At 47.2% G+C, this 68,318-nt stretch overlaps 1 protein-coding gene across 1 annotated transcript; it reads right to left on the bottom strand.

The window, feature by feature from the left end:
- Window positions 1–23,730: 23,730 nt before the first annotated feature.
- Window positions 23,731–52,459, bottom strand: LOC149334257 (uncharacterized). Its single transcript, XM_089557894.1, has 10 exons — window positions 52,174–52,459; window positions 34,042–34,085; window positions 33,187–33,225; window positions 33,016–33,051; window positions 31,767–31,863; window positions 27,532–27,636; window positions 26,472–26,521; window positions 26,286–26,321; window positions 25,567–25,723; window positions 23,731–23,906 (listed from the first exon to the last, which is right to left on the bottom strand). The coding sequence occupies exons 1-10, from the start codon at window positions 52,457–52,459 to the stop codon at window positions 23,731–23,733; spliced, it is 1,026 nt and encodes a 341-aa protein (XP_089414020.1).
- Window positions 52,460–68,318: the final 15,859 nt, after the last annotated feature.

The raw sequence follows: 68,318 nt of genomic DNA, 5'->3' as shown, positions 1-68,318 counted from the left end.
GTGCCCCCCACACTTGCTCGGCGGCGGTGGCGGAAGCAACATCGGCACAGAGTAACTGCAAATCCTTCACTTTGCAGTTCTTGGCCAGGCTTGCAGCGATACACCTGGTGAACTAAAGTGGCAAGAGCGACGACGCTCGGCCCCGCAAGATAACGACACAAGCAGCGCCAGCCAGGAGCATATAAAAGGACAAGGCTCACCTGTGCCCCCCACACTTGCTCAGCGGCGGTGGCGCGAAGCAACATCGGCACAGAGTAACTGCAAATCCTTCACTTTGCAGTTCTTGGCCAGGCTTGCAGCGATACACCTGGTGAACTAAAGTGGCATGAGCGACGACGCTCGGCCCCGCAAGATAACGACACAAGCAGCGCCAGCCAGGAGCATATAAAAGGACAAGGCTCACCTGTGCCCCCCACACTTGCTCAGCGGCGGTGGCGGAAGCAACATCGGCACAGAGTAACTGCAAATCCTTCACTTTGCAGTTCTTGGCCAGGCTTGCAGCGATACACCTGGTGAACTAAAGTGGCAAGAACGACGACGCTCGGCCCCGCAAGATAACGACACAAGCAGCGCCAGCCAGGAGCATATAAAAGGACCAAGGCTCACCTGTGCCCCCCACACTTGCTCGGCGGCGGTGGCGGAAGCAACATCGGCACAGAGTAACTGCAAATCCTTCACTTTGCAGTTCTTGGCCAGGCTTGCAGCGATACACCTGGTGAACTAAAGTGGCAAGAGCGACGACGCTCGGCCCCGCAAGATAACGACACAAGCAGCGCCAGCCAGGAGCATATAAAAGGACAAGGCTCACCTGTGCCCCCCACACTTGCTCAGCGGCGGTGGCGGAAGCAACATCGGCACAGAGTAACTGCAAATCCTTCACTTTGCAGTTCTTGGCCAGGCTTGCAGCGATACACCTGGTGAACTAAAGTGGCAAGAGCGACGACGCTCGGCCCCGCAAGATAACGACACAAGCAGCGCCAGCCAGGAGCATATAAAAGGACAAGGCTCACCTGTGCCCCCCACACTTGCTCAGCGGCGGTGGCGGAAGCAACATCGGCACAGAGTAACTGCAAATCCTTCACTTTGCAGTTCTTGGCCAGGCTTGCAGCGATACACCTGGTGAACTAAAGTGGCAAGAGCGACGACGCTCGGCCCCGCAAGATAACGACACAAGCAGCGCCAGCCAGGAGCATATAAAAGGAGAAGGCTCACCTGTGCCCCCCACACTTGCTCGGCGGCGGTGGCGGAAGCAACATCGGCACAGAGTAACTGCAAATCCTTCACTTTGCAGTTCTTGGCCAGGCTTGCAGCGATACACCTGGTGAACTAAAGTGGCAAGAGCGACGACGCTCGGCCCCGCAAGATAACGACACAAGCAGCGCCAGCCAGGAGCATATAAAAGGACAAGGCTCACCTGTGCCCCCCACACTTGCTCGGCGGCGGTGGCGGAAGCAACATCGGCACAGAGTAACTGCAAATCCTTCACTTTGCAGTTCTTGGCCAGGCTTGCAGCGATACACCTGGTGAACTAAAGTGGCAAGAGCGACGACGCTCGGCCCCGCAAGATAACGACACAAGCAGCGCCAGCCAGGAGCATTTAAAATGACAAGGCTCACCTGTGCCCCCCACACTTGCTCAGCGGCGGTGGCGGAAGCAACATCGGCACAGAGTAACTGCAAATCCTTCACTTTGCAGTTCTTGGCCAGGCTTGCAGCGATACACCTGGTGAACTAAAGTGGCAAGAGCGACGACGCTCGGCCCCGCAAGATAACGACACAAGCAGCGCCAGCCAGGAGCATATAAAAGGACAAGGCTCACCTGTGCCCCCCACACTTGCTCAGCGGCGGTGGCGGAAGCAACATCGGCACAGAGTAACTGCAAATCCTTCACTTTGCAGTTCTTGGCCAGGCTTGCAGCGATACACCTGGTGAACTAAAGTGGCAAGAGCGACGACGCTCGGCCCCGCAAGATAACGACTCAAGCAGCGCCAGCCAGGAGCATATAAAAGGACAAGGCTCACCTGTGCCCCCCACACTTGCTCAGCGGCGGTGGCGGAAGCAACATCGGCACAGAGTAACTGCAAATCCTTCACTTTGCAGTTCTTGGCCAGGCTTGCAGCGATACACCTGGTGAACTAAAGTGGCAAGAGCGACGACGCTCGGCCCCGCAAGATAACGACACAAGCAGCGCCAGCCAGGAGCATATAAAAGGACAAGGCTCGCCTGTGCCCCCCACACTTGCTCAGCGGCGGTGGCGGAAGCAACATCGGCACAGAGTAACTGCAAATCCTTCACTTTGCAGTTCTTGGCCAGGCTTGCAGCGATACACCTGGTGAACTAAAGTGGCAAGAGCGACGACGCTCGGCCCCGCAAGATAACGACACAAGCAGCGCCAGCCAGGAGCATATAAAAGGACAAGGCTCACCTGTGCCCCCCACACTTGCTCAGCGGCGGTGGCGGAAGCAACATCGGCACAGAGTAACTGCAAATCCTTCACTTTGCAGTTCTTGGCCAGGCTTGCAGCGATACACCTGGTGAACTAAGGTGGCAAGAGCGACGACGCTCGGCCCCGCAAGATAACGACACAAGCAGCGCCAGCCAGGAGCATATAAAAGGACAAGGCTCACCTGTGCCCCCCACACTTGCTCAGCGGCGGTGGCGGAAGCAACATCGGCACAGAGTAACTGCAAATCCTTCACTTTGCAGTTCTTGGCCAGGCTTGCAGCGATACACCTGGTGAACTAAAGTGGCAAGAGCGACGACGCTCGGCCCCGCAAGATAACGACACAAGCAGCGCCAGCCAGGAGCATATAAAAGGACAAGGCTCACCTGTGCCCCCCACACTTGCTCGGCGGCGGTGGCGGAAGCAACATCGGCACAGAGTAACTGCAAATCCTTCACTTTGCAGTTCTTGGCCAGGCTTGCAGCGATACACCTGGTGAACTAAAGTGGCAAGAACGACGACGCTCGGCCCCGCAAGATAACGACACAAGCAGCGCCAGCCAGGAGCATATAAAAGGACAAGGCTCACCTGTGCCCCCCACACTTGCTCGGCGGCGGTGGCGGAAGCAACATCGGCACAGAGTAACTGCAAATCCTTCACTTTGCAGTTCTTGGCCAGGCTTGCAGCGATACACCTGGTGAACTAAAGTGGCAAGAGCGACGACGCTCGGCCCCGCAAGATAACGACACAAGCAGCGCCAGCCAGGAGCATATAAAAGGACAAGGCTCACCTGTGCCCCCCACACTTGCTCAGCGGCGGTGGCGGAAGCAACATCGGCACAGAGTAACTGCAAATCCTTCACTTTGCAGTTCTTGGCCAGGCTTGCAGCGATACACCTGGTGAACTAAAGTGGCATGAGCGACGACGCTCGGCCCCGCAAGATAACGACACAAGCAGCGCCAGCCAGGAGCATATAAAAGGACAAGGCTCACCTGTGCCCCCCACACTTGCTCAGCGGCGGTGGCGGAAGCAACATCGGCACAGAGTAACTGCAAATCCTTCACTTTGCAGTTCTTGGCCAGGCTTGCAGCGATACACCTGGTGAACTAAAGTGGCAAGAGCGACGACGCTCGGCCCCTTAAGATAACGACACAAGCAGCGCCAGCCAGGAGCATATAAAAGGACAAGGATCACCTGTGCCCCCCACACTTGCTCAGCGGCGGTGGCGGAAGCAACATCGGCACAGAGTAACTGCAAATCCTTCACTTTGCAGTTCTTGGCCAGGCTTGCAGCGATACACCTGGTGAACTAAAGTGGCAAGAGCGACGACGCTCGGCCCCGCAAGATAACGACACAAGCAGCGCCAGCCAGGAGCATATAAAAGGACAAGGCTCACCTGTGCCCCCCACACTTGCTCAGCGGCGGTGGCGGAAGCAACATCGGCACAGAGTAACTGCAAATCCTTCACTTTCAAGTTCTTGGCCAGGCTTGCAGCGATACACCTGGTGAACTAAAGTGGCAAGAGCGACGACGCTCGGCCCCGCAAGATAACGACACAAGCAGCGCCAGCCAGGAGCATATAAAAGGACAAGGCTCACCTGTGCCCCCCACACTTGCTCAGCGGCGGTGGCGGAAGCAACATCGGCACAGAGTAACTGCAAATCCTTCACTTTGCAGTTCTTGGCCAGGCTTGCAGCGATACACCTGGTGAACTAAAGTGGCAAGAGCGACGACGCTCGGCCCCGCAAGATAACGACTCAAGCAGCGCCAGCCAGGAGCATATAAAAGGACAAGGCTCACCTGTGCCCCCCACACTTGCTCAGCGGCGGTGGCGGAAGCAACATCGGCACAGAGTAACTGCAAATCCTTCACTTTGCAGTTCTCTGCCAGGCTTGCAGCGATACACCTGGTGAACTAAAGTGGCAAGAGCGACGACGCTCGGCCCCGCAAGATAACGACACAAGCAGCGCCAGCCAGGAGCATATAAAAGGACAAGGCTCGCCTGTGCCCCCCACACTTGCTCAGCGGCGGTGGCGGAAGCAACATCGGCACAGAGTAACTGCAAATCCTTCACTTTGCAGTTCTTGGCCAGGCTTGCAGCGATACACCTGGTGAACTAAAGTGGCAAGAGCGACGACGCTCGGCCCCGCAAGATAACGACACAAGCAGCGCCAGCCAGGAGCATATAAAAGGACAAGGCTCACCTGTGCCCCCCACACTTGCTCAGCGGCGGTGGCGGAAGCAACATCGGCACAGAGTAACTGCAAATCCTTCACTTTGCAGTTCTTGGCCAGGCTTGCAGCGATACACCTGGTGAACTAAAGTGGCAAGAGCGACGACGCTCGGCCCCGCAAGATAACGACACAAGCAGCGCCAGCCAGGAGCATATAAAAGGACAAGGCTCACCTGTGCCCCCCACACTTGCTCAGCGGCGGTGGCGGAAGCAACATCGGCACAGAGTAACTGCAAATCCTTCACTTTGCAGTTCTTGGCCAGGCTTGCAGCGATACACCTGGTGAACTAAAGTGGCAAGAGCGACGACGCTCGGCCCCGCAAGATAACGACACAAGCAGCGCCAGCCAGGAGCATATAAAAGGACAAGGCTCACCTGTGCCCCCCACACTTGCTCAGCGGCGGTGGCGGAAGCAACATCGGCACAGAGTAACTGCAAATCCTTCACTTTGCAGTTCTTGGCCAGGCTTGCAGCGATACACCTGGTGAACTAAAGTGGCAAGAGCGACGACGCTCGGCCCCGCAAGATAACGACACAAGCAGCGCCAGCCAGGAGCATATAAAAGGACAAGGCTCACCTGTGCCCCCCACACTTGCTCAGCGGCGGTGGCGGAAGCAACATCGGCACAGAGTAACTGCAAATCCTTCACTTTGCAGTTCTTGGCCAGGCTTGCAGCGATACACCTGGTGAACTAGAGTGGCAAGAGCGACGACGCTCGGCCCCGCAAGATAACGACACAAGCAGCGCCAGCCAGGAGCATATAAAAGGACAAGGCTCACCTGTGCCCCCCACACTTGCTCAGCGGCGGTGGCGGAAGCAACATCGGCACAGAGTAACTGCAAATCCTTCACTTTGCAGTTCTTGGCCAGGCTTGCAGCGATACACCTGGTGAACTAAAGTGGCAAGAGCGACGACGCTCGGCCCCGCAAGATAACGACACAAGCAGCGCCAGCCAGGAGCATATAAAAGGACAAGGCTCACCTGTGCCCCCCACACTTGCTCGGCGGCGGTGGCGGAAGCAACATCGGCACAGAGTAACTGCAAATCCTTCACTTTGCAGTTCTTGGCCAGGCTTGCAGCGATACACCTGGTGAACTAAAGTGGCAAGAGCGACGACGCTCGGCCCCGCAAGATAACGACACAAGCAGCGCCAGCCAGGAGCATATAAAAGGACAAGGCTCACCTGTGCCCCCCACACTTGCTCGGCGGCGGTGGCGGAAGCAACATCGGCACAGAGTAACTGCAAATCCTTCACTTTGCAGTTCTTGGCCAGGCTTGCAGCGATACACCTGGTGAACTAAAGTGGCAAGAGCGACGACGCTCGGCCCCGCAAGATAACGACACAAGCAGCGCCAGCCAGGAGCATATAAAAGGACAAGGCTCACCTGTGCCCCCCACACTTGCTCGGCGGCGGTGGCGGAAGCAACATCGGCACAGAGTAACTGCAAATCCTTCACTTTGCAGTTCTTGGCCAGGCTTGCAGCGATACACCTGGTGAACTAAAGTGGCAAAGCGACGACGCTCGGCCCCGCAAGATAACGACGCAAGCAGCGCCAGCCAGGAGCATATAAAAGGACAAGGCTCACCTGTGCCCCCCACACTTGCTCAGCGGCGGTGGCGGAAGCAACATCGGCACAGAGTAACTGCAAATCCTTCACTTTGCAGTTCTTGGCCAGGCTTGCAGCGATACACCTGGTGAACTAAAGTGGCAAGAGCGACGACGCTCGGCCCCGCAAGATAACGACACAAGCAGCGCCAGCCAGGAGCATATAAAAGGACAAGGCTCACCTGTGCCCCCCACACTTGCTCGGCGGCGGTGGCGGAAGCAACATCGGCACAGAGTAACTGCAAATCCTTCACTTTGCAGTTCTTGGCCAGGCTTGCAGCGATACACCTGGTGAACTAAAGTGGCAAGAGCGACGACGCTCGGCCCCGCAAGATAACGACACAAGCAGCGCCAGCCAGGAGCATATAAAAGGACAAGGCTCACCTGTGCCCCCCACACTTGCTCAGCGGCGGTGGCGGAAGCAACATCGGCACAGAGTAACTGCAAATCCTTCACTTTGCAGTTCTTGGCCAGGCTTGCAGCGATACACCTGGTGAACTAAAGTGGCAAGAGCGACGACGCTCGGCCCCGCAAGATAACGACACAAGAAGCGCCAGCCAGGAGCATATAAAAGGACAAGGCTCACCTGTGCCCCCCACACTTGCTCGGCGGCGGTGGCGGAAGCAACATCGGCACAGAGTAACTGCAAATCCTTCACTTTGCAGTTCTTGGCCAGGCTTGCAGCGATACACCTGGTGAACTAAAGTGGCAAGAGCGACGACGCTCGGCCCCGCAAGATAACGACACAAGCAGCGCCAGCCAGGAGCATATAAAAGGACAAGGCTCACCTGTGCCCCCCACACTTGCTCAGCGGCGGTGGCGGAAGCAACATCGGCACAGAGTAACTGCAAATCCTTCACTTTGCAGTTCTTGGCCAGGCTTGCAGCGATACACCTGGTGAACTAAAGTGGCAAGAGCGACGACGCTCGGCCCCGCAAGATAACGACACAAGCAGCGCCAGCCAGGAGCATATAAAAGGACAAGGCTCACCTGTGCCCCCCACACTTGCTCGGCGGCGGTGGCGGAAGCAACATCGGCACAGAGTAACTGCAAATCCTTCACTTTGCAGTTCTTGGCCAGGCTTGCAGCGATACACCTGGTGAACTAAAGTGGCAAAGCGACGACGCTCGGCCCCGCAAGATAACGACGCAAGCAGCGCCAGCCAGGAGCATATAAAAGGACAAGGCTCACCTGTGCCCCCCACACTTGCTCAGCGGCGGTGGCGGAAGCAACATCGGCACAGAGTAACTGCAAATCCTTCACTTTGCAGTTCTTGGCCAGGCTTGCAGCGATACACCTGGTGAACTAAAGTGGCAAGAGCGACGACGCTCGGCCCCGCAAGATAACGACACAAGCAGCGCCAGCCAGGAGCATATAAAAGGACAAGGCTCACCTGTGCCCCCCACACTTGCTCGGCGGCGGTGGCGGAAGCAACATCGGCACAGAGTAACTGCAAATCCTTCACTTTGCAGTTCTTGGCCAGGCTTGCAGCGATACACCTGGTGAACTAAAGTGGCAAGAGCGACGACGCTCGGCCCCGCAAGATAACGACACAAGCAGCGCCAGCCAGGAGCATATAAAAGGACAAGGCTCACCTGTGCCCCCCACACTTGCTCAGCGGCGGTGGCGGAAGCAACATCGGCACAGAGTAACTGCAAATCCTTCACTTTGCAGTTCTTGGCCAGGCTTGCAGCGATACACCTGGTGAACTAAAGTGGCAAGAGCGACGACGCTCGGCCCCGCAAGATAACGACACAAGAAGCGCCAGCCAGGAGCATATAAAAGGACAAGGCTCACCTGTGCCCCCCACACTTGCTCGGCGGCGGTGGCGGAAGCAACATCGGCACAGAGTAACTGCAAATCCTTCACTTTGCAGTTCTTGGCCAGGCTTGCAGCGATACACCTGGTGAACTAAAGTGGCAAGAGCGACGACGCTCGGCCCCGCAAGATAACGACACAAGCAGCGCCAGCCAGGAGCATATAAAAGGACAAGGCTCACCTGTGCCCCCCACACTTGCTCAGCGGCGGTGGCGGAAGCAACATCGGCACAGAGTAACTGCAAATCCTTCACTTTGCAGTTCTTGGCCAGGCTTGCAGCGATACACCTGGTGAACTAAAGTGGCAAGAGCGACGACGCTCGGCCCCGCAAGATAACGACACAAGCAGCGCCAGCCAGGAGCATATAAAAGGACAAGGCTCACCTGTGCCCCCCACACTTGCTCGGCGGCGGTGGCGGAAGCAACATCGGCACAGAGTAACTGCAAATCCTTCACTTTGCAGTTCTTGGCCAGGCTTGCAGCGATACACCTGGTGAACTAAAGTGGCAAGAGCGACGACGCTCGGCCCCGCAAGATAACGACACAAGCAGCGCCAGCCAGGAGCATATAAAAGGACAAGGCTCACCTGTGCCCCCCACACTTGCTCAGCGGCGGTGGCGGAAGCAACATCGGCACAGAGTAACTGCAAATCCTTCACTTTGCAGTTCTTGGCCAGGCTTGCAGCGATACACCTGGTGAACTAAAGTGGCAAGAGCGACGACGCTCGGCCCCGCAAGATAACGACACAAGCAGCGCCAGCCAGGAGCATATAAAAGGACAAGGCTCACCTGTGCCCCCCACACTTGCTCGGCGGCGGTGGCGGAAGCAACATCGGCACAGAGTAACTGCAAATCCTTCACTTTGCAGTTCTTGGCCAGGCTTGCAGCGATACACCTGGTGAACTAAAGTGGCAAAGCGACGACGCTCGGCCCCGCAAGATAACGACACAAGCAGCGCCAGCCAGGAGCATATAAAAGGACAAGGCTCACCTGTGCCCCCCACACTTGCTCAGCGGCGGTGGCGGAAGCAACATCGGCACAGAGTAACTGCAAATCCTTCACTTTGCAGTTCTTGGCCAGGCTTGCAGCGATACACCTGGTGAACTAAAGTGGCAAGAGCGACGACGCTCGGCCCCGCAGGATAACGACACAATCAGCGCCAGCCAGGAGCATATAAAAGGACAAGGCTCACCTGTGCCCCCCACACTTGCTCAGCGGCGGTGGCGGAAGCAACATCGGCACAGAGTAACTGCAAATCCTTCACTTTGCAGTTCTTGGCCAGGCTTGCAGCGATACACCTGGTGAACTAAAGTGGCAAGAGCGACGACGCTCGGCCCCGCAAGATAACGACACAAGAAGCGCCAGCCAGGAGCATATAAAAGGACAAGGCTCACCTGTGCCCCCCACACTTGCTCGGCGGCGGTGGCGGAAGCAACATCGGCACAGAGTAACTGCAAATCCTTCACTTTGCAGTTCTTGGCCAGGCTTGCAGCGATACACCTGGTGAACCAAAGTGGCAAGAGCGACGACGCTCGGCCCCGCAAGATAACGACACAAGCAGCGCCAGCCAGGAGCATATAAAAGGACAAGGCTCACCTGTGCCCCCCACACTTGCTCGGCGGCGGTGGCGGAAGCAACATCGGCACAGAGTAACTGCAAATCCTTCACTTTGCAGTTCTTGGCCAGGCTTGCAGCGATACACCTGGTGAACTAAAGTGGCAAAGCGACGACGCTCGGCCCCGCAAGATAACGACACAAGCAGCGCCAGCCAGGAGCATATAAAAGGACAAGGCTCACCTGTGCCCCCCACACTTGCTCAGCGGCGGTGGCGGAAGCAACATCGGCACAGAGTAACTGCAAATCCTTCACTTTGCAGTTCTTGGCCAGGCTTGCAGCGATACACCTGGTGAACTAAAGTGGCAAGAGCGACGACGCTCGGCCCCGCAGGATAACGACACAAGCAGCGCCAGCCAGGAGCATATAAAAGGACAAGGCTCACCTGTGCCCCCCACACTTGCTCGGCGGCGGTGGCGGAAGCAACAGCGGCACAGAGTAACTGCAAATCCTTCACTTTGCAGTTCTTGGCCAGGCTTGCAGCGGTACACCTGGTGAACTAAAGTGGCAAGAGCGACGACGCTCGGCCCCGCAAGATAACGACACAAGCAGCGCCAGCCAGGAGCATATAAAAGGACAAGGCTCACCTGTGCCCCCCACACTTGCTCAGCGGCGGTGGCGGAAGCAACATCGGCACAGAGTAACTGCAAATCCTTCACTTTGCAGTTCTTGGCCAGGCTTGCAGCGATACACCTGGTGAACTAAAGTGGCAAGAGCGACGACGCTCGGCCCCGCAAGATAACGACACAAGCAGCGCCAGCCAGGAGCATATAAAAGGACAAGGCTCACCTGTGCCCCCCACACTTGCTCAGCGGCGGTGGCGGAAGCAACATCGGCACAGAGTAACTGCAAATCCTTCACTTTGCAGTTCTTGGCCAGGCTTGCAGCGATACACCTGGTGAACTAAAGTGGCAAGAGCGACGACGCTCGGCCCCGCAAGATAACGACACAAGCAGCGCCGGCCAGGAGCATATAAAAGGACAAGGCTCACCTGTGCCCACCACACTTGCTCAGCGGCGGTGGCGGAAGCAACATCGGCACAGAGTAACTGCAAATCCTTCACTTTGCAGTTCTTGGCCAGGCTTGCAGCGATACACCTGGTGAACTAAAGTGGCAAGAGCGACGACGCTCGGCCCCGCGAGATAACGACACAAGCAGCGCCAGCCAGGAGCATATAAAAGGACAAGGCTCACCTGTGCCCCCCACACTTGCTCAGCGGCGGTGGCGGAAGCAACATCGGCACAGAGTAACTGCAAATCCTTCACTTTGCAGTTCTTGGCCAGGCTTGCAGCGATACACCTGGTGAACTAAAGTGGCAAGAGCGACGACGCTCGGCCCCGCAAGATAACGACACAAGCAGCGCCAGCCAGGAGCATATAAAAGGAGAAGGCTCACCTGTGCCCCCCACACTTGCTCGGCGGCGGTGGCGGAAGCAACATCGGCACAGAGTAACTGCAAATCCTTCACTTTGCAGTTCTTGGCCAGGCTTGCAGCGATACACCTGGTGAACTAAAGTGGCAAGAGCGACGACGCTCGGCCCCGCAAGATAACGACACAAGCAGCGCCAGCCAGGAGCATATAAAAGGACAAGGCTCACCTGTGCCCCCCACACTTGCTCGGCGGCGGTGGCGGAAGCAACATCGGCACAGAGTAACTGCAAATCCTTCACTTTGCAGTTCTTGGCCAGGCTTGCAGCGATACACCTGGTGAACTAAAGTGGCAAGAGCGACGACGCTCGGCCCCGCAAGATAACGACACAAGCAGCGCCAGCCAGGAGCATTTAAAATGACAAGGCTCGCCTGTGCCCCCCACACTTGCTCAGCGGCGGTGGCGGAAGCAACATCGGCACAGAGTAACTGCAAATCCTTCACTTTGCAGTTCTTGGCCAGGCTTGCAGCGATACACCTGGTGAACTAAAGTGGCAAGGGCGACGACGCTCGGCCCCGCAAGATAACGACACAAGCAGCGCCAGCCAGGAGCATATAAAAGGACAAGGCTCACCTGTGCCCCCCACACTTGCTCAGCGGCGGTGGCGGAAGCAACATCGGCACAGAGTAACTGCAAATCCTTCACTTTGCAGTTCTTGGCCAGGCTTGCAGCGATACACCTGGTGAACTAAAGTGGCAAGAGCGACGACGCTCGGCCCCGCAAGATAACGACACAAGCAGCGCCAGCCAGGAGCATATAAAAGGACAAGGCTCACCTGTGCCCCCCACACTTGCTCAGCGGCGGTGGCGGAAGCAACATCGGCACAGAGTAACTGCAAATCCTTCACTTTGCAGTTCTTGGCCAGGCTTGCAGCGATACACCTGGTGAACTAAAGTGGCAAGAGCGACGACGCTCGGCCCCGCAAGATAACGACTCAAGCAGCGCCAGCCAGGAGCATATAAAAGGACAAGGCTCACCTGTGCCCCCCACACTTGCTCAGCGGCGGTGGCGGAAGCAACATCGGCACAGAGTAACTGCAAATCCTTCACTTTGCAGTTCTTGGCCAGGCTTGCAGCGATACACCTGGTGAACTAAAGTGGCAAGAGCGACGACGCTCGGCCCCGCAAGATAACGACACAAGCAGCGCCAGCCAGGAGCATATAAAAGGACAAGGCTCACCTGTGCCCCCCACACTTGCTCAGCGGCGGTGGCGGAAGCAACATCGGCACAGAGTAACTGCAAATCCTTCACTTTGCAGTTCTTGGCCAGGCTTGCAGCGATACACCTGGTGAACTAAAGTGGCAAGAGCGACGACGCTCGGCCCCGCAAGATAACGACACAAGCAGCGCCAGCCAGGAGCATATAAAAGGACAAGGCTCACCTGTGCCCCCCACACTTGCTCAGCGGCGGTGGCGGAAGCAACATCGGCACAGAGTAACTGCAAATCCTTCACTTTGCAGTTCTTGGCCAGGCTTGCAGCGATACACCTGGTGAACTAAAGTGGCAAGAGCGACGACGCTCGGCCCCGCAAGATAACGACACAAGCAGCGCCAGCCAGGAGCATATAAAAGGACAAGGCTCACCTGTGCCCCCCACACTTGCTCAGCGGCGGTGGCGGAAGCAACATCGGCACAGAGTAACTGCAAATCCTTCACTTTGCAGTTCTTGGCCAGGCTTGCAGCGATACACCTGGTGAACTAAAGTGGCAAGAGCGACGACGCTCGGCCCCGCAAGATAACGACACAAGCAGCGCCAGCCAGGAGCATATAAAAGGACAAGGCTCACCTGTGCCCCCCACACTTGCTCAGCGGCGGTGGCGGAAGCAACATCGGCACAGAGTAACTGCAAATCCTTCACTTTGCAGTTCTTGGCCAGGTTTGCAGCGTTACACCTGGTGAACTAAAGTGGCAAGAGCGACGACGCTCGGCCCCGCAAGATAACGACACAAGCAGCGCCAGCCAGGAGCATATAAAAGGACAAGGCTCACCTGTGCCCCCCACACTTGCTCAGCGGCGGTGACGAAAGCAACAGCGGCACAGAGTAACTGCAAATCCTTCACTTTGCAGGTTGGTGTGCTTTCACTTATTGAAGTCATAAGAAACCTTCTGCCAAACGCCGCCGCCGCTTGAGTCTGTGCTGTTGCTGTAGTTGTTTTCTATTGTGCCACATGCTTTTCCATCGCGAGTGCTATGGGTGATCCTGTTTGTGATATATGCCTGGTTTGTAATCAGTCACTTCCAGCAGAGGGCTTGTCCCTTACCTGCTCAGAATGCCGATACGGTTACCACTTAGGCGCTTGTTCTAATACGACGAAAGCTGCCTACAAAGCAATGACAGATATCGATAAAAAAAATTGGAAGTGTCAAACATGTGTAGTTTCAGCTGTTCGAGGCTCAAAAATTGTAACAAAGGTACAGAAGGAGCAGTCTCTGACAGAAAGGATGCTAATGGAAATAAACAAAAAGCTCTGTGAACTACCGGAAATCAAACAGAAGTTAGATATCCTTTTCCAGGTAAAAGAGACAGTGGAAAGTATGGAAAAGTCTGTTCAGCATCTTTCAGATCAGTATGATGAAGTGCTGGCCAAAATGCAGCTTCAGTCCACTGAGATAGTCACTTTATCAAAAAGGGTTGAAAGGATTGAGGCACAGATTCAGTCAGAGAACACTAACCCCGAAGTCTGCGAACTACGACAGCAAATAAACAGTCTGGAACAGTACAGCAGGCGGAATAACTTGGAAGTACATGGACTTGCGCAAACCAAAAATGAAAACTTGTTCCAAAAAATCAATGCCATAGCCCAGGACCTAGAGCTTCCTCAGTTGCCTGAGCACGACGTTGAAGGCCTTCATAGACTGCCCGCTAAACGTGGCAAAACCCCGGCAGTTCTGGTTCGCTTTTCCTCACGTGTAATGAAGGACCAATGGATGGCAAAGAAGCAAAGTATGCGGGAAGCTGAATCCACAGTGTACATTCTTGACAATTTAACAGCGCAGAACAAAAAGCTCATGTGGATGATGAGGACAAGGGCCACAGAAAAGCAGTACGAATATGCTTGGCACAGTAATGGAAAGCTTTTTGTGCGCAAGTGCCAGGGTGAAACGGCAATACGGATCGCGTGTGTTGCTGACCTGGAAAATATCATCTGAGCAGGCACCGCCTCTACTTCGCCTTACTGATCAGTTTTTTTCATTATTTTTCTTTTATGGCATCACAAACAAAGCCTCTTTACTACAATGCTTTATCTTTTAACTCTGCGGTGCGCAGTTGTCTTGTTCACGAAAATGACAGGATGTCAGTCTTTCATGTGAATATTAGAAGTCTAAAAAATAAGCACTTTGAAATGCAATCAGCTTTGGATTCCCTGAATCACAGATTTGATATACTAGCGTACACCGAAACATGGTTCACAAATCAAAATGATGTTATCTTCTTTCGTGGCTACAAGTTTGAAGGCGTGTTCAGATAAAACCGTAGAGGAGGTGGCGTCGCATTTTATGTTAAAGAAAACCTTGACTATGAAGGTTTATCAGATTTTTCTCTTGTCGATACCCACTACGAATCGGTTGCTATAAAATGTCATGGAACACTGATCGCTTGCATTTATCGGCCCCCATCTAGTGAAGGTGCCGAATTTATCAAGTTTGTGCGTGATCTTCTTGAATATGCTTGTATCGTAAATATCCCTGTTGTTTTGGTTGGAGACTTTAACATTGATCTTTTGACAAACAGCTCCCCGCGACGTCTTTTTTGTGAAGCCATTGATGCATTTCTCTGCACCAATGTTATTCAGTCACCAACAAGAATAACCTTAGAGAGGGACTCATTATTAGATTTATGTGTTACAAATCATGAGTTATCAAGAGTGCTATTAGGTGTGCTTACATTTGATTTGAGCGACCATCTGCCTATATTCTGTTTTTTTCCTCGGGCGATAAAAAAAAGGAAGCAAGCACCAACTCCCCAGATAGTATATCGCAGTTTCAATCAAGAAAACTTAGCTAGGTTTAGATCCATGATGGAAAGCACTGCCTGGAGCGAAGTTTACAATGAGTTAAATCCTAGTATAGCGTACAATATCTTTCTTCAGTTAGTAAAAAGCAAATATGATACCGCATTTCCTTTGACAGTGGGAAAAACTCACAAAAAGTCTCGAAAGCCGTGGGTTACGAGAGAGTTATATCGACGAATTCAAACCCGTGACAGGCTTTTTGACAAATTCATCGAATCAAAAGATCCAGTCATACTTAAGGAATACAAAAAACTTAGAAATAACTTAGGCTCTGATATTAAAAAAGCTAAGAAACAGTATTATCAGAATAAATTTTCAGCAGTCTCCAATTGCCCTAAGAAAATATGGGATTGTTTGAGCGACCTCATGGGAAGGGCGACAACCCATATTCCCAGCACATTAACATTCAATGGTGTTGAATACAGTGGCGCTGCTTTGGCAGACAAGTTTAATGCTCATTTCCTGTCCTCTGGCGAATCATCTCAGAAGCAGGATAGAAATCATGAAATTGCTCAGTATATTGCCTCTCCAATTGGTAGTTCCATATTCTTGAATCCTTGCCGCGAACATGAAGTATTCACATTTCTTAGAAGCCTAGACAAATCCACTGCGGCAGGCGCAGATGAAATTAAGGCCGAGCCTATTATTGCTGTTGCCGATCTAATTAGCTTGCCCTTGCAGCATATATGTAACAACGCGTTAGTTCAAGGTATTTTTCCAGATGGTATGAAAATTGCCAGAGTGGTTGTTTTACACAAAGGTGGCCCTTATGACAATATAAACAACTACAGACCTATATCTGTACTCCCTTTGTTTTCTAAACTGCTGGAATATTTGATGAAAATCAGACTGTAAATTCTTTGACGACAGACAAATTTTTGTTAACGAACAGTTCGGATTTCATGAGAAGTCAACAGAAATGGCATTGCTTAGTATAAAGGAAAAAATATTTTCTACTATGGATGACAAACAATTTACAGTTGGACTTTTTTAGATTTCAGGAAGGCATTTGATTCAGTTAAACATGATATTTTATTTTATAAGCTACCGTTTTATGGCATTCGAGGAGTTGCCTTAAATCTGATCCGTACTTATCTTTCCGCTCGCGTTCAGTATACATGTTTGAATGGTCATCAATCACAACCTGGTCAATTAATATACGGTGTCCCACAAGGGTCTATTCTGGGTCCAGTATTTTTCATTCTTTATATCAACGATATAATAGCCATCCCTCGAACTCCCACAATAATTTTATATGCAGATGATACCAGTGTATTTTTTTCTGGCATGCATCTTAGTAATATTCAGGCTGAGGCAAATGCATGGTTACAAGAATTGTCGTTATGGTTGAATATAAATAAACTAGAGTTAAATGTTAATAAAACAAAGCTTATTGTATTTAAGGCACGTAACAAGCCTGATAACAATGAAATTAATCTTACATTCAAAAATAGCGTAATTGAGCGTGTTTCTTCCTACAAATATTTAGGCATAATCTTTGAAGAGCACTTGAGTTGGACCCTGCATATTAATAAGATTCATGCCAGCATATCAAGGTCATTATGTGTATTATATAAACTTCGAGACCTTGTTCCGAAATGGCTGAAGTGGCAGTTATATTATACCCTAATTCAATCACATCTTCATTATTGTTTACTTGTTTGGGGATCTACAACGAAAACTAACCTCACGAGGCTGATAACATTACAGAAAAAAGCAATACGATATGTCGAAAACCTTGCATACAATGATCCTACAGGTTTGTACTTCTCTAAGCATTCTATTCTAAAAGTCAATGAATTATTTGAGTTTAAAATGCTTTCTTATGTGTTTAACGATTTCAAACATCATCCCACTAAATATGTTCAATTAAACTCTAGTAGTGACGCGCCTTATAAATTAAGGCACGTCAGTTACAGAGTACCATTCGTAAGGACTAACTATGGAACCGAAATGCTTTCATATTTAATTCCCAGTCTTCTAAATAAACATACACAGGCCATAGAAATTATTCAGAAATCTGTTTCCCAAAAGTCATTCAATAGAAATGCTGAAGCTTACCTCCTTTCTTGCCCGAATGATTAAAATTCTTGATGTCCCTGTTTTTTCCGTCAACTCTTTGAATTCTCGTTTTTTTCTTGTTGTGATGTGCCTTGTAAATATTTACTTTAATTATGTCATTGCAAAAGTATGCACCTTCCTCCTACTTTTACCTTGTATAATTATGTGTTGTTTTTTGTAATGAGAGTGTATGAAGCTCTTGCTTCTTTTGCCGCTTGTTCTGAGCATTGTGTCGGGTGCTTGGGCCCCGTCAGGCACAGTGCATCTGCCTTTTGCCCCTGTATCCGAGACCTTGTTGTCTAAATAAAGATCTATCTAAAAAAAAAAAAAACCTATGGTCATCACTTCGCACATTTTACCCTGCGTTCCCAGCCAACTTTAGCGCGTGTGGGGGAGCGGTCTCGGACTCAAAAAGAGGTGCCCTCGACTCAGCGGAGAGCAGCTACCAGTCAGAAGAGGTTTTTGGTCGTTTGGTGCTGTTTTCGCCGGTTGCAAGCCAGAGAATAGGTCGGAGCCAAAGGTTCACAAACAAAACAAAGTTTATACAGCAAAGAGATGATACACAGTATTTCACAATCACTCGTACGAGCACATGCAAACTGATTAACAAAACAATGCAACTAGTGCAAAGTTACACTTGAGAGAGATTACAATATAAAATAATTATTGCAGCTAAATTGAACTAACACAAGAGAGAGGCAAAAAAACAATACACCTTTGTTCACCGGGAACTGCGACAGTCCGACGACCAGAGGTTCACTACGGTCCCGTCCCGCAGGCGGGCGACCTGCCTCGTTGGACCGGAGCTGGGCGAGTGGTGTTGTCTCAGGTGTCAAGCGGCGCGCATCTCTGAAGCTTAAACGGCGGATCGGCCTAGTCAACAGCGGTCAACGCCCTTCTTATATAGGCTTGCTGCACGTCTGTCGCTTCTTCGCGCCAAGGCACACGCGCACATACAAAGAGTATCGACTGTACAGTCTCCTTCTTCTCGCGCCAGGCGCGCATCCCCATTGTTCAAACACTGGGAAAGGCTTCGATTCCACATAACTGCAGCTTAAAAAACGAGGAGCACAAAGGAAGAAACAGCTACGACACGGACAAACGGTGTTTCTTCCTTTGTGCTAGTCATTTTTTACGCTGCAGTTATGTGGAAGCAAAGCAACCAACTTGCCCAAAAGCTCGTTTTACTAGAGTGGCTTCGAGTTGCTTCCAGATTTTTCTGGTCTGGCGCCGCCACCGACGCACCAGAGAAGAGGGAGGGGGCATCTCTTAGCACACGCAAGGCCATGCCATCTCCGCCAACATCGCGTAGAAAATAGTAGTAGATGCTAAAGAGTGGGGGTGGAGGGGCCAGCCACACACACAAGGCTAGTCGCTCTCCGGGGTTTTCTCCTCTCCGGTTTTACGGCGCGCACCGGCAAGAGGATTCCGCGCGGCGCTGTTTTTTTTTTGTCTTTTTTCAAAAATGCCCTCAATTTTGTGACACCTAGGTGCGTGACCTGCATCCTTGGTTGCTTCTCCGGGGCATTTTTCGTAGATATTTTACGGATTTCTCGCTCATGGTTAACGACAACGCCGACGGCGACATTGGATTTTCTCCGAAAGGCGCCCCTTCACGGTATCGAGATAAAATGCTTAGATTTAACCTTACCGGCTTAGAGAATTAATTAGCGTCAGCTAGCGGCTGTGAGGTCTCAACTGGCAAGTCCATTTCAGAGGCAACTACCTGGTTGGAGGTTTCACAGGCCCATTTTGGCGTCTGTACGCTAACGTGCAAAGTCGACCTTCTTCCGCTTGCGGTGTTCGCTTAGATGGTATTCCCAGCACAATTCACAGTCTCCAGGTCTTTCTTGCAGGAATCAAATTGTATTGCTCTCAGTGTTGTCTCATTGGCAGTCTAAACCCTCCTCTGGTTCTGACGAAACGAAAGGCGCGTAACTGGCTCACTGGGCACCTCAATCGCGCTTCGGAGTAGCGGTGGCGTCCACATGCAAACTGAGGGAGTTACGCGAGTTCCTGTTTCTCCAAACCAACGGAGGGTTCACTGTTGGTTTTGAGGAAATGGAAGGCGCATAACTACCCCCCTGGCTCAGCGAGCACCTCAATCGCACTTTTAGGTAGATAATGTTGGTGTCGACTTAAACTTTCAAACATAACATGTTATACAACTGCCGTTATGCCTCCTTTCACTCATCTCAGACGGGGAATACGACCCCGTCTGCCAAAATTGTTACCAGGGAGAAATCGCCACCCAGGCACACATCCTCTGGGGTTGCGCGGGAAATCCGCCCCCTCGAATCTTACTGCCAGCTCCCTCCGAAGAAGGATGGAACCAACTCCTCAAAAGGCCAGACAAGAGCATCCAACTGGCACTCATTTCGTGGGCCCAGGAAGTCGCTCCCACCTGGGGGCCACACCAAGCCCACCTGCCCTAAATCCCACCAATCTATGGCAATAAAGTTGTTTCTTTCTCTCGCTCTCTGCCTCCTACATTGTATCTGTACAACTCGCGCTGTAAAACTGCATCAGCCTTGGGTACCACTGAAGAAGTTGACAGACAATTGCGATGTGATACGCTAACTCCAAAATTATGGCCAGCGGGAGGTGACGAATGATTGAATAGATATCGCCTGTCTGCTTTCTTCACCTCAGTAAATATCGTATCATGATCCTTTTAGGAAAAGCGCTTACGCAGCAGCCTATTGTCCTCCCTGGGCACTATCGAAACAGGTATGGTGTATGGTCGCTGTCGTATTTTGTACTGAAATGCTAATGTAATTTCTATTCATGTTACAGACATGACAACACCTGCTTATTCAATTATCATAGATTAACGCGTACAATCAAGGCGGAAAGCTGGGCTAGTTGGTGTGTCATAGTTAATTAAAAGACTAGCGCATAAAACTAGGACAAAGACAGAGAAGGAGACAGGACGAGCGCTCGTCCTGTCTCCTTCTCTGTCTTTGTCCTAGTTTTATGCGCTAGTCTTTTAATTAACTATAACGCGTACAGCTGCGGAGTGAAAGATGAAAAGCAAACACGCCGAACAAGATCAGTGCAATGAAAGACCACTGTCGCTGCTGCGTTCATGGTTTGGGTGACTCACTAACGGATGGCCATTTGACGGACTGATAAACTTTATTGATGTAAATGGGGTTAGGGGTAGTGGGTTACCAAGAGGTTGATGAGTGAGTAGTGGTCACCATTACTTGGCCCATGAATCCGTTGGACTCAGCTGCAGGAGAAAATATGCCAGGATATATGCATTTCTTATTAGCGATCGTTACTGGTGGGACAGTATTGACCAACGCATCCCAAGATGTGTGCTGCACTGGCTGCCCACCGCAATCGGAGGGCAGTTCGACAAAGGAGACGACGATCTCCAAACCCTGTATACGTATGTTTTTGGTTTTTGTGGGGTTTTACGTCGCAGAGTGACTCAGGCTCTGAGGAATGCCGCAGTGAAAGGCTACGGAAGTTTCGACCACCTGGGATTCTTTAACGTGCACTGACATCGCACATTACACGGGTTTGTAGAATTTCGCCTTCATTGAAATCCTACCGCCACTGGCAAGGTGGAACCTGGACTCGATATCCTGGAAGCTATACATAGCTATTACAGTGACATCCAAACAGCTATGTAAGGGCCATGGCTCCTTACAATGCGCATACCGTGACATCACCTTCTCGACGTTTTGTCTCCTCGACCTGTCTTCTCGATGACCTCATGTACACAAAGGGATCGACTAAAGCACCGAACACCGATCTCAGTCCACTAATATCTAATACACTCCCAACGATATTTATTGAGATCAATCTAAAAACCGTCAAATAAGTGAGAACTGCAAGCTAATTAAATGCAAATGGCAACTAACAATCAGATAAACATTAGCTGCTAGTTAATTAAATGTGATCTACTAGTTCATAACAGCTAAATAAATGTAAGTTACAAGTCAGTTGTCAATGACCAGAACCGAAACGTCAACTTCAACTAAATAAACAGGGAACAAAATATGTGACTTCAAGTTAATAAAAGCCAGATGCATATCTATTGAGTTCATTTGTTACCCGTCAGTTGGAACTCAATGTTTAATTCCTAGTCCAAACCAGACATAGACAGTCAATAAGTGCCGACTTCTTTGATTTATCGGTCCCAGTGCGACTCAGGCTATGAGGGATGCCGTAGTGAAGGGCTCCCGAAATTTCGACCCCTTGCGTTTCTTTAACGTGCACTGATGTCGCACAGTAGTCGGGCCTCTACAATTTCGCATCCATCAGAATTCGACCACAGCTGCCGGGACCGAACCTGCGTCTCGAATCAGTAGCTGAGCGCCATAACCGCAGTGCACCGCGGCGGCAAGTGCCTCATTAAATCTTGAATGTCATAAGGGGAGTCACTAAGGATTGAATAAAAACTCCCTAGAAATTTTTGAACGTTGGTCTGTAATATTACAATGCGCATCTTTATTCTAAACTTTTATTTTCTTTTGGCCTTAAAAACCTCTTTTTTAACTTCAAATCGCTGCTTGCTATCGCTATGTCTTCGCTGCACTGCTCTATCTATATTAGCCTTGAAGGGATAATAAAAACCGTTCTGACCGATTTTTGTTCCTAGCAAACGTCGACGCTTTTGCTTTCTATGACTTTCCTCAGTTTCATACGAAAGCAAAAAGCTTATTTGCTGCTATGAAATTTGCACTTCACATTAAGATATTCGCGTCATCCTCTTGATAGCAACTACTGACATGTTGAGAGTAGAAAGCTATGAAGATTTGCCTTAGGGATCCGAATTTAAAAGTTCTCATCGCAGTGTTCTGGTGAAAGCGGTTCGTGATTACGACGTTTGATTTTTTGTGATAAACAAAGTTTTATTTTCTTTGGTCTTTCTAGTCGCTCGTGGCTGGCTCCTGCATTCGTTTCACTCGATAATAGGACCATTTCATTTAGTTTCTTTTTTTCCGCCTAACAGAGAGACGTGCGACAAAGACATATTGTCACGAATATTACACGCCACACAGTTAGGGACACAAGAACTGCTCCAGACTGCCGAGCGGTCACAAGCGAGATGGCGAAGCACTTCTTCTTCCGCCACTTCTGAGCTGCATCAATATCAGTTTGCTTTCGTTGCCTGTGAAAGTTTGCAAACGTGTGTGTTAATTGCAAATAATAATTATTGTTTTTGCTAGCTTAAGAAGAGCATAGCATCTGAGAGTTCCCCCTCCTTCCAAAATTCCGGTCCTTCCTCTGTACCCCGTCCCTTAACAAAATAAATATCATAGCAAGGAACATGTCTGGTGTTTCCGTGTATTCAATAACTTCAAGCGGTAGAAGTATCAGTAGTAGTAGTAATAAACTTTGTAGAGATCAATTTTTTTTATTGGTACCTGTTATGGGCACTCACCACTGAGAGTTTCGCACTCGAATGTCTGCGTAATCATGGAAGGAAAATACTGGTCAATAGAACTGGACGAATTAGTTAAATCCCGAGTAATGAGCGCATTTAGTGCTACCGATGTCAAAACTGCACTCGGACTTAAGCTTGTTGCCGTCAGCGGCGCTGTTTTAGAAGATCCAGTCGTGGAAAGCTAATCTGGCTTGATTTTTTATGGCAGAATTTGTCACATGGTCAAAACAATGCTGTTCTGGTAATATAAAATACGATCAGTTTATTGAAGATTTATCTTGGTGAAAGGGCACCAGGTAGATACGCACACTGGTCACAAAACAGCCGCTTTATTTTGCAACATACGAATGCCCATGCATCCAAGCCGTTGACGCTCGCCGCCTCCTGGCCATCGATCCGTCTGGCAGAAGGGATCTTCTTCTAACCTAAATTGTATTAAGGGAGAACTGTATTAGTATGAACGTAAAACAGCATTAGCGATGCAGTGCTCAAAATAGCGCCAAGACAGAGAAACAACTCAAAAGCTAAACTTGCACACAATCACAAAGTGAACAAGGGAGGGCAGAGCCTCAGGTGCTTGCCAACGTTTCGAGAAGAGGAGATATCTTCGTCTCGGCTTACGTTCAAAGACATTTTCACTGGCGTACTTGCGAGAGGGACTCTTGCTCTGAGCATGCGTATACTACACGCTCCTTACATTTAGGAAATTGCGGCAATGAAACGTGTAATGTTAAGGCTTTTGTAGTTTGCGTAGCTACCAAAACTGCAAGTGTTTACACATGTAAAAAAAAAATAACGGGAGGATTACGAGTGCGCGACCTCGGGGTTTGAGCGTCAGCTGCGGTGTAATGGGTAAGTACTTTTCACAGAGGTGTTTTTTTCTCCTAATTTCATACATCGAGATCGGAACTTGCCGAGGACTGCAGCGGTATTCTGTAGTGAACGTTTTTAGAAACCCTGCTTAAAGCACTGGCAGTTAACCTGCACGTCTGTTAAGGGATCCTATACAGAGCGTATAAACTTGAAAACCTTTGTGAACACGGTAGCACTAACAAACTTAGGAGGCAGATGCGTTGAAAACTAGGTTTGCCTTCAAAAAGGCGCAGCATGCTTTCTAGAGCCTCTTCGAAGTGCACAGTCCTAACACATCCGGGAACTGGGCCTCGGAACGCTTGTAGCCATCCTTGTCTGGCGGTGTGCTTCGACCCAACCATCTCCCAAAGCCGAGGCGAATGCTCAAGCCACTATGCCATCCGTTACCTCCCAGCCTCTCTTCATCTCCTTCCTCTCCTTGAAAAGTGGAGAGGGAGATTTTTATCTGCTGACTTTCGCACCTGCGAATCGAGGCAGGAGGTATGGGGCGCTGCGGACAACGACGCGGTGAATATAAGGAGCGAGCAAATGACAAGCACCGGTTATGGTTTGGGCTAGTGTGAGGGCACTAAAGTAGGGGACCTCACGCTATATGACAGAACGTGCGAGGCAAGTGCAGTGCAAGAAGAAAAGGGGTTACGTTACTGAGCAGGCGCGCTTCATGCAGTGTCTTAGAGCACTTAACACGGCATGACCGAGTGAAGAACAAAAAGTACTTCCGGCACCGTGCAGCTGCAACTACGTAAACCTGTAAGTATGCGATCTAGAGAGCGGAGCTAAGTACGATTCCATAAGCATAATGTCGTATACACGTCACAAAAATAGGAGAATGTATAAAAAATGCTTGGTGCATTACTAGGTTGGCCTTGTACGTGAAAACTGGGGTCGTTTGCAATTCGCGAACAACATCGGATGCAAGGAATCTCAATGCGGAGTTCTCGCAAATATAAGAAAGAGAAATTGAGGACTCTCTACGCGGTACGTACCAAATTGGACAGCACAGCGATAGGTGGATCTTTCTCGTCGGGCAGCTAACTATGCCTAGAACGTAAATTTTAAGGGAGGGGTGTGCTGCAGAGATTATGCCCAAAAGTGAGACGCTATAGATCCTCCTGTCTTCATGCCTTACTATAAGGCATAACATACGGTACCGCACAGAGAACAGCAACGTCACAAGCGCCTGTACTGTCTATGCTCTCGCTGTCTTGTAATGTGTTTTGCGCTGTGGATTAGAACAGGTGTCTGAGGGAACCCTGCGCCCCTCCGCCCTCCGCGGTTCTAGGATCGACCGGTTGGGGAAAGGAGGTCATTGTTTTGAGCCAGGAGGGATGAGCAAAAGGATGGGAAACATGGAAAAGCGCGAAAAGCCTACTGCTGCCCAAACAAAGAGAAATGCTTCGGTAAAGAAGCACAGCATACGGTAAGTGTCAAACTGGAAAGGACTAATAGCATGAGGGAATACTCTTGTGAATGCGATTTTGTGCTTAAGGTCGAAGGTTCAAGCATACCAGAAATGCGAAAGTGCAACGGAGCGTGGAATTTACGTTGATTGAAGTTTGGGAATCGCAGAGTAAAGCCTTGAGCGAAGTATGGTTGCAGAAGACCGAAGAACATCGATGGCAGCTACGCTTTCTGGCATTAGTATCGAAGAGCTTTGGCTCACACTGGCACAAGAGAACTAGCGAACTAGCGATACAGTGCTCTCAATACAAAAAAAAGGATAATAAAAAGCGCTGATAGCGGCACGAAAAAGCTAGAAGGTAACAACTGGAAACATTTGATGGGAAAACGCTGAGTATGGACGTGTATACTATTCTGCCATCTTGTGGCATGGAAAGTACGCAAAAAGCAGGCTGATCCAGCAACCCAAATACAGTATGTACGACAAGTGACAATTAAGCATACAGGATGGCTCAAAACAAAACCTTAAAATATTCTTTCTTCCCAGCTCTTGAAAAGCAAGCTTCAAAACACTTGGCTCCAAGGCAGACAAAAACACTGTGATGCCACCGCTTCGTACATTACAAAGAAAAGAGGTTTAGGAAAATAAGCAGGTGACAGCGAAATGTGAACTTACCACAAGTGATTCCTCCTAGCAGACCTGTCGCCGAACTTGTCAGAAGTGTCACAATGTCAATCCCGATGTCGAGCTTTTCAAACCCCTCAGCAATGGTGCATATTTGCCCCAAGGCGATTTTCCTGAGGTCGTTCTTCAAAAGGGTCTTTAACAAGCACTGAAAAGAGTTTTTACAAACAAACGGCTTTATTTGAACCTTATTTAGCTTTCAAGGGGCTCGAAAATTGTACACCAGCAAAGGTCACCAATTTAGCTGCTAACAAAGTGCTGAACTGGTGCTGGCGATGCATTCGCGTGCTTATATTTGAGATGAACTGAGGAGCATTCAGAAAAAAGCTTGTACCGGCTAGCAGATTCATGGCAGTGTATTTGCCTTAAGGAGCAGCATGTTTTAAACCGTGGTGTGAACTCCGCAGGCGTCCTAATATCCCTTGTCAGCTAAACAAGATTTCGCTTCTTTGCGTTGTCCACGATCTTAGTACTCTATTTAGAGCCAGTTCCTTCTAATGGGGTATTTGGATAGACGAAATGGACCTCATCATTCACTTTTTTTTAATATAGTAAATATAGCCTAAGTCGTAGCCAACTGTGAGCGTCAATTTTAGTTTCTTACGTCCTGCAGGACGGTAAGTGTCTATCCCATGGTACCGTACAGCAATCCATCCTCTCGCAAGTTCAGGCGTGCTCAAACATGTGGTAAAGATTGTGTTATCACTCACCTTCAGTGTCTCAAATAGCTGCTGATAAACGTCATCCTGTACAGCAAGAGAGTGAAATAAAAAAAAGTGTACTTATGAGTGGAGGAAAATCGTACAAAATCTGTGGGAAAAATACTTATGGGGCAGTTTTTTTAACATTAAGATTAAAATAAGAATGACATTATAAAGAAGTAGTGAAAAGTTTACCTCGGCAACTTCACCCGCTTGACACAGCACAGCCAAGTCATTGACGCACTATAAAAGAAAAAAGTTTATTACTCGAATTGTGCAGCCTCTCACAAAGCAGCGAATACCCATTTTGCAAACGTGCGTCAGCTTTAACCATGCTTGCACTCGTCTTCGTGCATAGCCACTTTAAAAGTGCCCCTGAGCGCATGTCACCGAGTTGTGAAGGCCACGAATGTTTTAGTAATTGCAACATTCATTTTGCAGCCGTCGAGATGGCATGTAAACCACTGTACATGTTCCATATACTTACTGTACTGATGTTTAGCCTAGCGAATGCGCAGGAACGCGTTAACACTACTAAATACGCACCGCAGATAACAGGATGAAGCCCTGAAATTGATGGCTAAAGATGAGTTTTGACGTTTATCTTCCTTTGACTCCTCCGTTGAGCTAAAAAGTGAACAATTTTGCATTTTCCTTCGCGAGAATATTCCCCGCTAATCATGTTGAGCGAGATTACGTCGAAGGCACGAGTTACTTAAGATCAATTCGAAGGGCTGTTCTGCTATGTACAAGGCTTGATGAAACATGGACAGCTTCAACAGGAGCTTAGTTTAAACACTGCAGGACAAATGACTCTACCGCTGACTTCCAGTTAAACCTATTCTACTTCAGGTGCGCTGCAAACTTGCTAAATTTATCCATCAACGTAAGTTTCTACCCCTGCCTCGTATGTTCGCCTTCTCTCAGACTCTATTCAGTTACCCTTAAGAACCATTGGTTATTTTCTCTTCGCAGTGCTTCTCCTTTTTGTATTTATATTTTACAGAAAATCTGCATGACAATTGTTCATAAACGCGCGGACGGCCCCTGTACTTCATTCCGCGTGAGATACGAATGAGTGGACGTGTCATATACACTGCAGATATAGCCAGTGTCATTTTTTGGTTATTGGTTTAAGCATGAGAACTCGCGAACTCGAAGTTAAACCAATCTCTTAGCGAGACTAAACAAGAACAATGCTAGCACTGGTTATCAGTTTCGTTGAGTCTTGCGGAATTATTGCTTCATCTTATCTTGCCAAGCAGTCCAATGTCGGCAGTAGTAATGTGGATGGGATCCTCACACGTTTCACTGGTAGCCAACCAGGGGCCACTTGTCGTCGTGCTGGGAACCACGTTGCCTGCATTTAACAAGCGCATTACTTAAGATACAAACGGAAGGCAACAAAATCATTAGCGATTTATGCTATTTTAAAATGATGTTAAATTTTGGAGCGGTATGTTATCCCAGTGGTTATCCCAGTATCCTATTGTTATTCCAACATGCCGCACAATATATGGCACACATAGTCTAGCAAACACGCTGCCCCGTCTTTTAAATAAGTTTCAAGCTGCAAACGTTGATCTTTCGCGAGCATGCCGCAAAGATATACATGATGTATGTGCTACTTTTTAGATTCACTGCTTCCTTATCTCTTCACTGCTTCTTTATCTCTTTCGTTTCCGCATAGTGTTGATTTGAAAAACCGAATTCCTGTTTTTCGATGACGTGTATTTTTCTGTTTCCTTTTTTGTTACCATTTTTTTGTTCACACTTCGTTCCTTCTCATTTTTTCTAATAATGCGCCAAACCATTTTTGATAACTATTGTTTGCATTTTGGGATGCTACTTGTCTAGAACATTTGTATGCTACCTGCTGCCCTGCAATGTAGGGGCCGAGTGGCACTGTGAAAAATCCAGGCGCTAACAAAAAACGACACAGAGGGGACACAGAGCTTACTAGCAACTACAAGAATTTTTATTCGGAAGCTTCTATATATGCAACAAAAACCACGTCAAGCCACGTCAAGCACGTCAAGCCACAAGTTCTGGCTTTTTTCCCTCGGCCCTTACCATGTATACATGAGAAATGAATTGAAAATTGAATTGAAATTGAAAGTTTATCGCTTATAATAATAGAATTGCTTCTTACGAAAAAAGATGCCTTTTCTCGAGAGCCTTATCTGCACATATCTCTGAAGAGTGTAATTTTCGATAGCGGCCAATTTCTCACGGTGCCAAAAGTCGCTCCGCTCAGAGCCTGATATAATATCAGAGGTTTAAGGAGAGAACGAGGTCTCCAGTAGCTTAGAAATAGGAAGTTTCCATTGCGGTCTTTGAAGTGGGTCCAAGAGAGCCTTTAATGTTGCAATTGTGGTAAGCCTAAGAAATCCAGGTCAGGAGAGTCGATCCACGGCCTCTGTTTAAACTCAGCGTCTTCTCTCGTTTAAGAAACAGAAAAAGAATATTGGTAAAACCCCACTCATGCTTGCTCTCTTCCTAAACAGATGGTTTCAGCCCAAATTTTGCAGAACTTGTTCACTTGCCCATCATTCTTTTTAACAAGCACAATAGCATTAGCGGGTCCTGTTCTCTCGAAAGCAGGCAACCGTGACTACGGCCAAGTGACGAAAGAGCAGGTGGCCCAACTACCACGGTGGGACAATGTGACTGGTCGAGAGTAGTCACGTGACCTTGTTACGCGATTACAAGTCGCTTACCGAGTCGTGAGCAACCTATCTCCCGTGACCACGGGCAAAAAACTAAGTAATCAGGGGTTAAAATACAGATCCAAACTTTCTGGCTGAAAAGATAGCAATAAATTACAGAATGACCCGTTCCGCATATATCAGTGTGTAAGCAGTATCCAGGCGAAGACAGGAGCGCATTCGCGGCAGCAATCCCTATTTTATCGCCTTCTACTCTTAAGGGTCGGTTAAGCATTGTCCAAGGTGCTGTTTAATGTTAAAATTTGAATTATATCTTTTATTCCGCATATAATACAAATGCATAATTGCCCATGACACTTCTGTACAGTTTGCCTTGCTTCCTCTTCTCTTGTTCTGAGCTTCTATCAGTTTACGTTTTACGCTGTTCAATTTTTTCTGGACATGTCAGAAGTGCGTAGGCACCCGCAGTGTCAGATCGTAAAAGAAAATTCTCGTCACTCAAGCTTCCTATAAATGGGCTTAAACGCAGTCTACGAGGTTTTTCACACTTTTGCTAGAGCCGTTATTTTTATCGAGGGAGGTCAGTTTTGAATTGCAATTGGAATAAAACATTCTCCCGGAGGTAACTCGCCCGCAATGTAAACAGCGCGCACAGCGAGGAGCATGGTGGCATCGAGCGCCACATTTAGCCTATATAAAAATGTTTCCTTTCTATATTGCCATGCTGGATCCTCAATGCCTTTCTGCAGGCCAACAGTTGCAAGTCTTCAGTATTAACGCAGTACTGCAACTCGCTTGAGACTTCTTTGCCGTTTGTGTCGGGTTCCGACCCTATTGAAACACCGGTTTCGCGGCAAACCGGAATTTGCCGGAACATATTGGTTTCATACCGCTCCGGTATCTCTCTCATACCAGCGAAACCCGTCCGGTTTGATGGCTATACCGGTTCATACCGGTCCGGTATCGATCCCAAACCGGACAGACCGCTCCGGTACGGAGCTCATACCGAACAGACCAATCCCGGTTCGAAGCTCAAACCGGACAGACCAGTCCGGTACGGAGCTCAAACTGGACAGACCAGCCTGTATTCAGAGCGATATGTGTTGCGTAGTTTTGGTGCTTGGTCTACAGATTGACTGTTGCAGGCCAGCAGATATTTTTTAGGGGGAGGGGGCGGAGGGGGGCAGCGTGCGCATAAGTGCGGTAAGAACACATACACGGTTTTGTTGAAAGGGCTAAAAAAAGGCTAAGCGTGAGCTGCGCAGTGGCAAAATATACAGTTTGTGCATGAAAGACGGGGGCTGCATGAAGGTAAATTGCGGGCCACCGCCATAGGGCTTCCCATGCAGCACCCTGACATAGCCAGGGCGGCTGTGTGCGGGCAAACGGCTAGTATATATCCGCCTTCGTTTGACATTTGACCGACGCTGTTCCCACTTCGAGTTATTGATCAATTCGCTCTCGCCCTACCATAAGCTTGCCGTCCCGGTTAGCTCAGTTGGTAGAGCGACTGCTCCGGTGAAGCGGTGGTCCCGGGTTCGAGCCCCGGCCAGGACGAATTTTTCTTTAACTACGAAGTTTCTGAGAAAGCTGTATAGCTTTCCTTTGTAGCCTTATGGCTACGTTGGGTGGATGTCAATGAGCGATTTGTCCATTATTAGAAATCGATTTCGAAGTTTTTTTTAGCCTTAAAGTACGCTCAAGAAGCTGCATTGAAGTGAGTGGTATCTTAGAACATAAAATAGCGCATAAAAGAAATAGGCCTAAGGTGAGCTCATTTGTCCCGCTTGTTTCATCTGCTCTTTGTCTCTTTGACATGCGCGTGAAATGTGGGGAAAACGGATGTAAAAGTCACAGCAGCGGTGACGTTAAAAGCGGTTCTTGCTCGATTTCAGGAGCAAGCGCAAAAAGATGACGAAATAAGGGAAAAAGATAAAGCAAGTAACGTTAGTGAGCTGTATCTCGCCTCAGATGCACCTGGTATTCTTCGTTCCAAAAGCGATACTTTTCATCAGTCTCAAATGGAACGTTAGAGCGAATTTAATTATTTAGTCATTGGTTTGTCTTCGAGTCTCCGACACGCTGTTCCCTTTTCTGAGCTTGGGGTATGCACGCCTTCTCAGCTATTCTTCAGGTGAACCCGAATAATATAATAAGGAGAGGGAAAAGTGCATGACGATAAACAGTTTTCAAATGGACTGAACTGAATGGTGGGCTGCGATTTTTGCGTTGTGTTCCTCAGCCGGAACCCTTCGAATGGCAGTCACATCAAGAACTTTCAAGCAGTGGGCAGCGTTAGTGCCACGACGCAACAGATTAAAATAAATACAGTTTACAAATTGAAGACACGAAATAGCAGCGATTCCTTAGATCCCTTCGAATATATCCCGTTGCATAATTCCCGTCGCATAAGTTTGAAAACCTATTCCTTTTATCCACTGGTATTTTCGCTCACTGGATACAATTTCATATCTTTAATAAGAGAAAGTATACTATATAAACTTAGGAGCTGCCTTTGTTTCATATCTGCCTCTACATTCTCAACCTGACTGTAAATGGCTGGTGGTCAACAAATTCTCATTAGCATTTCCAGCGCAGCTGTTTTCTGCGTAGACTTCAAACAGAACACTCGTTGAGCTGACCGCATTCATACAGGAAGTGAATCAGGCTGTAATTACTCCACAATGGCACAATGATGCAAATTGCTTTGAAAACGCCTTCCTGCCAGGTATTATGCAACGAAACCTACTGACAGCAAAACTCAATTTTTTTTGTGTACTAACGAATCAACTGAGTGCCACAAACAAAAAAAAACACTTACTTAAGCCAAGGGTGTTGAGGAGAATGGCTCCGACGCCTTGGAGTGCCGACAGAATGCCGTCTGGTGATCCGTACTTAATGATGCCTTGCAAAGCACACTGCAGCAGAATGACGCCACATTGTGGTACAAGAAAAGTTTTCATTTCTGCTTGGGCAAATAGGGTACTTTCAAGCCAAGCCACACGTTTACTGATTTACTTTTTGCGGAAACAAAGAAAGTAAAATGTAAAGCTAGTCAAGCATGCAGTGCCATAGAGACTAGAAGCTCAAATGATGCAATACTGCATGATTTTATGCGCACTCATACCGTGCTCTCGTCTCTTTGGTTGTGTGAAAAAAAAAACAAATAGAAAATATTGAGTAATCTTTAGACGCTACCACAAGGGCCTCATAAGTCGCCAGTCAGGATGTGTCAGATGCAGACCGACCCTTTTTTAATTCTTCGTTCTTTACAATGAACGGGATTTCGATGATGATGACAATGTCCGACACTATACAGTCAGTGGTGCCAAACAGAGCCTTATATTCACGCAGAGGGAGCGCCCGCCTGAAGCAGCAAAGCGCAGTCCACACTTGAAAGGCTGCTAAGAAAATTGACGGAATGCTTCCTGGACAAGTTTAGAGGTCATTGACGTAGCTTTATGCCGTATTTCGTACCTTCGACTCACGCTGCGTATGCACATAATAGAAGCCTCCACTGATGCGCACGCGTCATGAAGTCTCGCCAGTCGGTTTCTAATCGGTATCAAAAAGTTCATTTATATTAACGTAAACCTATGTCAAACCAGGAATATACTTGCTAAATTTGATTCTTTAGATTTCCTGGAAGCTTTTCCTCCTCCAATAATACGTGTATTATAATCGACACTATGTTGGAAAGGTGATGCAGATATTCCATGATATCAAACGCATGCTGAAAAACAACCTGGGCGTCCCACAACGGAAAGAAAAGTGTGAGTTGGCGGCTTGTACAGCCAACAGCCGGGCAAGAGTCTGAACTGAACTGTTCACTGTTCACACTGTGCACTGCGCAAAAAAATCGCCGACCGCTCTGTCCTCCATTGTTTTAAAAGCAGTATATGTGCAAGGTATTATACGCCGTATTAGAGCCTAAATGCGAATATAAAATTTATATCACGAGAAGGAGAAAATAACAAAACCGAATTACAATTTAGTGCTGAATGTATTTAACGCTTACTACTGTAAAAACAGGGCTGTGGAAACAAAAATCAAAACATGTCTGCACTTACGCCAGTGAACTTGTTAATAGCTGTCGTTACGGGAGTCTGCAAAACAAAATCATGAAAAATCTGTTTAATATGCTGATGAGACAGAGAACACATAAAATAGGCTTGAAGGGACATCGCCGTATTCAGATTACCTAAAATTTACGTTGTTCGTTTAGAGGCTAGTGCCCTTACCTGTGGGTTGGTGCAGTAATCGTTGTTTCCGCCCAGACACTGAAAGTTTAACGAATAAATGCATTTATTAGGTTAACCAGAGAATGATGAGAACCACTGCAAGGTACTTGAGAAGGAAAGCATTTTTCCACAGGACCAGCTGCTCTATGCTGCTGAAATTCACTGCGCGCAACATCAGGTCAACTTTGCAGTGCTTGAAAGTGGCAGACATCCACCGCAGCACACCAGGGGCGAATCTTCTGTACGTCCGTCCGGCGGCATACGCGGCATCACGTCACGCCTGTCGGTTATGTTTCAGTACTGGTGTGCCTAGAAAGTTACCATACTGACACTGTGCGCTTTTGTTTTCAGCCTTTCTCGCATTAGGATAATTCTCGCGCATAATTCTGTGTGCTTTACAATATGTGCTTCAAAACTGTTTTTCAAAAATAGGTAATTTGAGGGAAGGCAGTAATTTTTCGCTGTGATTTTTTTATAGTTTTGCATAAAACACCAAGAAATAAGTGCCGCGGCGTACGATAATTTTCTGAATCTTGGGTACAATCAAGGACGCCGCGATTATTCTACTGTCTCATTTCGCAGCTACAATTTTTTGATGCTGTCATTTTATATTTTTAGAGATTAGACATTTCGCAGCCGAAGTTACAACCTGCCCCTAAGTAAAGCATTGGAGATTACAACGCATCTAAGTAAATAAAAGGGCATTGAGGTTTATGTCAAATGAAATTAGAGCTTATACGCAACTAGACGCTCGGAAAACACTGTCTTCGAAGACTGATTTCTTTGTCGCCTCTCTTCGCCTAACTTATTGTTGACACCTCTATCAAAAAATACAAGGTACTATATGGTACCTACATCTGCTATGTCGAGTACGTTGTTCAAGGTGATGTTTATGCATTCTGTGGAACAAAAAAATCAGCTTTAACACTCTTTGATGTTACACTGATTGAATGAAATGCATGCCTTACGTAAAAGCCAAAAACATAATCTACATTTAATACTTCGGGGCTTGCTAATATGTAGTGAATCAATGTCGCGATCGCTTTTTAATGAACGCGTCATGTCCATGAATCTTTCCCATTCGGCGCTTTATAAGTGGCCTTTATAACATGCTTCGTTTCGCATGAACGTGTTCGAGCCCCTTCGCCACTGATCCTGGGTCATAGCCCGGTGAGCTTCCGTGCTGCTCAAAGACACCATAGGGATGTCGTGTCCCTTTACGACTTTGTGCATATAAGACACAACCGTGAAGTTCGACTGTCCAAGTGTTCCACCCGCGATACAGTAGGGGTGCGGGAGAGGGAAATTTTCTTATTCATTTATTATGCCTCGAACTACTTCGTGTCCAAGTGTCCGTTCAATTCGACTGTTGACTTTTTATGTTTTTACCTTCTGCAGGTTTTCACCAACAGCAAAGAAAAGAGCGCGAGGAAGGCCGGCTAAGCGCAGACTTGTTCGAAAACATTCCTGTCGTCCTCGGTCGCAGGGTAAGATGAAAAAAAGACTGTTTGAGGCTTTTTTTACTATGTAAAAAAAATGAAGGGGCGTGCGTCAATGACTTGACAGGCACGTTGACTTAGCGGGACGTCGACGTCTTGAGGAAGACTAACCCATAGACCCTCCACGCATGCGCCCTACCCGTATACAAAAAGAAGGTAACAGCAGAACCCGCAGGACACTATTTTTGATGTGTTCTTTAATATATTTAGCTGTTTTTTTTAAATAAATTTTCCTGTATAATCTCAATTGACAATTTGCGACCTGCCTGTATATGCGGTCTTCAGCGAACTAAAAAAAAAACGTGCTAAAAGTTGCGGAAAATATAACGATTGACGTTTCGCCGCCCACACGGGTGTCTTGATCGCAATGAACGAAGGATGGGTAGGTGACCAGAAAGGGGTGATTTTTCAAAATGAGCCGATGTATATCTCGGAAAAATTTCTTCGTATCCGGTTAATCATTTTCAGTGTTGACTGAACGGGCAGGGGTTCCATGATCATGCGTTTTGGCCACAATTTTTTCTTGGCACTCACATGTGCCGTGTCTCAATCGATGGCAGTGGCATACCCAGTGTTTTGATGATGTTCAGCTAAAGCGTTTGAGAGAGTTTTTTTCTTTGCAGACAACATTTCGGTGTTGATTTGCCCTTTTCTGCCAGTTTCGCCTAAGCAGGCAGCGTCCCAATCACGAGCAGGCATCTTTTATACAACCCCCCGGGTGAATAACTGGACAAATGGGGAATTCTGTCATCCATTCGGTGATATACTTTGAGCACACATATGTTTGGAAGACGTAAGAGGCGTTTCTTACGGTAAATGATCCTGTTGACCCAGCTATCTAACCGGGGGTTGCCTGCAAAAAACCATGTCGTGATTTTGACACTGCCTGCATACGTTGAACACGAAAACGTAAGACGAGGAATCAAACAACATCAAAATTCGTCGACAAGGAAAAATTCTCTCAAACGCTTTAGCGGAACATCATCAAGGCATAGGCCACGCCATCGACTGAGACGCGGCGCGTGTGTCTGCCAAGGAAAATTACAGCCAAAACGCTTGCGATTCCTGTACATTCAGTAAATACACAAACGATTGACCGGACACGAAGAAATCTCCCAGAGATATACATCTGCTACTTTCAAAAAATCGCCCCTATATAGTTCCTGCCCCATCGTTCGCTACATTAGGATGAAGGAACCCGTTTGCGCGCCGAAGTGTGAATAGTTTTTTCTTTTTTTCTACACCTTTTGCAGGGCGTATATTTTGCCAAGTCGCTATGAATTCCCCTCTCCAGACAGGATACTGTCGAATCCTAATTTTTTGTATATAGGTTTAGTATTCGGTTTTCACCGGAACAGCGCGCACTAAGACACGGACACGAAGGGAGACACGACACACACGAGCGCTGACTTTCAACTGGTGTTGATTGTTTGGAACGAGGCATATATACAGTTCCAACAACACAAGGAAAACAAACCATCCATTCATAGATTCATAGTCAATTCATGCATGTCGCACTGACCAAAGACGATAACAACATTATCATTTTCCCTTCGCTAAAAATGCCAATTCTTTAGAACCGATCGATAAAGAGGGGCTACTGACGCATGCGTCTTTAGACCAGGTGATGTGCGCTGCTTCGATTATTTCGCGTGTTAATTGGTCACTGTGTTTACTTAAAATTTGTGTGCGAGTGAAGTCAGGGCGGCAAGTTTTGCTTTCACAGTCTCTAAAATGGATCCCGAGATGCCCTTTTACTGTGTTATGCACGTTATTAGTTTGCTCCTTCAGGCGTTCATTGAGGCATCTCCCCGTCTGACCCACATACAGCTTGCCGCATGACAAGGGAATGGAATACACTGCACCTTCTTCACATGACACGAATCGATTTTCATGCTTGATGTCGCATTCTCTGGGAATGAAATCAGTGTTAACCATTTTGCACATCTTCCCAAGCTTATCCGGAGCCGAAAACATAACCTTAACACGTGCTCTATTCGCTATCTTTTTTAGTCTGTGGGAGAAATAATGAATGTAAGGCACAACAGTAGTTTTTTCTTTTTCCTTCCGCGTCACTGAATCTGCCTGCTCCACTTTTCCATTTTTGCTCAAGCTACTGAGAACAGATTCGGACACTGATACTAGTAGCTGCTTGGGTGTCCGTGTCTTAGTGCGCGCTGTTCCGGTGAAAATGAGTTACCAACTTGCCCAAGCATCTGTTTTAGTATTCGGTGTTGTACGTTACCACGAAAAGTGCCCTAATGCATTTAGATGCGGCAAACCGGTTAGGTCCAATTGAAGCTTCACTAACTATAGCTCCTTGCTTGAGAGCAATTATTGAGCGGCCAAGTTGACAAGCAGTGGGTTGTGACGTAACAGTGTGGACTGAATCCAGCTTATATTAAAAGTAACAGTAGTGCAAATTTCTCACCAAAGCCAATTTATTAGCTTAGAACACAACATGCATTTTTCGGAATAGTCCCACAACAGCAAGTTCCTGAACTTACCCACGAGACAAATGTAAACTTTACACAATCAGACAACAAGCTAGTTGCCTGCTGTGCATAAATGTTATAAGAGCGCTGTAATATGCGCTGAACTTGGCCGTTGAAACTAAGAATGCCTTCGAGAACGCTTGGAGCAGATAGTTTCGCCCATACACTGCGCAGATATGAAGACCGAATGAAACAAAATAAAGCGGTCGGAGTATCAAAAAGGAAGCGGAGGGACGGGATAGTAAACAAATACGAATATTGAGTTTGCAATCACAGAAAAATTAAAGGAAGCACTTGTCGCTTAAGGTTACCCACGAATATTTCAATAAAACAAGTGACCTGCTCTGAAAAGCTGACAATAATTTCTCTACACTATTTTTGCATGAAATATTTATTAAATAATGATTTATTAAAGAACATTCAATGAATTTGAAAGACTGTTATTTGCCTAGCACACACATACATGGGCATGTGAGCTTGCGACAGTTAGCAAATTGAGCACACCGTGACATTTGATATGCAGCTCTTTCTCTGATCTAGGATAATAACAAGGCAGTACTACGTCATCATAACATCCAAAAAACTCAATGTGTGCAAAACTCCCTTCTTTCGTAGCTTAGTACTCAGTAGTACGTAAGTAGCGCGACCCGTCCATGCAACATTCACTTAGTAATTACTAGAGATAGGACTTCCGATTTCTAAATTGCCAAGAATATGTGTACTCTTCGTTTACGTTCAAAGCTGTCTGACTTTCAGATTGCCGTCACCGCTACGCGACACTTTTATGAAAGCGGTTCCTAGGATTTAGACGCAAAGAACCACTTGTGTACTTCAAATCACTGTCATGCGCACGCTAATCATGGCGTTTCTTAACCGTGAACGCAAATTATTTGCACGCAGTACTTCAATCAGCACAGTGAACACGAAGCACAATTCAGTCCTACGGCATCGTGCAGGAAATTTACAAAACTCACCGCGGAACATGCGGTTTAGTACAGATTACCAAACGAACTCCCGAAAGCCATACTGACGCCACCCTGCATGAAGGTATAAGATACCTCTCTGGCTGGGATAGGCACTCAGTGACAACGCCATACCCTGTAGTTGCAATGTGATACCAGCGGCGCCGTTTTCACATTGACACTTCCCTACGGAGCACCACTTGTTCGCATGCTGTACAGTTTTCGTTTGGAATCACATATCTGAAGTGTTTCATGTAAGAACGAAAAATGTGATACAAAAAAATTGGCTGTGGTTTGATCAATGGCTATCGCGAGTAGAACTGCGGAAGCAACGGCGCGGCAATCACAGCGGCGGCGGCATCTCAGGGGGCACTTTGACTGCCTAAAATGGGTAGAGGAGAAAGCGTTTTCCTCCAAAATTTGATTGCATCTGTGACACTTTGGTCGTCACCACTGGATGACGTCACGGATAATTAAGTATTAATTACTAAGTAGTGACATTGCTAATTAATGTCTAATTCCCGTTTATCACTAAATACTAATTAACTGTTAATTAATTATGCTTAAGCTTTACCTTTAGGAGTGGAACGCGACAGCGTGTTGTAGCGCTGCCAAGAAGTCCACGGAACACCACCACCCGCGCGGCGCGATGCCTTGCCCTTTGAACGCAACGCTTTTTGAGGAAAGGAAATGCCGCAATAATTCTCGGTCATTGAGGTGGACACCAGAACCGCACCGTACAGGAAGGGAGGAAGTGGGAGTGAAAGAGACAAGAGAAAGAGGGGTCGTAATGAAGAAACTAAAAATTGTATTTGAGGAAAGGATATTATGCACTAACTGTCTCACACTCGCTCCTAGCTCATGCGCAATTGGAGCTCTTCGGGTCTCCGCGCAATCACTCACGCCTTGCGTAGTATTGCTTCCGCAACAAAATCACATATCGTCTTTCCGAAGGCTACAGTTTCAAAAGCGTACGACTCCCATTTTGGTTGGTATGTCAAAAGACAAGTGTGCACACGCAGCTGACGAGAGCATAGCGCGCAGACAAAAGTAACCAAGCACTCAAAATCAACGCTTAAAAAAGGCGAGCATCCGTAGGAGACAAAATCACAAGATTGCAAGATACGCTTTCCAAGGCTGGTAGCTAGCGGCAAGAAAACCTCAGAATAGGCTGGTGGACGGCGTAAGAGCCGCTGCGAGCTGCTGTGCGGCAACGCATACACAGATATTGAAGTGGAAAAAAGAGCTACTTAACGCGGCAAAACACAAAAAGTAGTGTTGTGGCGCCCCTATCGGAAGCCTGCGGTAATAAAATAGGCATTATTGCGACTGGCTTTCGAACCCACGACAGCACGAACTCATAATCTTCGCTGGCCTGTGCACGAGAGCACTGTGCTTTTTGCGGGCTCTGGAACAAGGCCCTGGAACAAGTAGCAACGCGAGACGGGACAGATAACTCTGAAACGACTGTGGGTTAAGTGCGATAGCTTCTGTGTTGTATGAAATTTCCTCGGTGTTCTAGGCGCCCTATCTCGACAGATCGGCCTCATCGCTGACAGGGAACTCGTAGACCATGGACGTTCTGATACCAAGGTTAGTTCAATCCATTTCTGCTATCACAGATGCCGAGTTTCCATCATCATCATCAGCAGCAGCAGCCTCACTACGCCCACTTAAGTGCAAAGGCCTCTCCCATGTCTCTCCAATGAACACTGTCCTTTGCCAGCTCCAGCTACCGTATCCCCGCAAACTTCTTAACCTCATCCGCCCCCCTAACTTTCTGCCGTCCCCTGCTACGTTTGCTTTCTCTTAGAATCCACTCCGTTACCCTTGAGGGCTAGCGGTTATCTTGCTTTCGCATTACATGCCCTGCCCAAGCGCATTGCTTCCTGTTAATTTAGACTAGGATGTCACTAATCCGCGTTTCTTTCCTCGCCAACTCTGCCCGCTTGCGGCCTCTTTACATTACACCTATCATTTTTCTTTCCATAGCTCGCTGCGTTGTCCTTAACTTACGTTGAACCCTTTTCGTTTGCCTCCACGTTTGTGAAAATTGAAAACTCGTTTTGAGGAAAGGAAATGGGAGCGGCGACAGTTTCATATATCTCGTTGGACACCCGAATGTCGCCGTGAGGGAAGGGAGGAAGCTGGGACCGAAAGAAGACAGAGAGAAAAAGGTGCCGTTGAGGAGGACTCCAGAGTAATTTCCACAACCTGGTGATCTTTAACGTGCAGTGACATCGCACAGCACTCGGGGACTTTTCCGTTCCGCAGAGAAGAATATAGGCGTGGATCAATCTTGCTTCAAAAAACGCGCTCTTCCTGATATCCTAAACGTGTTTCACAAACCAGTTTGGCACCAGTTATAATTATGTAATTTGAGATTGGGACTGCTCATTGTGAAGAAAAAAAGAACCCGACTGGACGGTGACTGCTGTGTGATGCAAGGGTTACCGATAACTGCGGAAGCATTCTCATTTTGTATTATACAGAGGTAAGCAATTTTATAGGGGTATTCATACGCTTAAAGCTATAGATAACTCTTCGTTTACCATATATACTTTCTTTGACCAGCAGCCCTTTGCAGTCCCTAGGCGAGTAAGCTTATTCTCCGGCGGAGCGTTTCGCAGCACTTGCCGCAGACGTAGAGTGGCATATTTTTCCGCTGTCCGCATACCCGTCTCCCCGCACGGTAAGGATGCTGCAGTTGCGCATAGTATTCTCTCCATACCCACCTCGCTCCACGCTAAACGCCCTCCCATTGCGCTTTCCTCACCTGTCACCAAACTCTCCTCTTTCCCTGTGGGTGAGCAGACTACTACTATTACTACTAAAACGCTGATAGCGAACCCAAGAAACGTTCGTTTAGGAACTAGCCCTTTCATAACTGTGCGGTGCATTTCAGGTCTGCAGAATAACAAAATTCGCATTCATGGAGTTACTACCATAAACAGCATTTCTTTTTAAATTTGTGATGAAAGCTTCGCCATACTGCCTTTTTAGATTTTAGCCTGCGTATAGGTTTTTTAGCGGCAGTAGGTGTTGAGTTCTGTTACGTTGCGTTGCGGCCCTAAAATTCACTATAGTGTGTCCGACTACAGGAGTAACAAATATATGTTAACCTTGTGCTTCTTGCCTCAGTGCAAATGTGTGCAAGTAGGCCTTGCTTCTACCGTGAAATATCCGCGAACACGCGGAGGCGCACACATTGCTTCATAGACATTTTTGATGCGACAGCTTCACGGCTACGGCACTGGGAGTTTTTGCACCGACGCCTAATGAAAACACATCATAACTGTGAGCAAAAACATCGTGCTCTAAATAGGTAAGATTTCTATCTCTATCGGGCTTGACGTTTTTTTCTTTCCATCTTGGCAACACTTCATTTTTTGTCATCGCCATTCGCACATTCAAGGAAGAAAAATCAACAAAACTAGCATTTTTCTTGGGTTTCTGAAGAGAAAACCTGCAAACGTTTTCGACGAATAAAACAGGTTCGCAGTGGGCGTGGTTGGTTCGAGCGGATAACTCCGGCTGCATTTGATTCACGTTCACCCGCCAGCCATTCAGGTTACCTTACCACATATCCGACCCTGAACGTGAGCTCCAGGTGGACCTGAGTGACCGTGGCCCGAGCGTTCTGCTGAGGTGATTTTCAGTGCTCTGAAGCTATATTTGTCATTATGTCTCGAAATTTCTTGGCCCCACAAGGCACAACACCACATTTCCTGTTGTGTCTCCCCGCTCTTCCGCAGGATTTAATTATGCTGCATATACCCACAAGCCACTGAATATTTGATTTAATGGGTCACACAAAAGTGAAGCAGATCGTAAATTAATTTCATGCGGTAAATTTCAGCGGAAAAGAACGAAAGAAAGGTAAATGTAACCTTCCTCTTTGATTGCAGTTTGCCGCAACCAAAACTCACCGCGATCCTGCTACCTTACAGAGCATATACCTCAGATTAGTTCCAATGGTGCTTCCATTTCGAAGGTATCCTCCCGCTCAGTCCTCGCGCGCTGGTTATGGAGGGAAACTGAGGTTGTGGTGCCTTCTTAGAGAATGAAAATGGCCCCCTTTATACCCGTTTTATCAGTGATAGAGAGAAATCCTGCTGTTTCATTATAATTAAAAGCTTGAAATAGCGCGTACATGAGACTGGAAGAGGACTGACTCAGACTTACTGAGCATTCAAGAAGGCAGAAAAAAAAAATTGTCGTACTTGGCTTAGCAGAGAGGACCGGTGCAGGTGCAAGGAAAAGCAGTGCGACGGCGGGAACAAGAAGTGCCATCGTGGAGACTGGGCGACTGATTCTGGTATTTTGAATTTAAAAAAACACAATGTCTAAATACAGGTTTAGCCGAGCTGTCGAGTACTTCTGTATAAGACTGCTGTGATCGCTTTTTATACCCTGAATTGCAGGAGATTTTTTATGCGCTTAGTGAAGGGGTACGGTGACCTGCACCTGCTATCACGAGCAGCGCATGTCAAGGTTGCCTCGGTCGTTTGTGCCAGCGCATGCGGTTTCTTTTTTACACAGGAGGGCCTGTGTTTGCGTTTCAGCTTTTTACCTTCGATTTATTTTAAATGGGATTATAAAAGCAGGCAGCACGGCTGAGCGAGTTTTGCTTTTCCTAAACGTTGACGCATTTCCGCCCTCTTTCGCGCGATAAAAAGGGCGAACGTTTCCATCAATGTTGTCGTCATGATATTTCATTATAAATAGCTAGCGCGTTCTAAACATAGTGAAGGCATTCGATGGGCGCTGAGATGTTGATGGTGAGAGTACTTTGTGTGGTGACGTGTTAACAAAAGCCTGGTTCACTACGACCATGAAATGGGCACTTTGATTGGGCGCGTGGGGGGCCCTTTTAGAACGTGCACGTGGAACTTCTGTCGACGCTGTAGTGTCCAGTGCACCTTTAGTACAAGTCGAGTTGTACACTCGATTACGACATTAGAGGCGGCCAAGAACAAGTTTTGCACCGGTCCTGTACTGCCGAGCAGCGGTAAAAGTCCCACGATAATATTACCATGCAGGACTCCAACCCCGTGTCTAGTATCCAGAGACCTGGAGAGCAAAACTGATGCATGTACTTGAATTCAATGGAATTGCCGTCATTTCCATGAATAATGATTATAAGGGGGATTTAAGGAAAAAGTTGCTGAGAGCAACTAGGCAGCAGCGGCAATCGCACCATTAATACTTAAAGAAAGCATAGTTGGCTCAAACTAAGCCATCAAACTGAAATTCAATACAAGAATAAAAGCACAAAAACCAAGAAGTTGCGGGCAAAGTAAAAATCAATAGATATATTTATAAGATAAACAATGAGGAATAAAAGCTGAATGATTACCGAAATTACAGAGGCGACTATCGAACAAAGGTATCACTCATCAATAACAATATGCCGCGAAAGCATTCATGACGATACAAAAAATCAAGCAAGAACGTAGGTCATATTAAAGTACCACAAAATTTTCGTACAAATGTTAAGCGCTACAAAAAGACACATATGTGTCATTGCGCATGAGATTGCTTAATAGCCGTGGTAAGCGATGATTTAACATTTGGAAAGTGTAGTTAGTGCGAGGATGCGGCACCCCACCCCAGAACACGGCGGAAGTTGATGCAGTTTTAGCATGCATTACCATTAGACGCTCCACCGTGAAGGGAAATTGTCCGGCGTTGCCCGGCATAACCTTGTCTGCCCTTGCCACCATCTGCCTCTTCCTAAGTGGAAAGAGAAATCCATGTTTAAAACAAAAGCTTTACTAAGCCATGCTCCACGAATTTCTCCGACTCCGTCGCTTTGACCTTCAGTGACCTTCAGCCGCTCCGGAGTTGCGCTGGCTCAACGATGTGGCTACCCACGTCTCTCATCTGGCTACCGCTGGCTACGCTGGCTACCCACGCTGGCTACCGGCAGCGCGCGCGCTCTCTCCACCGCCGCAGCTGAAGCCGCCGCGCACGCGCTCTCTCGCTGCCAGACCACGTGACTGGTCCCGCGCTAGGCCGCGGTTCAAAGAGGAGCGCACCGCTCACCTAGGCACCTTGCTACATTTCAGTCCATCATAAAGGACACAACATACTTCCTATCTGGTAGAGCCGACAACGCCATCCCCCACGATGCCTTGCTCGTAACCCTTGAGTTTGCGTCTGTTTATACCGACGTTCCTCCCTTCGATGGCATCCTGTCAGTTGTGCAGGTTTTTCAGAAACGAAACTTATGTTGTGCACTTTATAACCCTACGCTAGGTAAACTTTTGAAATTATTACTCCAACTTGACTTCGAATTTGATGGCAGACTCTATGTTCATATTTATTTATTTTTATTGCGAAAGCAATACTACTCCCAAGTAAGACATGATGTTGGGTTGTCGGTTTATGGTTAGAGCGAAACAAAACTGCGCGAAGACGACGGGACAAAAGAAAGGCACGAATACACAGACACAAAACGCAGACTTCCAACTGACTTTATTTCGTAAAAGCAGGGTGCTTATAAAGGCAATCACAGCAAACTAGGAGACAAGCAGAAGCAACGTGCGAACGGCAATGACAAAGTCAACAAGACCACGTGTGAATTACGACGCATGAAAAGTTCGGATGTGTCCATCTAAGAAATTGATTTCTTGACATGAAAGAGGTAAAGAAGGGGCACCAACACACTTATCACCCCTTTTAGAAATGAAATAGGCCTCGATAACTTCTCTTTCGGTTTTTGTTTTGGCCTTTGAAAGGAACTTTGTTTTTTCCAGGTAAGGTGAACAGTTTTTGGAGTCGCAGTTCTTACAGTGCAAGGGTAGATTGCTGCCAGTGCCACTGCTAAGGGATCGCCTGTGTTCTAAAGCGCGCTCATTAAAACAACGGCCAGTCTGGCCTATGTAGGAACGACCGCATGACAAAGGTATTTCGTAAACAACTTCGGAAACACATTTTGTAAACTTGTTCCGGTGGTTCTTCTTGCAAGTGGTGGGTTCCTTTATTGTTCCAGCCAGTAGAGGGCACACTTTTTTCAGCTTGCAGGGAGCCGAAAAAACAACGCGTATCCCATACCTTTCTGCTACCTTCTTGATGTTATGGGAAAGGCAATGAAAATACGGCATGACTAATGGTGGCTTGGGATCCGAGCATCCTTTATCTTTTTCATGTGTAGATTTTAGCCTTTGAAGCAGGCTTTCGCAGGTGCCAAGAAGTAGATGACGGGGATAGCCAGCGGAAAGAAGGCGCTCAACTTGACAGTGAAAACTGGATGACATGGTGTGGGTTCAGAATTTCTGCAGGGCAGAGAGGCAGGCAGACATGATGATGCCACGTTTGACTAGCTTAGAATGAGCGCTTTTATAGGCTAGTAGACTCTTTTTCCACCTTGGGCTATGCGACCAGCAAACGTGGGCATCAGTGAAGTGCAGATTTAAGTCTAAAAACTGTATGCGGTTGTCCCTTGTCAGTTCATGAGTAAAAAGTAAGCCTTGCCCCTCAGAGGAGAAGACGTTAAGAATGTTAGTGACAGCACTGCCAAGGTCATAGTTAGAAGAATTGTCCAGAATCACTAGAAAGTCATCGACATAACGAAACGCACGTGATACAGGGTGGTTTAAAAGCTCTTTTTCTAAGCGTCTGTCTAAAAAAGCCATAAAAATGTCACACAGCACTGGAGCAACCAAAGACCCAATGCAAATTCCGGACTTTTGAACATAAAATCGTCCGTCGTAGAAAGTGGCTGTGGAACTCAGCCCTGCTTTTACGAAATAAAATTAGTTGGAAGTCTGCGCTTTGTGTGTGTGTATTCGTGCCTTTCTTTTGTCCCGTCGTCTTCGCGCAGTTTTCTCTCGCCCTACTCCCAAGAACGGCCTTTCTCGTAGCGGCGGCCACTTGGCACGTTTGACCTGTAGAATGATCCCTGACGTCATACCATGTCGAGTGACGTCACAGCGTGACGTCATACCAGGAGCGAGCGACGGGCTACCAACTAGGCTCCCCAGGTAACGGCGGCCGCTAGAGGCGCTAGTGACGTTATGCCGTCACTAACCAGTAAGTATGCCGGCCATGAGGACGGAGAAAGAAAGAGTATTAAACGACAGGTTAAAAACGCGGATGTTAAATATTGGATTAATTCAATGGAAAAGAAACATAGTGTAGAACTATATCGATACTAAAAATGCAGATCAGGAAAGAATTTTTCTATGATAACTCAAGAGGCAGTGCCCTACTTTTTGAAGCTAGGTTAGGGTGTCTTAGAACGCGCAGCTACAAAAAGAAATTTAACGAAGAAGATGACACATGTGCAGTGTGTGGTAGATCTGTGGAAACAATTGAACACCTCATAATCAAATGTGATGGTATCCATCCGGATGTCGATGCAGGCACAGTCACTCTTTCGGAGGCCCTAGGGTTTAAAGATAACAATGGTCATGTAAATAAATCTGCAGTGGAAGTCAGCAAAAACCGATTGGAGGATTGGTGGCTGAAAAGCAGAGATGTGGCATAAGGTTAGAATTGTAGGAAATCGTAAGTAAAGATGATGGCGAATCTTAATGAGAATTGCCAACACAGTAAACAAAAAAAAATAAAAAAAGCTCCTGGTATGACGTTCATCCATCGTGACGTCATACCAGGAGCCAGAGGCGGGCTACCAACTCGGCTCGTCGGGTAACGGCGGCCGCTTGGCGCAGCACGCCGCGCTCTTCCCACTACAGGTGCTTCATATGCAGTATAAAACGCCGGCTTTCGAAACCTACCAGGCTTAACCAAAGCTAAGCCTCCGCCAATTTTTTATAGCCATGCCTTCAAAGCCCCAGGGGGCGTCACAGAAGGGAGCGGAATAAGCAGAAGAAAAGTGGTCATAACGCAGCAAAACAGAAACAAATGTAATACTGCAAAGAAAACCGTAAGTGTACTCAAGATAGATGATCCCATTGGGTAACAAGGCAGATTAGGCAACACTATGTTTTCAGCGGCTATTTTCAGCAAACAAGTGTCAGAAATATTGGCAATCAAGGTGGGCAAGTGGTTCCAATCGCTGGCCCTTCTCGGTATAAAGGAGTTAAAATATGCATTGGTCCGGCAGCATGAAATGCGAACATTATGGCGGTGATTCTTTCGATGTGATATGAAATATGGTGCAAATTGAACATCCCATTTTTAACTGGTGATTGTTGCAGTAAATTATCTGAACAATTAGCATTCGCAAGAATTACCCACGAAGGGCAAGGCTAGAAAGGTTCAAGTTACTTTTCGTTGCAGTTACGCTACCAGTGCGGTGAACGTCAGACAACATAAATCGGGCGCTACGTTTCTGTGCTGATTCTAATTGATTAGTAAGAGTTTCGAGTCCCCGGTCCTACACAGAGCACGCGTGTTCTAATTTCTATCGCAATAAGGTTTTGTAGAATAGTAGCTTTAAAGAAGATGAAGCCATGGAAATGTTACAACGCAAGCAGCCAAGCATGCGTTTACTATTGTTAACAACATTATGGACGTGTGCCTGCCATGAAAGGTTAACATTTATGTGAACACCTAAACATTTGTACATTATTACTTGCTCAAGTACACAGACTGAAATATGGAAGAGACTAAATTCACTTCAGTAAACCCGTGTGAAACACGCATAACCTTACATGTGTTAGTGTTCAGTTCCATAATTCAAGTGTTACACCAATACCTTATTTAAGGCGCATTGCATGATGGATGAGTCTCGAACGGTATTGATAACTCGATAATTAACACAAAAATCTGCGAAAAGCCTGATTGTGGAGTTAATAGAGTTTGGCAGATCATTCATAAAAATTAGGAAGAATAGCGGCCCCAGTGCGCACCCTTGAAGCACTCCTGAGGTAAAGGAGCATGGTGCAGAACTAGCGTTATTTGCAGTGACGATTTTGAGTTCTTTTACGCAAACAACTCTCGATCCATGAAAGAATGCTTGGGTCAATGTGCAGTTTGCTCAGGTTAAAAAAAGAAGTTGGTGATTAACAACACTAAATGGTTTCTGAAAATCTAAACACATGCAGTAATGGAAAAGTCCCTTATCTAATATGTGAAATATAATGACGGGTGAAGGCAAGGAGTTATGTCTCATACGATAATTATTTACGGAAGCCATGCTGATGAGGCAAAAAAACGAATGATTTCATAGAATTTGGCGAGATTAGATTATATGACGTGTTCAAACATTTTGCATGGGACATTTGTTACCGATATGGGTCTTTAATTAAGGATACAATGAGCATCCTCAGACGTGAATATTGGCACCACCTGAATATTAGCACTGGAAGGTTGCCCACCAAGGTGGGCAACCTTCCAGTCCCCGGGCAGCGCTCCTGATTCAAAAGTTTGTGAAAACATTTTCACACAGTTCAATGGAGGAATAAACACTTGCATTCTATAAAAACTTAGAATTTATGCCGTCGTTTCCTGAGGACAAAGAAACTTTTAGATTATTAATTAGATTTTGTATACCAAGGCTGTAAACCACAGTTGGGTGCATTAAGTGATTCTGCACAGAGTAAAAAGAGGGAAGGGAAACAGGCGATTGCGGTAAAAAAAAATAATAACTTTAGAAAAGGTGTCCTTGAGCACCTAAGGAGAGTGTGGCGAAAGGATGGTTGCTCCACTGCTATGCTTTAGACATTTAGCTTTGCACCTCGGCCCAGAGATAAAGTTCCAAAATTTGTTTGCGTTGTCAATGAACTATGACGAAAATGTGACATGAAAAAGACTTGCTTGGCGTCTTTTAATGCTCTCCGATAATCAGAAGATATGGCACGATAAGAATCCCAGTGATCAAAACTACCGCTGATTTTGGATGTGCAATAAAGCCGTTTTTTTTCTATTTCAAAGGCGTGTTAAGGAAGCAGTGAAGGGGACATCGGATATAAAGTGAACATGGATGTGAACACGCATCGCTGCCAACTATGCCAGCATACGTACGGGTTCATCAGAAGACCATTTTCTAGCTACACACCGATTAAAACCCATCTGCTATAAGAGATTCATTGCTGACATTTTTTTTTTCATCCGGAAGCATGGAGAAGCAGAACTTCTATTACTCATCTCTGGTTTTAACAACGCGCATGAGGCCATTACTCTCATTCTTGCTCGTCAGCCACATTTAGTTTTATAGATGTGAGAGTATCAATAAAAATTCGCAAACTTAACACTGATTTATACCGGAAACCTAGTGATAGGAAACCTTGTGTCCGTGCCTTTTTAGAGCTATGGGGCTAGTGACAGACTCCAACGCATACATTTAGAAAGTAGCCAGCTTAAACACAGGAAGGCTAGCATCCCTACAGAGAAGCTGTCCGCCTTAAAGGGATATGTTCTGACGAGCGCGACTTCGAAAGGAACTGTACAAACCTCCTGAACACCCTGATTAAACAAAAGTACACAGCGCTAATAATAAACGATGCGGAAAAACGCGCACCCCTTCATGACCGTGAGGTACTGCTCTAAGTAGAATGCCACCTATCGGATCAATCACAAATCAACCTGCTACTAACCCATTCAGCTTCGATTGCGAACGTCCCGAGGATTTTGTAAAAAAAAAACACCATGTCATTCTGGTGCAAAGTGATCGACTGAACCCGATTTTTCACCAAGCCCCCGTGTTGCAGTTCATCTAAAATAAACCAAAGTGTACCAATTGCCTGTCATACATGCAATAAAGTGCATTGCAAAGTTTGCACATAATAGCTTCCACCACTGCATCGAAATATAATGTGAAAATTCGGTGTTAGAGCAACGTAATCTACCATCTTCTATGTTCAATCTGCAAAATTCAACATGAGGTAAAAAAAAAACTTGGCTCAAATATTCGTTTTAATAATCATCAAGCTCATTGTAAGACACTGCCTAACCTTCCTATATCTAAACATGTGAACAACACCAAGCACCTGTGGAGACGAATCGTGGGCACCAGTCATCGTCGGGTCTCCACAAATACATTCGGCTGGACGCGCTCAGCAAGGCTGAGACGGAACAGCGCTGCGCCGGCCTTGCAGTTAAGCAGCCATGAAAATCCAGTCTGCGCGTGCTTGGCAGGCGTACTGGGACAGTCGTCGTCTTCTGCTGCCGGACCACGATGGCACACTACAGGGCCCCACCTCTAGCGATGAAGCCATGAGCGAAGTGTGAATGGCGAAAAGCGGATATTCTTGGCGCAAATCGTACGCGACGAGGACTGGCACGGTCGGGAGGGAATGCAGCGGCACAGTTAACGATGACGTCGGTGTCAAGATGAGCAGGTTTAAGGCGGTCAACTGAGATTGTGTCCTGCCGGCCGTTGATGAGCAGGAGAAAGTGCTTAGGAGCACGCCGGAGCACTTGGTAGCGACCATCGTATGGTGGCCCTAAGGGCGGGCGTACGGCATCGTGGCGAACAAAGACGTGAGTGCACCGCTGAAAGTCGGAGGGGACGTGGATACGACGGGAATACTGGCGTTGACGTGGTGGAACGACAGTGCTCATAGCGCTACGTAGGCGGTAGGCGTAATCTGAGACGTCAGCAGGCGTGGGTGTTGAGGGCTCGAAGAATTCGCCAGGAATACGGAGAGTAGTGCCAAACGTGAGCTCTGCTGCACAGGTAGAAGAGTCACTGCGAAGTGCAGTGCGGAGACCAAGCAGGACGAAGGGTAGGCGCTCAATCCATGGCGAAGGAAAAGCGGACGCCATAAGTGAAGCTTTCAGCTACCGGTGAGAACGCTCAAAGACACAGTTGGAAATCGGGTGGTAAGAGGTCGTCTTGATGTGATTGACGCCGAGGAGCCGAGATAGGTTAGCAAATAAGGCGGAGTCAAATTGACACCCACGATCAGTCGTAATAGGGCAAGGGACACCGTAGCGGCTTATCACAGTGTGATGAATGCTCTTGCGATCGACTCCGCCGTTATGTCCAGAAGGGGCATCGCTTCAGGCCATCTCGTGAACCTGTCAATGCAGGTTAACAGGTAGCGGTGGTTCCTGCAGGGAGGAAGGGGACCGACAATGTCGACGTGCAGATGGCTGAAGCGGGCGTCCGGGGACGGGAACGTGCCAAGCGGCAGCGCAGTTTGTCGATGCACTTTGCTTTTCTGACAGCTCAGGCACGCGCGCGACCAGCGGCGAACGTCGACGTTGATGCGAGGCCAGACATAGCGAGCCGTGACAAGGCGCTGTGTTGCGCGAATGCCAGGATGGGCCAAAGAATGGAGGGCATCAAAGACGGTTCGTCGGTATGGTGGAGGCACGTAGGGGCGAGGGCGACCGGTTGATGTATCACAAACGAGGGGAACGGCGCAGTCAGGGAGCAAGACGTCCCCCAACACCAGAGAGGATTGTCGCGCGTGCGAAACCGTTGCAACTCGGCATCGGCTCGTTGAGCAGCAGCCATAGCTGTGAAGTCGATGACTGGTCGTCCATTGTCCGTCGCATTGACTTCAGCACGTGAAAGAGCGTCGGCAACTATGTTGGACTTGCCGCTGACGTGACGAATGTCGCAGGTAAATTCGGAAATGTAGGCGAGCTGCCTGATTTCGCGAGGAGCGTAGGAGGTACTGTTGGATGCTAGCGCGGACGTCAGAGGTTTGTGGTCAGTGAGGATATGAAATCTGCGTCCCTCGAGAAAATGTCGGAAGTGCTTCACGGCTGAATATATTGCTAGCAGCTCTCGGCCGAAGGTGCTGTAGCGGCGTTGAGGGGGCGCAAGCATCTTGGAAAAGAAGGCAATTGGCTGCCAAACATGAGCGACAAACTGTTGCAATACCGCGCCGACAGCAGTGTCCGATGCGTCAACCATGACGGACGTGGGCGCGTCACATTTAGGATGAACCAGCAGCGTCGCTCCGGCAATGGCTGCTTTGATGCCGCTGAATGCGCGGTCAGCGGCATCGGTCCAAGCAACAAGAGCGGTCGGCTTGCTGTGGCCCGAGTGAAGGTCGTGGAGAGGCTGCAGTATTGCAGCGCAGCGAGGAATGAAGCGCCGATAATACTTGGCGAGGCCAAGAATTTCGCGCAGTTGTCGGGTGGTGGTGGCCCGGGGAAACTGACTGATGGCGGTGACACGGGCCGGCAAGGGGCGAATGCCATGGGCGTTGACGCGATGGCCGAGAAAGTCCAATGCAGCAACGCCGAACTCGCTTTTCGGTCCGTTGACCACGAGACCAAAGCGGCTGAGTCTTTCGAGCACTTGACGCAGGTGGAGCTTGTGGGCCTCTGCCGTAGGGCTGAAGACGAGAATGTCGTCAAGATAGACAAAACAGCACGTCAGGCCGCGTAGGACTTGGTCAACGAAACGCTGAATAGTGTGGGCAGCGTTGCGAAGGCCGAAAGGCATCCTGAGATATTCCAACATGCCAAAAGGTGTAATAATGGCGGTCTTCGGGATATCCGACGGTTCCACAGGAATCTGATGATATGCCTTTACAAGATCGACTTTGCTGAAGATTGTGCAGCCATGTAGAGCCGATGTAAAATCTTGGATGTGGGGAATCGGGTAGCGGTCAGGGACTGTGGCCTTGTTGAGGGCTCGGTCATCGCCGCACGGCCGCCAGTCGCCGGTCTTTTTGGGCACCATGTGGAGAGGCGACGCCCAAGGACTGGAGGAGGGGCGGATGATGGTTTGGTTTATGGGGTTTAACGTCCCAAAGCGACTGAGGCTATGAGAGACGCCGTAGTGAAGGGCTCCGGAAATTTCGACCACCTGGGGTTCTTTAACGTGCACTGACATCGCACAGTACACGGGCCTCTAGAATTTCTCCTCCAAAGAAATTCCAGCCGCCGCGGCCGGGATCGAACCCGCGTCTTTTGGGACAGCAGCCGAGCACCATAGCCACTGAGCCACCGCGGCGGCGGAGGGGCGGATGAAGCCAAGTTCTAGCATATGCTCAAATTCCTCTTTGGTGACAGCGAGGCGGTCCGTTGCGAGGCGACGAGCGCGAGCAAACACGGGAGACCCAGTCGTCACAATATGATGAGTCCCGTTGTGAGCGACTGGAGCTTGGAGGGACGGGGGTCGGAAGACATCTGGAAACTCAGCAAGGATGCTGGACCAAGGGTTGGAAACGGTGCTGTGCGCCTGGAGGAGCCGGAGTGGTGGAGCGCGGCAACAGACGCCTTGGACGACTAGGCTTGTTTCTGAATCCAGTATTCTGTTTTGCCGCATGTCAACTAGGAGCCTGTAGTGCCATAGGAAGTCGGCGCCGATGATTGGCGTGCGCACGTCCGCGATAACAAATACCCAGCGAAAGGTACGGCGGAGTCCGAGGTCAAGCGTTACCGACTTCTGGCCGTGTGTCCGTATGGTGGATCCGTTGACTGCGGTCAGAGGAGGAGAGTCTAAAGGACGGCGTCGCTCGGCCAACGTAGGCGGAAGAACACAGATCTCGGCACCAGTGTCGATGAGGTAGCGGACTTTGGTTACACGGTCAGTGACGTGGAAGAGGCGGCTGGATCGCGGGCCGAGAACACCGGTCGCCTTCAGTGTTCGGCCGGACCGTTTCGCGCGAAGGAGCAGGGCTGGCGGGAGTGGCGTGCGCGAGAACCGTATCGGCGGTGGAACCAGCAAAGTGTCGTCGGGGGCGGAGAACGATTGCCAGAAAAACTGGGGCTGCTACGGCGTGGTGGATACTACGAACGCGGCCGGCGAGCACGAAGGGCTGCAACTTCAGCTGTAAGCTGCGACACCGGCCGGGCTAGCTCCTCTTGAGTAGCAGTGAGATGGGTATAGCAATCGTCAGGAGCTGGGCTCGATAGCTGAGGGGCAGGAGGGGGATGAAGTGTTGCAACGGAGAGAAAGCCGACGTCCATGATCTTATCCGCCAGCGTAGCCAGGGATTGCAGGGTCTGAGACGAAGACGCGCTCAGGATCATGCGCACCTGCGGAGGCAGGCGCTGCAGGAAGAGTTCCCGGATTAGCGCGCTGTCGTGGGAAGTAGCCAAGTCACCAGCCAGGGCGGTCATGCGACGCAACAGCTCAGTAGGTTTGCGATCTCCGAGCTCTTCTGAGGTAAGGAGCTGCTGCAGGCGACGCGGCTCCGTTTCAGTAGTTCTCTGGATGAGCATCGCTTTGAGATAATCGTATGGGCGATCGGCAGGCAGAGAGCGTAGGTCGTCGCGAATAACCGCAGCAGTAGCAGGCGTGAGCGCACCAATGACATGATCGAACATGGTCACCTGTTTGGAGACGAATCGAATAAATTTGTGGAGACGATTCGTGGGCACCAGTCATCGTCGGGTCTCCACAAATATATTCGGCTGGACGCGCTCAGCCAGGCTGAGACGGAACAGCGCTGCGCCGGTCTTGCAGTTAAGCAGCCATGAAAATACAGTCTGCGCGTGCTTGGAAGGCGTACTGGGACAGTCGTCGTCTTCGGCTGCTGGACCACGGTGGCATGCTACACACCCATTTGAAAAAAAAAAATCAGTAACTGCAGGAATCCGAACAAGCCACGGTTGGAAACTGAACCTGGCAACGTTTAACGCGAGAACCTTCTGGAGTGAGTCTAGCCTAGTAATGCTGTTCGAGAAACTAGAAGGTATTAAATGGGAAGTCATTGGGCTTACTGCCATTAGGAGGACAGATGAGACGTATACAGTACCAAGGAGCGGGACGTACTGCGCTACCGTGAATTACCGGACAGACGAGAACTAGGTATGACATTCCTCATTAATCAGGATATAGCTGGCAACATAGAGGAGCTGTAGAGTATTAATGAGAGTGTGGCAGCTATCTTTATTAGGCTTAATAAGCGGTACAAGCTGAAAGTGGTGCTGGCCCACACGCCAGCATCGAGCTATCATGACCAAATCGTTGAAAGCTTCTATGAAGACGTGGAATACGTAATGAACCAAGTAAAATGACAGTACATTGTACAAATGGGCGACTTCAATGCGAAGAGAGGCAAGAAGCAGGCCGGAGCCCAGGCGGTAGGCGACGATGCCATACGCTCCAGGAACGGCAGGGGAGGGTTTTTAGCAGAGTACGCAGAAGAAAACAGTGATTACTTTTTTCCGGAAATGAAAGAACTGGAAGTGGACGTGGAAGAGCCACACTGTAAAAAAATTAAGGATGCTTTTGCTTTGGTCAGACCGAGTCAGAAGCGCTAGCTTCACGATGGTTTAGCCTGGCGAAGTCTTATTATGTTCGTTCAGCGTTTCTATGGCATTCTCCAGGCTAAAACATTGTGAAGCTACCACTTCTCACTCGATTTAACCAAACTAAAGCACCATTAATTTTATTGAAATCTGTAAATTTTTAACTAATCAACACACTTGAAATGTGGAGCAATGTCTTTTATTCTTGATTCTTCACCAGCGCGCGGCGTCCGCGGCAGCGTCGGCCCGACACCGCTTGGCGAGACGTTTTTCCCGCTCCTGCGGCGTCTCAGCTGTAGTCTTCGCCTTTCTCGGTCACGAATTTTCCGCAGACTCCCCTGGCGAGTCGCAATGCTGTCCGGATCGTCAGACGAGGCCAAGCGCCAGTTGTAACGCCGCGTTAAGGCTCCTCGGTGAGCCCAAAGCCGATCACGTGACCAAATTTGTGTTCACCCTGACGTCCCCAGCTTGAACTTGATTTCACCTTGAAAGCATCTTGACCCTTGACCTGTCCGATTGCTTGACCATTGGTATGGCTATTGACCGTCCACCGGTTTTCCAAGCTCATAAACAAGGTTGGACCTTGGCTATGCCTTGCTGGTCATCTGCAACGCACGGCGATCTCAGCCTGAGACCTCCTGTAGGGAAGCTGCCGCTTCAAAATGAAATAGCCTTCATACTATGCGCTCACTCTTGTGTCGTGCAGGATGTGCAGGTCCTTGGAAAGGTACATTGTAGCGACCACAGAATGGTAGTGTCCCGCATTAGCTTAGACCTGAGAACGGAACAGAAAAAAATAGTGAAGTGGAAGCCTATTAAAAGGTTAGCTGTAAGAGGGAAAAACAGAAATTCAACATATCGCTGCAGAACAGATATTCGACTTTAACTGAGAAAGATGATTTTAATGTTCAAGATTGAACGATAATCTGACAACTATCGTTACGGTGTGCACAATAGAAGTAGGCGGTACGATGGTTGGACAGGATACTGGCAAGCTATCTCAAGAGACGAAAAATAACATAATGAAACGTCAAAGCATGAAAGCGGCTGACCCCAAGGAGAAAATAGAACTGGCAGAGTTATGAAAGTTAACAAATAAACGCAAGGTAGCCGAAAAAAGACAGCTTAACACGAAGAAAATTGGGCATGCGGTAAAGAACGTAGGTAGCCTAAAAGCAGTGAAGAGAAAGCTAGACATAGGTAAAAACTAGATGTACGCGCTAAAAGGCAAAGAGGTCAATAGCAATATGGATAAGATAGTTAAAGTAGCCTTATAGTTTTACACTAATCTATACAGTAGCGATTGCAATCAGAATGTTACTGAGAGAGACAGTACAACACAGCAATGGGACATCGCGCCAGTAACGAAGGAGGAAGTAAAGAAAGCCTTAGGAGAAACGCAAACGGGGAAAGCAGCTGGTGCGAATCACGTAACAGCACATCTCTTGAAGGACGGAGGGGAGATTGTGCTAGAATATCTAGCCGCCCTGTATACGCGATTCCTTATGACCTTGAGCGTACCAAAAGCTTGCAAAAACGCTAACATTATATTAATTCATTTGAAAGGAGACGTCTAGGTTTTGAAAAATTAGACCAATCAGCTTTCTGTCTGTTAACTACAAGGTATTCACTAAGGTAATCGCAAATAGAATCAGGACAACCTTAAACTTCAGTCAGCCAAATGATCAGGCAGGATTTCGTAAATGATGCTCGACAATAGAGCATATTTACACTATCAATCAGGTGATAGAAAAATGCGCACAATACAACCGACCCCTATACCGGGTGTTTCACCTAAGACTTTCTGCAATATTTAAAAATAAGCTATTTGAATTAGATGCGCGCTTTTTCTGGCATAGCATTGTCAGAGGTGTAGTACATCATAATTAAACTAAGACGTCCTAACTAGCAGGCTTGTTAACCAATATTTAATAGTTAACCTTTAAACTATTACCGTTGGGCTCCTTAATTATTGAGAGGCATGCAGCCCACCGGAAGTAATGTCCATATCTGTTTTTGAATTTCGAGAACGCGATTATCCTCGGCGCTGTGGCCCGACAAATTTTGGCTATTTCGACGAGTTAGGTTCACTGGAGAGGTTGCTTTGCCTGCAAGCTTCTCAAACCGCATGTATTTTGGCGCGATGTAGGCGAAATTTGTTGGGCCACAGCGCCGAGGATAATCGCGTTTTCGAAATTCTAAAAACGGATATAGACATTACTTCCGGTGGGCTGCATGCCTCTCAATAATTAAGGAGCCCAACAGTAATAGTTTAAAAGTTAACTATTAAATATTGGTTAACAAGCCTGCTAGTTAGCACGTCTTAGTTGAATTATGATGTACTACACCACTAACAATGCTATGCCAGAAAAAGCGCGCATCTAATTCAAATAGCTTATTTTTAAAAATTGCAGAAAGTCTTAGGTGAAACACCCTGTATATAGCCTTCATTGAATACGAAAAAGCGTTTGAGTCAGTTGAAGACTCAGCATTCATGCAGGCATTGCGGAATCAGGATGTAGAAGAACCTAATGTGTGACGATACCTATATCGACTGCTCCGCTACCATATTACTTCATAAAGTGAGCAACAAAATTCCAATAGGGGAGGGTGTCAGGCAGGGAGACATGCTATCGCCAGTGCTATTCACCGCCTGTTTACAGAAGGTGTTCCGAGGCCTGGATTGGGAACAGTTCGGGATAAGAGGTCATGAAGAAAACCTAAGTTGCGATTCGCTGACGACATTGCCTTCCTAAGTAACTCAGGTGACGAGCTCCAAAGAGTGTTTAATGTGTTAGACCGGCCGAGCCGAAAGGGTGGTTGTAATATTAACATTCTGAAGATCAAAATATTGTTCAAAAGTCTAGCAAAGGAACCGAAGTTAGCAATCGGTAGCGAGCCATTGGAAGTAGTAAAAGAATGTGTCTCTTTAGGGCAGGTAGTGACCACTGATCCGGATCATGACAAGCAAATAACTAGAAAAATAAGAAAGGGGTGGAGCGCACACGGCAGGCTCTTTCATATCTTGAATGGCAGTTTGCTAACATCCCTCTAGAGAAAAGTGTATCACAGCTGTATCTTGCCGGTACTCAGCTACGCGGTAGAAACGCGATGGCTAACGAAAAGGGGTCTGCTTACGTTAAGGAACACACAGCGGGCTGTGAAAAAAAAGGGGGTAGCATTAAGAGACTGCAAGCGAAGAGTGGGTGAGAGAAGAAACGCGGAATAATGACATCGCAGTAGAAATTCAGAGGAAGAAATGGGGTTGGGCAGGGCATGTAACGTGAAGGCAAGATAACCGCTGGTCCTTCAGGGTAACGGAGCGCATTCCAAGAGAAGGCAAGCGTAGCAGGGGGCGGCAGAAAATTAGGTGGGCGGATGAAATTAAGAAATTTGCCGGAATATGGTGCCCGCGGCTGGCGAAGGACAGGGCTAATTGGAAAGACATGGGAGAGGCCTTTGCCCTGCAGTGGGTGTAGTCAGGCTGATGATGATGATGATGATGATATACAATGCAGACAAAAGAGGACACATATACAGAATTAAATAACCACAAAATGCGAGGCAGAAGGCAATTACACTATACTGACAACAATGTATGCAATCATCTTCCAGCAAATCTTGAAATATGTTCTTTTAAACCCTTTTCTTGCTTCCAGCTAAATTTTTCTTCGCCTGTAATCCACTTTCTTATAACACCTGGCTATTGATTACCTGTTTATATTGCATGTAGCATCATAGTCCATTTCTTCATTTGAATTCATACATGATATTGTTAACTGTCCTCCCTTTTAAGTCTGACTGCCTTGGTTCTGTGTATTTATATTATCCGTACAATTTCGCCTTTTATACATAAAGTACTTGGATAATACAGGAACGTGAGCACCGGTTGCAGAAACATGAAAAAATAATTGTTCGTCTGGTTCTCTCGCAAGGTGCTGTCCATTCTGCAGCCTGAAATTGCCTTAGTTAGGCAGAAAAATCTGTATCTTTACTTTTTTTTCCTGCAGCATTTTGTAGAACATTTCTGTCGTGTTAGTCTTATTTAAAATAATCTTTTCCTTTCATATTTCATAATCATTTTTTCTTGCGCTTCGTCTAGACAAATGGAGATAAGGGTGCAGTAATTTTCAAAGCAAGCTGCATGCACCTGTGCTACTTATTGCTGCACTCAGCAAAGCACTTTAAGCAGGTGCCAACTGTCAGAAAAGTATACATCTATTAGTAAGTATACTTGTGTGATAGCTTAAAAGTGGTCGACAACCCTTCCACAGCTTATACTCTATCGGAATTTATTTCTGAATAAAAGCGAAGTAATGAAGTGCGTAAATGACTTAGAATGAACTGTCTTGTACACTACTGTGACAATGCAAGAAAGTGTTAATTCAACATCCACTCTATTTGCAACTAAATACATGAACCCGACGAGGCACCCCAACTACGCGAGCGAAAATGGAATATAGTTTGTTTGATTGTAGTACGGGCCACCCAACGATAGCTTTGAACCGCTGCAATGAGATTAAAGTGACCCACAAAGCATATCGCCTTTCGCATGTGTCACAAGTTGGGCAGTCTGTCCTTTGCCTTTTAGCATAAATGCCTTTTCATAGCTGCCTTCAGCTGCCGGAGCATGTGCCGATTATGTCATTCTGTCAAGTACTCATCATAAGAAAAAAACTCTGCCTCTCCCGTAAACGAGAGTAGAGTAAGCATGAAATGTTTACTGGCCTTATGTCATCTCGGTGGACACCCGAACCGCACCGTACAGGAAGGGAGGAACGCCACCACCCGTTCGGCGCGATGCCTTGCCCTTTGAACGCAGCGCTTCTCCCCCGGATCACGTATGACAACGAAGAGTAACGTGGCATTTATTTGCTTTTTGCACACGTTATTAGAAATTGGAAATTATAATTCCGTGCATTATCAAACCCACAGCTCCACTGATATCTTGATAAACATTGAGAAGGCACTGGCAGCAGTTATTTTTTGTCTCGTTTGGAGACCAACCGGCGCTTGCATGCCGGTCGCGTAGGAGGGCTTAGAGAGTCTCGTTAAATCTCGTTAAGTCTCGTACGGTGCCCGGATGTTCTCGTTTCAGAGCCCGGATGACTGGAATTCAGTGCCCGGATGAGTGGATTTCAGTGCCCGGATGACTGGAATTCAGTGCCCGGATGAGTGGATTTCAGTGCCCGGATGAGTGGATTTCAGTGCCCGGATGATGGCTCGCGGTCTCGGCGTGACGTCACCACACTGCCGACAACGGGAGCTAAAAGCATTTCATGCTTAAAAACGCTTCGCCTTCTGCGGAGGTTTTGTTTCTCTTTCTTTAAGTACTAAGCTGACCAATGAACTATCACCGCGGGTCCAATAACTGGCCCGTGAAACGCTGGCTTTGAAGGTCCCGCAGAGCTCTCCTGGGATTACGCCCTGTATAGGATGGGAGTTTCTGTCCTGCCGGCAGCTGGGGTACGACAGCGCACGCAGTTCGAAATGTTCGCTAAATGCGTTTCAACACATCCTCGACCTCCTGGGCACTTCAGGCATTGTGTTTTCGTTCTCTGCTTAACAATGTACCTGATACTTTTCTGTGACATAAGGGAACATTTTCGGGGCTTTAATAATTGTTGTGACACCGTCTTCTCTACGGCTATGGGCTAGCCAGTGGCTCCAAAACTACACTGGTGGTTCAAATACTTGCACATGTATTAATACGTATGACTGCATTTATCAATGAAGCAAAAATTTAAATGCAGAAATGCATTATGAGATTGCAGGCTCGCTTTTTGCGGAGCCATGTTTGCATCAGCACCACAGAGTTTCGATAAATATGAAGTGGAGACGTTATCTGGAAAACAATAAGGAGCAGTCGAGTTTTTGCAAGAGTGAAAGGAATGCATATCGACATGACTGCGCGGGCGTTTAGTGAGGAGATGTTATTTATGTTACGCATACAATTATGGAAAGGAAAGAAGAAGCTCTGTTAGCTACATCGCGTCTTACGAGGCCCTCTTTCAGATGAACAGAGGAATGGTGTGTAACCAGGCGGTGGTTGCAAGGAAAATCGGTGGAATTAAATTTGTGCCGAAGCAGCAGGCAGTGTTTGCGGGGTGTTCCTAAATACTTTTACTTCTGTCTGGGAGCATCAACTGAAGGGCACTCACAACGCCAGGTACCGCAGATGCGCAGAATTTCTTGGCGGTATTGTTTGCTCTCACATGAACACACATAAATGCTCCAAGAACATCTACGCACCTTTGCGAGCTGAAAATGCATTACGCTAGAATTCGCGCCATTAAATGTTAGCGATAGTACCCGGTGCATGCCGGAAATGTGAAATGGTTGGTTTATGGTTTATGGGCTTTAGCGTCCCAAAGCTACTTAGGCTATGAGGGACGCCGTAGTGAAGGGCTCCCTAAATTTTTACCACCTGGGGTTCTTTAATGTGCACTGAGATTTCACAGTACACGGACCTCTAGAATTTTGCCTTCATCGAAACTCCATCGCCACGACCGGGATCGAAGCCGCGTCTTTCGGGTAAGCAGCCGAGCGCCATAACCACTCAGCCACCGCGGCGGCCGAATGTGAAATAGAAGTTTTCTGATGAAGTACCCATGCTGACTCCTTTGAGCATAGCACTAACACAGCAGAATATGGTGAAAATTGTACAAGTTTGTGTGCCTTTTTAGGAAAGATATTTGTCTAAACATTAGTATACTTGATGAAAACCTGTCACACAGGTCATGGAACATTTCAAGCCCAGGAACAGAAGGGGTAGAGAAGAACGATAGAGTGTAATCCACTGTAGTTTTTCTGTGAGATTTATTTGGAGTATTTTAGTTTTATGGGAAGTTATTCGTAAAAGCTATACTTGAATGCGGGTTGAAAGGTTTTGCGGTCTCTAAACGATAATGCATTTCTCGTGAGTGTGCATATGACTTCAACGAAGGAAAACATTGAGAAACGTAGCATTTATAAACGAATATTACCATGAAGTCTATATGGGGTTTCTCTCCCGCGTTAATTCAAGCAGAAGGGATTTTACGAGCAATAGGCCCGCGCCTCATTTAGACAAACGTGTCCCAGCGGAACAGGTTGTTGACCTTGATAGCACGCAGTGCGCATTTCCTGCAGGCACTAGTGTACATAATGCTTCACGTGTATAGAACGGTAAATCTCAGCTGCTGCACAGCTGTAGCCACTGCACACGCAGCTCATGCCGGACGTGCATTGCCCCGTATGCACTGAAATAGCAAAAAATTATATCGTCACGTGCGATCAACTTCATAGCCAGAGGAGTCCTGGTGCAGTAACCTCCACCATTTCCTTCGTTCCCTTCGTATTGCATCCCGGATGATAATTCAGCCGCCTTGGTTTTCTGTCTTTTTCCATGTAAACGCGAATATCATAATACAGGAGCATGGACCTAAAGAAAAAAGTTGATATCGGCAGCGCAGATTTGTTTTATTCTCCATAGCATAGGCCTTGGAAAAATTCCGCGAGTTGAGAGTAAATAATGGCACTTTTAAACCATCACAGTTTGATTTAGATAGCACACGTTACTCTGGTAAATCATTAGCAAATAAATTAATTTTACACTCATTCCGTGGACGCAGTCTCTGGAGGCTGGGCATCCTTCACATCTGGTTAATGATTTCGAAGAGCATATTACGCCTTCACATTTGTGATATAATTTTGCTTGCCTCTACATGCACGTATACGTAAATTATATTCAAAATTTGTTGGACAAGAGGTCAGCAGCTGGATATCACTAAATGAAAGCTGAGCCTGTGTAAGCCGCGTCATAAACCATATCTGGTCTATCCACTTATAGCTGAGGAAGCGTGCTTGAATCTAATATCTTACCTGACAAGCTTTGGATTGCCTGTGTTGGGGTACAGAGTCTATTACGCTTATCTAGAGCGCTCGAGCAGTGCACTCTGGGGCAAATGAAGAGAAATCCTAAAGCAGGTATTGACTTTCACTAATGATAGTTATCCTGGAAAGGAGACGAATAGACATGTTAACAGCACAGTAACCAGCGCATTCTCCTAGCAAAGAAGTGTCGAAAAGATTTAACATCATTTGCTCCCCAGCACACCGCTCCAGCGCTCTAAGTAAATATGATCGGGTCATACATAGGGCAGGAACACATAATGACATACTTCACGTTTTAAAATAGCGGAGTGATATTCATACAAGCATCTGAATGATTTCATTCTCTCATGTATTCTCTTTCAGAGTAGCAGTGTAGTTTTCAGAAAGGCAAGTTCACGAAAAACGCGCCTTTGCCGACGGAATATAAATTTACAGAAGTCTCGAAAAACGTTCGCAGTGTCGGGACTTTCTTATATTTCGTGAAGGGCTCTCCATCTATTTAGCATCATATTTCGATGAGGGAACATAAAATATATGGTATGAAGGGCACTGCTCATCATCTTATGCATGATTTCCTAAGCTTGAGATTTGAGTTTTGTCCAGTGCATGGCGCTGAATTTGATATCGGCATTATTAAATGAGGCGTATGACAAGGATCGCAATATATGCTTTATTTTTATAGCATGCATAAGTAACATAGTTATAGTTAAAAAGTCGGTATGGCCGGTTTGTCTTCTCGCATGCTGGGCACTTCACGTCTTCGTCCACTTGTCCGGCGACACGTTGCCGGTTGGGGCAGCCACTCCCAACTTCTTGACAACTAAACTAGTTTATTGAAGACTGGAACAAAATAGAAGTACTAAGAGAAAAGGCTGTTTAAAGAAAGGCTGCTTACAAGAAGGGCTGTGTAAAAGCGACCGAGACTGAGACTCGGCGCGCTCCTTCCTTTGCTTTGTTTGCAGCGGGCTTTTAATCCCTTCGATAATTGGGCGGAGCACTAGTAAATCTGCTCTCGCCCAATTTCGGCCAATACCCTGCAATGACACTACATACAGGTGGGCGGAGCCCAGTGCTCGCCAGAGCCCGACTCTAGAGGCGCCAGTAAGTCCACTGCGTAGGTAGACAGTCGGGGGTTTAAGAAGTCGCCGACCTCACAGTCCCCCACCCCAACTTGACAGCTCATCTCTTTTCAATGGGAAACGGTCGTCGGCCCCTTGCGGCCCCGTTTCCCGCGGCTTTGGACAGCGTCCAGAGCGCGCGACGCGCTGTCACCATTGTCAACCCCTCTCGACTTCAGACGGACACGGTAGGGGGAAATTAGCTACTGCCGCCGTAGGCGTCTAGCTTAACAGTTATCATTATATAACTCAAGAGATTGTATTATATGCCCCTTTGTTCTGGTACTGCATGCATTTCGCTCTGGTACTAACCTTCAAGAAATCGAAGCAAACTGATACTCTTCGTTAAAACAACATAATACTTGAATGTTTAAATAAACTTGAGCTCAATACGAATACAACAAAATTTATTCTTTCATATTCAAGATTTAAAATTAAAAATGAGATTAAAGATAAGTGTAATAAACTTAAATAGTTAAAATTAAAAATTAAATTCAGAAATAAGCCGACAGACGATTATATGATCCCGTGCTACACTTCGGCCATGACGCAACTTGAAAGCATTTGATTTCTTCGTATTGCTTGCTGAAAAGCTTATGCTAGTCTTACTACATAAGCAGTGATCGTATCAAAGCACAACGTTCTATGCGCTTCATACATTATGATCATCATCAGCCTGACTACGCCCACTGCAGGGCAAAGGCCTCTTCCACGTCTCTCCAATTAACCCTGCCCTTCGCCAGCCGCGGCCACCATATTCCCTCAAATTTCTTAATCTCATCCGCCCACCTAACTTTCTGCCCCCCCCCCTGCTACGCTTGCCTTCTCTTGGAATCCACTCCGTTACCCTGAAGGACCAGCGGTTATCTTGCCTTCGCATTACATGCCCTTCCCAAGCCCACTTCTTCCTCTTGTACTGTACGAAACTGTACGAAACTGTACGAAAGTACTGTTTAAAAACATTGCTTACAGCAAAATGCGATTTCCCGAAACTCGATTTCGACCATTAGGTTGTTGAACGGCAGCTTGAAGTGTGCTGCAAATATGCTAAGGCGGACTGCCAATGTGCTAGAATTTAAGCGTTTTTTGAATGAATTAATTGCGTGTTTACGGAAGTACACTTCAAATACGTTGACAACACGCAAATTCCATTTCCCGAAACGCGACTTCGAGCACTCGACTGTTCAACGGCAGCTGGAAGTGTGCTGCAAATACGTTTAAAAGGACTGCCCGTTTGTTAGAATTCAAGTATACTTCGGATGCATTAATTTCATATTTACGAAAGTAAACTTTTAATACATTGTCAAGATGCTAAAACAGCATACATATACGTTTACAAGGACTGCCCGTTTTTGAGAATTGAAGTATACATTGGATGAATCAATTTCATATTTACAAAAATACACTTTTAATGCACTGACAAGATGCTAAAACTACATACATATCCATTTAGACAGGCTGCCCGTTTTTTAGAATTGAAGTATACTTTGGATGAATTAATTTTATATTTCTGAAAATACACTTTTAATACCTACATTGACAAGATGCTAAAACTGCAGACATATACGTTTACAAGGACTGTCCGTTTTTTAGAATTGAAGTATACTTTAGATGAATTAATTTCATATTTCCGAAAATACACTTTTAATACACTGACAAGATGCTAAAACTGCATACATATTTTTTCACGTATTTGGAATGTGCTCGAAGTATGCTTTAAGTGTGGTATTTTTAGCATATTTCAAAAATATATTTCGAATACAAAGCATGAAATTTCAGGAACGTATTTCCTACATAATTTTAGTGCATTCACGAATACAAAATATGTTTAAAATACAATTTAAATAGCCCACCGTATATTGCAAACGTATTAGTTTTTGCTAAGGGGTAGCCTACTCATCAATGTTTGAATTACTCACATCGATTTGACGCAGCCAGCATATCAACAAGGCGGTTGACAAGGTTGTAGCTACCACCAACATTGTTGATTAGGAGTAAACACCCGTACGCGCAACCGGGGTTTTACGCACGGTAATCGTTTTCTTTTGCCAGTGTAGTTATACGAGTACCGTCCAACGCACATTGTTTATGAATGGAACAACCTGTCGGACTCTGCCATTGAGCACTGCACATTGATTCGAAAGAAAGGAAGAATCTGAGACTTTTAACGGCATTGCTTGGGTATATGCAGTAGACTTCAAAATATGAAAAAGAATTCGCAGTCATTTAACTTGATTTAACTAAAAGCATTCAACCATGCTTGTGCTATCCTCCAAACACCCCATGAGAGCGCCCTCGCAAACAGGTCACGTCACACAGGCCAGCCGCTATCAGAACGCATTTATAAGAGCATTCTAAGACGCGCATCTTCGAAAAAACCGTAGCGCAAAAAACGAGACAAAGAAAAGGTGAAGACAGGACACGAGAGCTTCTCACGACGTCTCGTTTTTTGCGCTACGGTTTTTTTCGAAGATGCACTTGCTCCGACTAGCCCAGTTTAGCTTACTTGTGCATTCTGAGACTGCTTGATTAAACCTGTGAAAGTGACGCATAAATAATGAATTGTGATTCTCAGAAGGCAGAGTGCAGTAGTAGCCCGCTGTGCAGCCCTTCAGGTGCATGTGGACACAGCGCGAAGCTTTTCGACAACGTGAAGCGTCCGGCAAATGCACGCTTAGGGGTTACGGCCATTTGATATTCTTGCTGGCAATGGGGTGAAATAGTGTCGGGGTATGATGTACGAGAGCGGAAGTGCCGCCATCAACAATGATGCGATAACATTATATAGCGGATGCTTTCTAGCATGTTAGGTACGACAGCATTTTCCCTTCACTATAATCGAGGCACGCACCAGACCAACACAAATCATCATTATAAACGGCATCTGTTAAAAGAACGGCATCTCCCTTTTACAGCAGATAACTGGCATTTTCTTTCCGTTAGCGGCAGCCACACTATCGTACAGATCTTCTTAATACAATCTTCCAAATGACCATGCCACTGGCGACTTCTTTTATTTTGCCTATGGTATCTACTCTACATATCTTCTTTTTGTTCTTCTTGTGGGATAAATGCAGCATACCCAGTTTTTCGTACTGTGTGTGTAGCCTCAATTCCCAGCCCTTCCTGCTATGCCTTGCTTGGCCGATGTCCATTCATTCTTAATTTCCTACAACGCCTCAGTTGCTTGATTTCATTATCTAAGCAAATAACTGGCTAGTCTAGGCGACAGTTTTGCTTATCATGTTCTACAAATATACAGGGCTTCAGTTACATCACGATACACGGTGGGCTGTCACCTTGAAATGACGCCCTTTTCCAATGTTGTAAATTTACACGCTTGATGTTTATTTCCATTAATGGTCATTAACCACACATTGAGCAGATTTTAAAAAATGTTGCTTATATGTAGAATGTTCTTCGCTACTGACAAGGGCGAGAAGGGTGATGCTAAAGATACCTTTAAATCAAGTTAACAACACCATTTCGTCTTTGGAAAAAACAAGATATGGAGTACTTTTAAAGGACTAGAAGATAGAAAACTTCGTTACACTTTTTTTTTAGCTACCTAAAGTACAGCGCCGCCACCAGTTGTTGGGACTCAGGTAGCGTGTTTGCGACGGAGAAGGGATAAGTAAGATCACCTACGTGATTACGAGGAAGACACTGAAAACTTTGAGCAAGTATTAACATTATGTACCAGTAAACAGCAACTGAATGTGCCTCTCAGCAAAAGGCAACGTCTTAGCAGACGGGAGTATAGGTGAGAGAAGGCTTCTCAGCCGTACTTTTCGCCGAGTTTTATAGGGTTTTCCTTCTTTGAAATACCTAGGTGGGGGCCGGGCCTGCCGATGAAGGCGTGTCCTGAAAAGTTCACTTTGGCACTCATTACACACTCTATCATTAGAGAACACGCCCCCGTCATGTGTTGAGCCTGAGGTTGAGGAGGATGCCATTTATGTCACGCAGACACCCAAAAGTCCGCGAGTGGCGTTTCCATGGTCTGCAAGTGCTCGCACATGTCCCCCATCAGTGCAAGACCACAAGGTGTAGGCTGAGGCCATGCGCAAAGTCACGCGCGGTAGGGAAACAGCTCGCTACTTTTTG

The sequence above is a fragment of the Amblyomma mixtum genome, chromosome 8 (genome assembly GCF_055824585.1).
Source record: "Amblyomma mixtum isolate Tamu chromosome 8, ASM5582458v1, whole genome shotgun sequence".
Classification (NCBI taxonomy): Eukaryota; Metazoa; Arthropoda; class Arachnida; order Ixodida; family Ixodidae; genus Amblyomma; species Amblyomma mixtum.
The sequence above is the reverse complement of the archived record's forward strand: the minus strand, read 5'-3'. Positions and strand labels throughout refer to the sequence as shown.

Coding starts and splice junctions, on each gene's coding strand:
- LOC149334257 (XM_089557894.1), bottom strand. CDS start 52,459: ATGCCTTTCGGCCTTCGCAACGCTGCCCACACTATTCAGCGTTTCGTT. Junction 34,086..52,173: donor GGCCCGTGTCACCGCCATCA/GTCAGTTTCCCC, acceptor TTTGTTCCACAG/AATGCATAAACATCACCTTG. Junction 25,724..26,285: donor AGCTATTTGAGACACTGAAG/GTGAGTGATAAC, acceptor AACTCTTTTCAG/TGCTTGTTAAAGACCCTTTT.